Below are 62,376 nucleotides of genomic sequence, written 5' to 3'. Positions count from 1 at the left end.
ATTTTCTCAGAGCTGAGCCCGGGAAGCTGTGCTGCTTCTAAAGTCACCTGCAGCAGGACTGAAGAGTTTTCTCTTGGACTGATATGATTTGAAATGTTCTGGGCTTATCAGGGACTGTGTCTTCAGGGTGGATAGATAGGACTGTCTATGAAAGACTTTTTCTGCAACCGCCCCCCACCACCCGGATGGAGAGCAAGGAGTAGTTGATCTCATACATCTTTTGCTACGTGGAATTCCCCGCCACAAGATGTAGCAGTGCTCACTAGTTTGATAGGGATTAGACAAACCCATGGAAAATAGTTCTAGCAGGGCCTATTAGGCTAAAGGATACGGAACCTCCATGTTCAGAGATGGATATGAGTTGCTATGAAGATGTGGACTTGAGCTACCAGGTCATGTAGGGTTGCCAGTTCTGGGTTGGTTGGGAAATACCTGGAGACTTTGGGGATGGAGCGGGGTAGGGTAGGTGAGATTTGAAGCAGGAAGAGACCTCAGTGGAGTAGAATGCTACAGTATACAATGGTCCAAAGCAGGCATTTTCTCCAGGGGAACTCATCTCTTTAGCCTGGGGATGAGCTATAACCTGAGGACAGGCATCTCTAGGGTCATGTAGGCCTTTGAGGAGCATCTGGTTGGCTACTTTTTGGAACAAGATGCTGGACCTTGTGAGGCCGCTTCAGGCTGTTTACAGAGACTTGCCTCCTTCACTTTTTAAAAAAGCCCTTCTGGAAGTAAAAACGGATCACTTTTACCTCAAAGCTTTACCAAATCTTACTCCTAAACATTACCTTTCCCGTAAAGCACTGTTATTTATGCCTTTAGAGGAAACTTTAATGCAACTGCACTGCTGTTGTTTCTCTACAGTTTACTGCAGCAGGACTGTTCCCATTGAGTGCCCCCAACCTCAAAATCTCATATCAGGTGAGGAGATGGACCCTTTCTGAGGTCTTTACGCAACAGTGGGAGGTAGATTCAGTTGGGAAATCTATGCATTGTTTGGGTTTTTTTTTTTTACTGAGATAAAGGCAAAGGTATCCCCTGTGCAAGCACCAAGTCATGTCTAACCCTTAGGGTGATGCCCTCTAGCATTCTCATGGCAGACTCAATACGGGGTGGTTTGCCAGTGCCTTCCCCAGTCATTACCGTTTACCCCCCAGCAAGCTGGGTACTCATTTTACCAACCTCGGAAGGATGGAAGGCTGAGTCCACCTTGAGCCGGCTGCTGGGATTGAACTCCCAGCCTCATGGGCAGAGCTTTCAGACTGCATGTCTGCTGCCTTACCACTCTGTGCCACAAGAGGCTCTTTTACTAAGATAACGCAGCTCAAAAATGCCTGTAACAAGATACATTCAATGCAGCTGAAAGCATTCGCATAAAAACATGTTATCAACATCAAATCCATTATAATCAGACAGCAAAAAGAAACAGGAAGAATTCAGTAGTATAATTTAATAAACACTGCAGTAAGCTGTCAATATAGTTGTAGAAATCATGCACTAAGGATGCCTGTGTAAAAACAACATCGGCACTATGGTCTACATCAAAAACATGGATCTGCATTTTGGCCTTATAAAGAGTATCTCAAGGTTGTTGTTGTTATTTATTTTATTTATATAAGCCACCCAAGGCCGGTGTTTGCTTGTCCTTTTACCGTGGTGAAGGAAAGCATTAAGAAACGGCAGCACTTCTTGTTCGCTTGCAATATATTTTTATAACTCCTGAATGTAATTTCCTGACTTCATATTTATTAATCTCTGCAATCCTGGCCTACAACACATCTGGTTTGGGTACAATCCATTCTAAATGGAAGTCGGCTTGAAATCTCAGCTGTCTTGCAGTGGAAACCAGTGGGACGGGTACACTGCACAACACGGACCCACCTTTTCTCCCCCAGAAAAATAAACAGATCCAAAATCCCACTCCCAACAACCACCACTTCCTCCCAGCGCATGTTTCGTGTGCAGTCGGCAGAGTAGCGAGCCCTGATCTCTTGTGACAGCTGCTCCCGAGGCGAGCAGTGCTGAGGATCGTCATCCGATTGGGCTGGGAAGGAGGCGATATTTAGGAGCTCCAGAGCAGTCACTGGGCAGACCTGCTGGAATGCGCACATGAGGACCAAAGTCCAAATTCCGGTGAGTATGATGGGGGCTTCTGCTCCCCCTGTTACCACCTGGAGGAAGAAGTGGATGGAAGGTGAGGAGATGAGGGCGGAGGGCGGCACAAGACGGCAGAGGGTAATACCAGGCTTATCAAGGCATGCTGCTAGGATGAGCATTGCCCTCCGAGTCAATGCTGGATTGCAAGATGGGGAGTTGCGACGGAAACAGCAGTGGCATCCGTTTAATTCCTGAATGATATCCCATAAATTGGTGGTCTGGCATCGGGTGGGGTGCATGCCACCAAATAATTTCTCAAAATCTCATTTCCTGAGATCAAGAGTTCCGGGTTGCTGTCTTCTGCCACACTCTTTCAGCTCTCTCTTTCTTCTCACAGCCAGAATCATCAGCCTAAATAACTGGATAAAGCCCAAGGTGATTGAAGAGGGGAGGAAAAGGCAAGGGAAACCTCCGCCTCTCCTGTTCCGTGCTATGATCTTCCGTCTCAGGCGTTTAACCCCAGGGTACTTCCGCCTGCTGCAGGTAAGAGGAATATTTCCTACCCTGTTGGGCAGCTGACTGGCCAAGAGGTCCTGTCTGGTGAATGGCACTTTGTATGTTCTAAACTGAGTCTGCAAACTTTCTTCATGTCATATTCAACGTGGGTATTCAGGCATGGGTATTGCGTTGCGGAAAGCATGTTGCCGGGGGGGGGGGGGGAAATAAAATCAGAGAAGAGTGAGCACTACCAAATTGCTTGGTCACACCAGGCTGCAGAGCTATGCAATTCTTCACTGCTACAGTTGGCATGCATGCACTGAGCACCTATCATGATAACAATTCCCTTGATAGGGTTCAGTCATAACCAGCCATGCTTAAGCCAGCAAGGGGTTATTTGGGTTGCCTCCTTTCCCCCAGCCCTGGGCATCCAGACATCTGGTGACGGCATAGGATTCCAAACTGAAGCTTAAAGACAGAATTAAAGACTACATTGCGTGTGTCACATGGAATGACAAAATGGTTTGGATGCTATTAATGCCCTTTGCTAAGAGCAGAGACTTCCTCTGAAGCAAGAGTCGTGTTCTGCCAGAGCCAGGCTTTTTGATGCTGCCACCGGTTGAATGGGTTCACAGGATCCAACCCATTGCTTTGTGACAAAGAGCTTTTGTTTAGGTTACTATGCATGAGCAGGAGGCGTGCACGGCCCATGGACCCCCTTCCCTTGCTCCGGCTCACTCACATAATGACGCATCATATTATTAACTGTTCAGACCTAATCTCATCATTGGATTCCATGGCAGAAGATAAGCAGAGAGCTTTTTAAACAACGGTGCTCCATTCATTTTTGAAAGTCAGGTGCATTTCTCCTCTCTGCCCCATAAACCCTTGATTCCTGTATTGACACATTTATGTTTGCCAGGACTGTGCATGATAAAGTCCTAATCTAGCCTTTCTCTTTTTTTTTGTCCTATTGAGAAAACCCTGAAACATTCTTCAGGCTTTGAGAAACCCCATTACATGCATTTCCGCATTGGGCATCCCCAAATTTGACCCCTCTTGAAAAGATTATCATGATACATTAAACAAAAACAAACTCTTTTCAAGCTGAGAGTCCTTTTGCTGGGGGGCAAGTGAGGGGCCAATTCTGTACCGCGCCTGAAGAAGCAACTTCTAGGGTGGAAACGGATGAAAAAGTCAACTCTTTAAAAATGCAAATCTGAATGATATTGCTAGCGCGAAAACAGTCCGAGTCTTCATTGGATGTTAACTGCATATTTTCAAAAATGTATTTTTATGCTCCACAGACTCTAGGATAAAATTATTTTTAAAAGATCAACTGCTGTCCACAGACTTTTGCTCTTTTACTGCTAGATTGTCTAGGCTTCTTGTGTACAAGTAATGTGTACATCTTTGGTTATCAGAGATTGAGAAGTGGGGGCTCATGATATTTACAGAGGGGAATTCCCTCGTCTTCACTGTCTAACTGAGCCCAGTGGGGCTCCTGACTTCCACTGATAACTGCCAGAGGTATTTTACTTGGGAGGGGGATTTTAAACATTCCCCCCATGTATTTTTTTAGCATTTCATGTTTTTCTGCAAACAGTGCTAGTGTGGCCCTGATCTGTGGATTTAGGTATCTGCAGATAGAGGGCACATCTGAAAAAATAGTATATAGACAACTACTGTCTTCTCGAGTGAAAACTATGATTCCCTAATCCCGACCTCATATCTGCCTACTGTTTTCCTAAAACAGCTAATATTTTGTGGTATTTTGCAGTGGATCCCTTCTGGGTCCTCTGATAGACCAATCAAGCAGGTCCCTGGGGTTTTTGAGCTGATCCACTCATTGAGCATCAATCTTTAGCTCAGCAACAAAGCCCAGTTTATGCCTCTTTCAAAGCCCTTTGAAAACAGTGGGATTTACTTCTGTGGAAACATTAATAGGATGAGAATGCTGCATGTTTAAAGTACCCTGTTCAAGGAGAAGCTATGCAAAGCTGAATTATTCAGGAGGGCTTTTTGCATGGGTAATAGGGCTGCACTGTAGTGATGTGGCTTAGAGAGAGGCCTGGAGAGGGGGCTTGGACTATACTGCTGCATATATAGTTCATACTGTCCTGACCAGCTGGATAACCCAGACTAGCCTGAACTTGTTATATCTTGAAAGTTAATCAGGGTTTGCTCTCACTAGTATTTGGATTGGAGACCTCCAAGGGTCATGAAGCAGAGGCAGGTAATCACAAACCACCTCTGAACATCTCTTGCCATGAAACTCCTACTGGGTCACTATAACCTAGCTGTTACATGATTGCAGAGAGAGAGAGAGAGAGAGAGAGAGAGAGAGAGAGATTGTACTATCTACATCTATAAGTAATTCTGGCTTTTGTTTAATATGTCATGTTAATATTATGCAGTGTTTCATCTCTGGTGGGTTTTCCAGATCTCCACAACCAAATGCCTATTGCATTGTCATTTGAAAGTTCCATGCTGTTGACTTAGTATTTTTAAAAAGGTGAAAGATTTATATGATCTGAAGAGAAACCAGAGTAGTCTGTGAGTCCAAGCGAGGAAAGTGGACGATAATGTAAATAAAAATCTTCATTTTAGCAGAATATGGAGGGCATAATGATGGTGGAAAAGGGGAATGAGAGAGAAAGGAAAGGAAGTTCCGGTGTGTGGGGGCTGGTCAGGCACAGCACCAGCCAGCTTGTCCGCATGCGCTGGCAGAGTATGCAGCGAGCTGTCTGGCTCGCCGATCACAGTGCTGTGTGTCAAAGAGAGGGCACCACATATCAAGCCACATGACAAGATGCTGCTTTGTTGCTGCTGTGCTATCGCAGTCCACGTGTGCACAGGCCGGAAGCCAAGGCACCCAAACAGAGATGTCTCAGCCCCCGCCGCCTACCAGCCCCACTCCCCTCACATGGTTCCCTGGCCCCTGGGGAAATTACTATTCCTCTGTTGCTTTGGGGAAGAGGGCATGGGGTGTCTTTTAGAAATTATTGGTGAATGCACTTATGCAACCCAGTGCTCAGCCACTGCCCTCCCAATCTCTAGACATTAAATCTCAGAAGGTGGAGACCAGATGCATTTCGACTGTGGTGCACATTTTGCGTACACATTGCAAGCAAATGTCAGCACACCACTTTCCTTGCATCTCCCCCGTAACAATCAGTTCAGACAATAAATATTGCTGTACATGTATGAAAAGGCAAGTAGCAGAGAGAAGTTTATTGATGCACACAATGATCCAGAGCCCAGCACGGTCAAAACAGTGCGAAGCTAGTGGGAAAGAGCCTTCCACAAAGTTTGTGTGTTCATCTTCCTTGGTGAATTGCTATGGTCTTTTGGTATTTCCCATTGAAAATGGGTGTCACTGGGATAAACAGTTGGGCGACTCACACCCTTTTCTATCAGAAAGATTCAGGCACTGAGGGCTAAACAGCTCACCATGAAATAACTACACTGAAGTTCAATGCTTTTCAATCTTATTAATTTCATTAAGGAAAACTTGACCAAATTTACACTGAACTCTCCCAATGAAATCCATGGGACCCAAAACTTCATTTGGAATAGATTAGGACTCTTTCTTTCTAGTATTTTATCCTGTCCTTCCTATGAAGACATAAATGTTGAAAGGAGAAGTCTAAATGTGAATTTATATCCAGCCTTTCTTATCCTCCCCCCACTTGGGCCTCTGTGTGTTTGTGTGTTTGTGTGCCTGTGGAAGGGTGAGCCGAACATGATTTCAGTGGTGCTTTCCCTCCCCTAGCATCCTTCTTTATCCCTAAACCTCCCTCCCCTCAACTGTACATCATAACTCCCCCTTTCATCAAGAACAGAAGACAATAGATATCCCATTTTCAAAATTAATTTCTGTTGCATAACGTGAGATTAGCATAATATGGAATTCCATTTGGCATAATTCCACCATGTGACACTTCCCTGGTCTGTTAGATCTGATTCATATTTGGGCCTAAAAATAAATCCAAACTGGGAAACTGGAAGTGGCAGGGGATTCATCTGTCCACTAAGTACACAGCAGGAAACCACTGCTATGTCAGCCTCCACCCAGATGGAAAGACATTGCCCTACCATACAGGGCTGTTGTAAAGAACATTATGCCTAGCACTTTGAATATTCTAGAACGCTACATTTCTCCCATTGCCTGGGATGCCAAGCGAGGGTGTGCAAAAGCCTAGGAATGCAGAAGATCTTGCAGCTGTGTTCCCATCAGGCCCCACACAGGCAATGTTTAATTCTTCAGTGACATAGGGTGCGGCACTTAGCTTGTTTGGCAGCTGAAATACACAATAAACACAGGGAGGCTCCTTCCCCCCAAAGGGATTAGTTCAGTTCCAGGGCCAGCAAGGCCCTGAAAGTAAGAGTTGAGATCAGCCTTTCTCAACTTTTTTACCCCTGAAACATTCTTCAGGCTCCAAGAAACCCCCGAAGTGTCTCCATTGTGCAGAATATGGTTGGGAAGCATAGCTGTGTACATGCCCCTCCCCTTTCCACCACCTCCAGGCCCATCATTGGCCACTTTTGGGTGAGGGAGGTCGACATGACCATATATGGTCATATATCTGATAAAAGTTTAACAAATTAAAAAATATATAGAAATTAATTAACTCCCACCCATTCAGGAAGCCCTTCCAGGGCCATCATGAAACCCTGGCTTTGGAAACCTGGTTCAGGTAAACAGGAAAGATCTGGTTGTCATCATGGAACTCCTCTTGTTCGTCCTGTTCTCTGGCAATCTTTTTGTCCATGCATTTTTGGAAGCACAAAGGCCATCTTTGGTGCTTGGAATCTATCTTGAGTTAAGGAGGCACTGGAATCTTTTGCCTTGGATGGATCTCCTTGGCATTAGCCACGCTGTTCTGCCAGGCCTATGGCTGAGGCCAGATGTAACATCAGAAACTGCCAGCCTCTCTGCCCGCCAGGCCGGAACCCCCTCCCACGAGAGATGGCATTACAGGCAATTGGAATATTTTAGCACTTAATAGTGGAGTTTTAATGTTCTAGATTTGTATGCTGGATTTTATGTATATAGTATTTATAATCTTGTAAACCACCCTGAGCTCCCAAAGGCAGGGTGGTATATAAATTTCTAAATACAAAAAATGCATAAATATAGATGAATGAATGAATGGATGGATGAATGAATGAATTAATTAATTAAATAAGGTGGCTTGGCTGAAAGAAACCTTCCCAAGACCACCCAGTGATTTTCATGGTCAAGGCATTGAACACAGACCTCACTGTTCTTATTTTCCAGCTGCATCCACTCCTCCATCCGGCTTTTCCATCACAGCAGATAATCATAGGAACACTAAGACAATTTTTTGAGTAGTGAATAGAGCACCATATTTATAATCCTAAACAGACTTAACCATTCTACACCCATCAACTCCAGGGGAGGTAGAATCCCACACAGTTACTCCAATCCAATCCTATTAAAATCAGCCCATTTAGCTCAACCAATTTCTTCGCTGCTCTCATGGCTGCCACTAAATGCCCATACAGGGGCTTTGGCCAATGACAGAATATTGGGAGATTCTAAGTAAGCGTCCTCCTTTGATGGAGGCTGCTTTTTCTGAATGGGGGCTCCCTGCAGACGAAAGGTGATACCCTTTGGTGGGCGCGAGATCGGAGGCCACAGTTCTAAGGCTTTGCTTTCCTTTTCCAATTCACAGATGCAATTGGCCAGTGGATCCAAGTCAGAACCTCGAGACCGGCTGGTGAATCATCTGGCACTGCTGCTGGCCATCATGGGGTTAAGCCTCTCCTACTACAGCGCTCGGCAAATGAGCGAAGAGGTTAAACCGCATTCAGAGCCATGACGCTCGTCTTCCGAGGAGGAGCAATCCGGGGCCAGGGTGGTGGCAGCAGGGCAGACCGACAAGAGGCAAGGGTGGGACTTTTGAAACTCACCATGTGAATCTGGGGATATTCTTAGCATGCGCTTGTTTGGGTGGCTCCCATGGTTCTTCCTTGTGTAGCAGGTCACGGGCTTCCCCTTCCAGCGCCAGCTTCACCCTCTTCTCCAAGATCCTCACTGAAGGGATACATCTATCCGTTTTCCCAACACTTTCCACTGCACTACAATGGGGATCACTGGTTGCAGGTTTCACACTCCTCTTTGGCCTCTTCCTAGTCAAGATGGCTTCAGAGAAATAGAGGATGGGAATTGGCTCCAGTCTGCCTTGCAACCTTGTCCTGGGCAGGTAAGAATCCCCTCTGGGTGACTGGGTAGAGCAGCTTTCTTGTACGCCGCGGGTATACAGGGTCTTTTTTCAATCAAGAGGGAAGAAATAGCCACAGCAAAAAGGGAAGGAGGAAGAAGGCAGGCTGGTTCTCTCTTGCAAATTTATTCGCAAAGCTGACCCTGGCCTGGCTCATGTCCATCAGGCCAGAGTTCAAAAAACAGAAACGTCCAAATAGAAACGCATTACGAGGAGGAGTGGACAATGAGTTTTGACAGCGGGCTTAAGCAGTGCTTTTCTGCGATCAGAATGAGGCCCAATAGGTAAAGAGGAAATAATTCAGCCAGTGTGGAATGACTGTGTTGCTCCGCAGAAGCCTCCTAGACAGGGCACATGGACCCTCTTAGCATCTAAGGCAGCAGCAATTACGCACAATTTCCCGCAGGTCACTGCCTTAAAGGGCTCGCAGAGAGAGGGGTTTTCGGGAGGCCACGCCCATCCTTTTTTTTATAAGCGATGGGCAGTGGCTGGAAGATGGGGTGGGGGAAGACTGCCAAAATGTGCTGCATCAAAAGTAATTGGTTTTATTACAGATGGCTGAGTCTATTCACCATCCACTCCCTCCCACTCAGCCAAACGCAGTGTGGACTCTGGGAGGCTGGGAGGAAGACGCTGACTAGCGGTTATATAACGGCACATGTGGCAAGGCAGCTGTGACCTAAATCACTGCTTGGTAAGCTTGCGACTAGAAAGGCAAGGAGGATTTAAAAAAAACAAACAAACAATGATGCTGATATTCTATATTTGAAAAGGGTCATTAGTTGGGAAGAGTGCAGGAGTGGGTTGATACCTCACAAGAGGAGGGGAAAGCAAGTTAATATAACCTCTTTTAGGGGTCTTTAAGTCAATTTAGTCCAGGTTTCAAAACAAACTCACCCCCCAAGAAACCTCAGCAGATGAGGCTCCTGCAAAGCAGAGATTAGCTGAGGAAGGCCCTAATGGCAAACATCCATCCATCCCACCCCAACAAATGACGGGATGAGCTGTGTTGCACTGTGTACAATAAATCTGATTTAGAAACCCTCCCCTGTTCACTGTTTGGCTGCCTGTTTTCTACAAGTCAACCAAGAAAATAAAAAATACTGAATCCTACAATTCCTCAGGAGCACACCAAAATGGACACCGCTCATAGAATCGATGATGTCATCAGATCACTGTCCTAGAAAGTTCCTGCCACATATTGAAGGGGGAGAGGGGCAAGGCCACAAATTATGAGACTGTGATTCCATGTGTACTTACTTTGGAGAAAATTCTACCGATTACACTGGAATTTGCTTCTGATTAACCACAGATAGGGTTCGGCTGTTAATCTACTTCCTTCCAAAGGCCTTTATAAAGAGGCTTAGCCTCCGCTGAATCATTGCAACAATGTGCTTGGTTCAGCAACCATCACAGCCAAATGGTCATACATATGACCAGTGCTATCAAAGAATTTGTTCTATTTCCGGCGTGCCACTCACGTGATCTAAGAAGTTGAACAACGGTTTTCCCGTTCAACAGGCAAGCAAGAGACACCATATAATTGGAAATGGACAACTGGCTGCCTTACAGGTGCCTCGTAATTGTTAGGGTGCTTCCACGTGACCTAGAGAGCTGAAAATGTGTCCACATTTCAGTATCAGAATGGTCAGGAATTATATTCCAAAACGGATTGATCTTTAGAGTCTCATTGTCCCCATTCCCGTATTCAGTTGACAGGCTTTGGGCACAGACAAAAGTTTGTCTAGTGCACATGATTTATCCCACTCTGTAAGCACACAATCAGAATAACTGAAGATTATTAGTTCTCCTCCCCCCACCATATTTTTTAATATGCAAGCTTAATGGATCAAGTGGGGGATTCTAACAAGTACTTGCTAGGACAATTAATGTTAAGCGACCCATTCAAAACAGAGGACGGGCATGCACGGTGTCACCCACTCTCTCACCCTCTAAAGAGTCCGCAAGTGCACTCAGATAAAAATCAGCAACGCCCAAGTTCAGCCAACAAACGGACAGCTCTTTTATTAAAGGGCCTCACTAAAGAGATGGAAAAGGTCACACACCGAGCAAAACGCTGAAAATCCACCACAGCTCACTCATAATAGCCAATTTTGTACGAGAAGCAATTAGTGACATAATGAGGCTCCTTGGACTGCAGGGCACTGGTTCGCTCTTTCTCAGACCTCCCGCTGAACTCTGAGCACTGCCAAAGAGAACCAGCCACAGGGGTCTTTCCCACAGGAGATGCAGCTCTCCTCTTTGCTGAGGGGTTCATGCCTTCAGGCCTTCTCCCCTCGTAACCATTTTCACTAATGTTCCCAATGTCTTAAGTTAGCTGCAGGATTTTCGAGTCGGCAAGCCTCATTTGGTCCTGTTGATACCAGCAACTGTCCTCAGCTAGATTCCTCCATTTCATCGAGGGGCTGCGTGTGAACTTCAATTGTTTTGGGAGGGATATAAGAGCCCATCCCAGCCGCTCGCTCAGCCTCTTCCTGGGTGTATGGCTCTTCGCTCAGCTGCTTCAGCCTAGGTAAAGAAGAGAGCTCAGTCAGCTCTGTCAAAGGTACTTACATTCATATGACTTCTGCTGTGACTTCTGTGTTATTACCACTCCGATCAGTTTCTCAATCCAGATTTGGAGGAGAGGAAAAGTGCCACAGGCTCCCTCTTACATATAATCTCCCTTTCTGTGTGCTGCTAGCATTAACCGCCACTCATCATGGCATCCAAAAGAACAAAGGAGGGAGCCAGCACTCAAAGGGGAAATGAAAAATGAAACTGTCTGAGATCCCTCCTCAGGCTGGGCATTTACATCTCTGCACCCCACCCCCTAGGCGAGGGTAGGGGGTATTTGGCTGCCTGTCCTGCAGGGTTTATCAGGGGGCTTATTGACCTATGAAATTTTATAATTGTAAGCCGCCACGAGTCTCTTGAGAGTGGCGAGATACAAATCAATCAATCAATCAATCAAACAGACCAGCCAATTATGGCCTGTTTGTGAGCTCACCAAAGAGAGCTTTGGAAGCAGTAGGCACTTCTGGAATTTTGAGAAAAAACAACTGGTGCTACCAAAGGAGGCACAGCCAATAATGTTGGAAGTTCCACCAAAGTTCCACCAATAATGTTGGAAGTTCCAGGGCCATGGATGGTGGGTGATGCCTTCAGGACTTGTCGGAAGCAGCCCCTGCTCTCAGCGGTGAAAGGAAAACTGGCATTGACTCTTTGTGAGATGCTGTTTGGAGTCCATTTTCAATAACTGAAAGCTGATGCCTTTATATTAAAGGCAGAAAACAATGGGGGGGGAGTCCTGCCCTCTCTTTGTAACAACTTCCCTACCTTCTGTTATTATTCACTCATAAAAGCTTAAGAAGGAAAAATATGGTTTCATCTCTAAGGTACTAATGTTTTCATATTTCTACAGCTTTCTCCCCTTATTATAAGGGAAGCTGTTCATAATACATCAATGGTGGGATGGACCTCCCAGAGGATTGAAAAAGCATTGCGGGTAAATCTCAAAAAAAGCTGTTGTTTATACCCCACTTTTCACTATCCAAGGGAGTCCCAAAGCAACTTACAAATATCTTTCCTTTCCTCTCCTCACAACAGAGACCCTATGAGAGAGGTGGGGCTGAGCGAGCTCTGAGAGAGCTGTGACTGGTCCAAGGTCACCCAGCTGGCTGCATGTGCAGGAGTGGGGAATCAAACCCGGTTCTCCAGATTATAGGCCGCCGCTCTTAACCACTACATCACACTGGCTCTCAAATAGATGCAGAAACCACCTTTCAAAAGTCTAATAAAAACGTGGAACACCCCATCCTTGACTTCCACTGCCCCACTAGAAAAGATGACCACGTCCCCATTCTCATTTCCAATGCACAGATGATCATGATTTCCTGGAGAGTGACCACACTGAATACTGAGAATTAATAGTACCTCCTTTTGTGAACCTTAGATTTGAAGTGATCCTTCATGCTCTTCAAATCAACAAAGTACCGCCTGTAGAAGAGAAAGGGAAAAAAAGAGAGAATGTTTTGTATTGGCAGATGCTGAACCAAAAATGCCAAGTCATGTAGTCAGGACATGCTCTGTTCATACATTCCATGCTCGTAATTAAGGCACATGTGTGAAGTCAGCCATCGCAGATCAAGCACCACAGCCTGAGCAGCCAGTTCACTTCACAGCAATTCAGATTGTGTGCTGACAGGTCATGTACAGATATAAGAGCCCCAATCTCACTGCTAGGATTATGAGAATGACAGTTAGCCAGGACTGCTATTAGCCAGACCCCTCCAATACTCTGTTTGGCAGAAATGGACTTTGGAATAGATGGCCACTTGCATCTATACGCAAAAGGTCTGCTCCCAAGCAGCCATCATGGACGCCAGCCAGGTGCCAGGTTTCCAGGCCTTCCCTAGACCCTGGAGTAGATTAGTGAAATGGCAAAGAGCTGATTAGCTGCTTACATTGTCTCCCCACCCTTGGGCCAATCGGTCCTTGGATAAAGCGTTACTAATTTCATCAATGCCCAATCTCTCCTTCCCTGCCACACCGATAAAAATCAGTGACCACTAAAAGCATACACCACCCTAGTTATTTCCTGCCCTGTCATTCAGGGATCGTCCAGACCTATTTGCATCTCTAGTTCTATCCCAGTAGAACCATCAATGGTATTGTTTTGGTTCCTGGAAAACTTCTGAGAGTCCACCCTGGGCTTTTTCTTTGCTCTGGATAGACCCACCACCAGCCTTCCAGTTTCTCTGTCAAACACAGCAATCACATCTAACCAAACCCTAGCCCAAGGTTACAATTTTCCAATTTAAGCAGAACACCTAGCACCCATCACTGTGTGTGCGTTCTCTGAATATCCTGCACACCCAACCTGCTCAGATGCTTCTATTTTCCCATAGCATTGAATGTTTTGTTGGATCCACACATCTCCTCTTTCTTATCATGAGCCAATAATTGCCCTTTATTCCTTCTCTTTATTTCCATAGGCTCGCCGGAACAGCTGTTTTAAAGAAGAAGGGTCTGACTCAGTATATGTGTCAAAGCCATTAACTGCCATTGGCTGTCAAGAGCTGTAATAAGCAGCCCCATTCTACAAAGATTGCAGGGATAATATTATTATTTTATTCCTATAACCCACCCTTCTCTGTAGACTTAAAGCAGGTCACATCAGAGAAATCACAGCGCAAGACAGACAGCACACGGAAAGAACATGAGCACTTGAGAACAGGGCCCTGACAATAAGGTTGCTACATGTACATGGACACAAACAGACGACATAACCCGCAGCAAAGGTTAATCGCACTAAAGTCCATCTCCCTGCCAAAGCCAGCACTTAACTGCATGCACAGAGCGCTTCACCCTAATAGGATAAATTGGAAACAACAAGGGCATGCAGACCGAAACCCTTTATCCGGGGGTGACCAAACTGGGTTTCCAGATGTCCAAGGACTACAATTCCCATGAACCCCTGCCAGCAAGCCCACGGACATCTGGAGAGCCGCAGTTTGGTCCCCAACCTTCATACGCCCTAAGTGGGAAGCCTGCCTCCAACAAGCCGAATCCCCCACCCCCACCGATTCTCCTTACGCACGCGCAGTGGAGGCAGTAGTGCTGCGCGCTCCCGGGCAAGTCAGCGTCGGGCTCTTGGCGCAGCAGCTGCGCTGCGTTCTCCGGCCGCAGGTCCTGGTGGATCTGGTCCAGGTCGCGCCGCCGCCGCTTCGTCTTCCACTGGCGGGCCAGGGAATGGGCCTTGTGGGACCCCGTCTGCCGAGAGCGGCTGGGAGCCATGGCTGGTCCCTCACGTGGAAGAGAGAGGGAAGAGACTCACTTCCACTTCCGGCCGATTACGTGACGTCAAAACCAAGCGCCTGCGCTCGTGTTTTAATTTATTATATATTTTGTTGCTGTTGCTATAATTATATGCTTGCTTTATGTGACGTATTTTATTATTAATCGCCATATAGCTCTTACGTTGGATTTTAGTTTATTAATACATTAAGTGTTATTCATAGGGTTGCCAGCCTCCTGGTGGGGCCTGGAGATATCCCTCTCCAGGTAGTGTTGCAAAGTCCCCGCTGACCACCGACCGGGGATAGGGCGGCAGGGTTACCGGATCCAGGTTCCGAAATTCCTGGAGATTCGTGGTTGGAGCCTGGGGAGGACAGGGACCTCAGCGGAGTACAATGCCACGGAGTCCACCCTCCAAAGCATTCCTTTTCCCCAGGGGAACTGATCTCTGTCACTTGGATATGAGCTGTAATTCCAGAGGATCCACAGATTCCTACCTGGAGGCTGGCATTCCTATTACTACAGAGAGCAGTTCCCCTGGAGAAAATGGCTGCTCAGGAGGGTGGACTCTATGGCATTGTAGCCGGCTGAGGTCCCTATCCTTCCAGACTCCTTCCCTAAATCTTCAGGAGTTTCTCAACCTGGATCTGGCAATTCTAACCCATCAACCTTAAAGGGTGGCCAGGTGCGGTGTGCGGAATATTATGAAAATTCCAATGCATTAGCAGAGTTCTCAGGGTTTAGAGTGCAGCAGAGGCCATGCATTGTATGTTTGTGTATTCTAGAATGAATCTAAATACCAGACTCTTATCTTTTCAGACTAATAAGAGTTCTTTAATTACGGGAACTCCATTCTAGACAGAATAGAGAAGAGATAAAGTTCTAATCTAGTCTAACTAGAATGGATGAAGATGCAAAAATCCATGCCCTTTCTCATGGTGCATGGTGCCAATAGGGACAGTTCTAGCAAAGTGTGGAGAGAAGGAAGATTCCCTGAGAAGTCGCATTTGACACATCAAAGGGATAGCAGCAGAGAGTAAAAGGATAAGTAAAAGTGTTTGAGCCCCCCCCCCACTCTATTATAGATTCAGGTGGGTAGCCTTGTTTTCAGCTGTGCTGATAAGCATTCCTTGAGTCTCATGTGAATGTAATTTCTGTTCAGAAAAGAGATGAATTATAAAGCATAAGTGCAGCCATTTTGTATACATTTTTGTCAACCCAACAAACCTAACTGCACATGTATTAATAATTTTTGTTTTAATATAAATGTGGCTCTGTGGGGATGATATGGTGCATAATGGAATGGATAGTAATGATTAATGATTAATTATTAAAGTATTAATAGAGCATTAAGTTAGCATCACACCTTTATTAAATATTAAATATTGTTAACATTTGGTTGAGGATAATTATGTTAAGAATTTGATGAGGACAAGAGGGAAATCTAAGTATAATGTATAATGGTTGTTTATCAACATGAGGTATAATGTATATATAATGTAGTGTTTTTTAACGCTATATATAATCTTTTTCTTTTTTTCTATTTGACTATTTCTCTTTTAAAATAAAAATATTTACACACACACACGCATGCATACGTACGTACATACATACGTACATACGTACGTACGTACATGAATAAACATGTAGGAAAGGTATGATTTGTCGGTGGGCTTTGGGGACAGTAAATGTATAAACCAATGGGGTTGTTAAATGCAAAAGAAAAGAAAAGCCGAAAACTGAAAAGCCTGTAAACAAAAATATGGCATGCACGTGGGGAATTTCCAGGGAAAAGGCAGTGTGGAACAATTGCCCCAAATGTGCTATTATCAGAGGTAGGAAAAATCCAGATCAAGACAGCAGTTTAGAAAATACAACAGATAGAGATGGGGAGAACCATATCTCTTCTCATTTTAATAACAAGTTTCTTTGGTTACCTGGAAGCAGTTTTTAGTCATTGTAGGTGACCAAGTTAATGCCTTATTTACAAGCAAGATTACCCTTTTAAAAAAAATAACTGACCACTTTCTTAGGTTTAGAAAGCAGGCTGACCTATAAAGAAACCCAACAAAGTTTTTAATGGAGATAATTGGGGAAAAGCCAGGCTATTGTAAAAAGTCTCCAGCTGGACAGTCTGTAAAAAACATAGGAACCATTTGTTTGATTTCAAAACATAGAAAGATGGTCCTGGCTTGTTGATTCACAAGCTGATCCAGCTTCTGGATCCTCCAGAAACAGAACTTCCTGCTTAGTTCATGCTTTTTGTTCTTCCTTGGAATTCTGCTGGAAGCTTTTCAATGAAAGCAAGTGGAACATAATTCCAAAGGGAGATTACATTGCAGCCCACCACTGATTAATGTCCATTTGTTGCAAAGGATGACTTTTTGACCTTTGTAACTGTTGTTTCTGGTGTTCAGCTAATTCTTCTCCAAAGAAATCTATACCCTCAGGCTGAGATCTCGTAGCACTCTTTGCAAGCAAAGGGCAATAACCCCAGTGTCCTGGCCAGGTTTCACGTTGGGTCATTAAATTCTTCTGACCTAAATTTCCTCAGTGTTTTGAATTAGATACGCTGTTCTTTGTTTCCTGTCCTACAACTGTGCCTCAATACTACTGACTGACCAGAGGAACTGTTTTATGGTTTCTGTGGAAAAGGTTTCAGAATGACTGGGCAAGAAAGGTGATATAAGCATGCAAAATTATACTCGTATTTCACATTTGAATGAAGCATGTTTGAAAGCGCTTTGAGATTAGGGCATAAGGAGAATGACCTTTATTTGCTGATTTTTTACATACGCCTCAGCAGGGGCCTTGCTGATTTAGTTGTGCAGCAGGATTCTGACCTTCCTTTGGATTTCTCCTCCAGCAAAGTTAAAACCCAGGTGTCTTTACTGATTTGGATGAATATGTTCAGTCTGTTCTTTGTCCACAGTAATTCTCAGAAGATACTTCAGGTCTCTTTCCTTCATTTTGTTAGGGGTAACAAGAAACTGACCCCTGATCAGGATAGCCTAGGTAAGACCGATCTTGTAAGCTAAGCAGGGTCATCCTGTTTAGTGTTTGGATGGGGGACCACCAAGGAAGTGCAGGGTACTACCAGGGGCAAAGAATCTTAGTTGAGGGGAGCAGTTGGGAAACTTTGAGAATAATATAGGTACTGTCTCAGCCCCAGATGATTTATATTTCACAGGTACTCTCAGAAATGGGGAGTTTGAGATAGACGGTCAGGAACCAAAACAACCACTAACCAGAAGTTCCTAGAACTTTGGCACAGTAGATTTTTTCATCATAACCCAGAAGCCGTCTTAAAACTACCAACAAAAGACTTGGTAACACATTTCAACATAAGCAAGTGTGCCAATGATAATCAATTGTGTGTGAGTTTTATAAAAGAAAAGGCAACTTGGCCTTTTGATTCACATGACTTGTGTGGGCCTATCAAACCAGCATCAATATGGAATAACACCTATTTGGTGAAGGAAAAATATCAAACTTAGCAAAACCTAAGAGATTATGTTGCCATGGCTCAATAGTAAACTCCAACCCATCCAGTCTGATTGTGGTGGTGAGTACATGTCTAAGAGAGCATGGGATCCAGCACAGACAGTATTCCACACATCAGAACAGAATGGGGATGCTGAGCACAAGAATCACTCTATAATAGGTGTGGTCAGACACATGCTAATTGATTCAGGCCTTTCTTATAGGCACTGGGAAGAAGCTAATTTGCAAAACAGATTGCCAACCGAAGCCAAAGAGAAATTCCTTCCAATTTTTTTCATTACAGAAAGCCAATCTTAGAATATATTTGAGTATTTGGATTCAAAGCAAATTTCCCATAGATGCCAAGATTATGTTACTGGAAATACTACTCAACAAACTACCAAAAATCTTAGAAGAGATATATTCAAATATATGGTGACAGTAGCTAGAACTATTTACGTAGCAAAATGGAAAAATGATGCTGGTCCAAGTTTAGAAGACTGGATTAAAAAATTGTGAGAACATGCTGTAATGGTGAAATTAACGTTATATTTGAAAAGGAGATCAATTTTTTGAGAAAAGATGGAGAGTTCATTATGAAAGCAGAAATTAAACTTACAATGAGAAATAATTTTAAATAATATATATTATTTCATAAAGAAGTGAAGCTAAATATAATAAGCTATATTTTTGTTGGTTCCTTCTTAAAATGTGACATATGGAGAATTAAATTGAATTAAGGTATAATAATATTTTTATTATGGTTTAAATGATAATATGCTAAGGTGCACATGTAGAGGTAATAAGATGCTTAATAGAACACTTTACAACTAAAAACAACAGACTCAGAGAACATTACGCTAATAAAGACATCTAAAGTAGCAGTATAAGACTGGCAAACAATGTGATAACACAATGTGATAGAACAATGTAATAAAACATTGTATTACATCCAACAAACAGTAATAAAGCTAGGTTATCAAATGAGAGAACAATATATAAAAAGGGGGGCTGGACCAGTATAATAAGTACAATGAAACATACCTTAAATTCCACAGATATTAACAATAGTAACTATATCTTTATTCACTTTATACAAATATTCCCCCTTTTCAGGCAGCCCTCCAAATGTCACTGACATTGCTCCCCAGAACATCATTTGGGGCTGCTTTGGGATGGAGTTGTGCATCTGTGAGCAGAATTCAAACACCATCTCTGGGAGCCCTCTTGACCTTGCTACACAGGCCATTCCACCAGACGGGAGCTACGATTGAGAATGGGTTAGTACAGGCAGCAGCTGATTGTACTCCGTTGCAGGGTAGCATGTTTAGAAAGCTTTGCTCTGATGGAATGGGTGATGTAGTAACAGCCCTGCTGATGGATATTAAAACTTAAGAAAATCTCATGTAGCCAAACATCAAGGCAAACAAATCAAAGCTGCCAAACAAGGCACTGGACAAAGTTCTTGGAAGCAATTGTTCCATAGAATCATAGAATCATAGAGTTGGAAGGGGCCATACAGGCCAACCCCCTGCTCAACGCAGGATCAGCCCTAACCATCCTAAAGCATCCAAGAAAAGTGTGTATCCAACCTTTGTTTGAAGACTGCCAGTGAGGGGGAGCTCACCACCTCCTTAGGTAGCCTATTCCACTGCTGAACTACTCTGACTGAAATTTTTTTTCCTGATATCTAGCCCAGTGGTCCCCAACCTGCGGGCCGCAGCCCGCTGCCGGGCCGCGAAGGCCATGGCGCCGGGCCGCGGCTCCCTCTCCCCACCCCACCCTGCAGTAAAAAAACTTCCCAGGCCACAAGCGGGTGTGGCCAGATGCGCGGGCACGGCCCGCGGGTGCGGACAGATGTGCGGGCGCGGCCGATGCGCGGGCCGCGCCCCAATGCCCTGCCGGTCCCCAACCTCAGAAAGGTTGGGGACCACTGATCTAGCCTATATCGTTGTAGTTTAAACCCATTACTGCGTGTCCTCTCCTCTGCAGCCAACGGAAACAGCATCTGGCCCTCCTCCAAATGACAACCTTTCAAATACTTAAAGAGGGCTATCATGTCCCCCCCATAATCTCTGTGGTCCCACAAAAAGGCCTGCCCACATCTTCCAACACACAAAGAAGGTGGTATGTAAAGTATGGCCTTGTTAGGCTATTTCTTCTACATCAGGAGTCTTTGTCCTTGTTGAACATTTGGGCACACATTAAATTCATTTTACATTGGGTCCTTGTTGGATCCATATTAGTAACACAACTAGATGTATGCACATTATCTGAGGCTAGACTAGACGGGTACCAGCCTGAGAAAGGGCCTTCTTAATTGTGGCACCAAAGAATACAGAACTTCCTCCCCAGGGAGATTTCGTTGGGGAGAAATCATTCAATCATTGTATTCCACTAGTGGGTGAAGACTTCTCTGTTTCAATATACTTTCCTAATGTTTCTTATTGTTAGGTGTTTTAATTATTCATATGTTTTGTTTGGTTGTTGTTAATTGTTTTTATAGCCTGTGTGTTTTACATCTTTTAGTAATGGTTTTGATCATTTGGCACCCCCTAAATTGAGTGGAAAGGTGGCGTTATACTGTTTTAAATAAATTAATAATGAAAATAAACTTAAGCAGAAGTCATGATTTGCAGATGTGACTAAGGCCACAATCAGAGGTGTGGTTATTTTTGCATATTTGTTTAAATGTGCAAGAATCCCACCTCTTATTGGTACAAGTAGGCAGATGTAACAAATCCAATTTGGGTGTCCAACCCAGTTTGTCTTTTTGCCTGTCTCCTGATATCAAGCAGGGAAACCATTCTCCCTGTAACACTATCTTTAGATTTGCTGCTACAAGAAGCAGCGCTATTCAACAATAGGTGGTTTGTGAACTCAGGCATTACCACAAACCACAATTAGAATACTCCGTAGTCAACAACCCCTTGCTTGTTTCGTACCCTGGTTTAGTGCTAACCAAGAAACGCCAGTTTCATTTGAAATGTCCACATTCCACTAACCAGGGTTTAATCAAACCACAGTTCATTGTGACACCTGAATGCGAAAGAAAGAAAGAAAGAAAGAAAGAAAGAAAGAAAGAAAGAAAGAAAGAAAGAAAGAAAGAAAGAAAGAAAGAAAGAGTGTGCTGTTTGCTTTGATGTTGCTTTTATGAGCAGCTATTCATTGCTCAGAGCATTGCCATTCTTGGAGTAACTAAGGTCTGAGAGAGGCACATGATGGGGTGGCATTGGCAGCACCAGGTGTAGCAAACATGGATCTGTGCATTTAGGATATGTCTGCAAGAGCAGGACAAAGCAACTGTCTCCCGCCCACTCACAACTTGCTATCACATTACTGAACAGGGTTCAGCAATTAATAATACATACCAGCATGTAAAGGCAGCAGACATGCCTCTGTCATTAGAAGAGTGGAAAAGAGCTAAGTGGCCCATGAAAGATCCCCCCCTTCTCCTTTCTCTCACAAATACAGCATGAGACAGGACAACCATTTCTGGCTAGAGGACAAGGAAAAGGAAAGAATTCATCCTTGCTGGCAATTGACACAAAGCAATTTAAAAAAAACATCCTAAAATTTTTTATTCTTAGACAGAAACTACATTTCTGAGGGAAAAGACCCGGGTCTGCAGGGCCATCCGTCCCTAAGAAATAATTTAGCTGCCAGGGGATATTTTAAGCTTGTTGCTGAGATACCACGTTCCAAGGTCCGTTCTTGTGAGGGATCGGTTACAGGGTGCAGACAATGAAATGTAATGCAAGAACAGAGCCGGGCAGAAGAAAGTCCTTCCTCAGGTCTCCAAAACAGGGGGAAAGTTTGCCTTGGGAAAGAGGGTGGGGGTGGGGCTCTCAAGCTGGGATGGAGATGTCATTTTTTCAAGTTGATGGGCTTCCTACAGACGAAGAGAGTGCATTTAGCCAGAATTGGGGGTCACTGGCCTGGATCTGCTTCCGAATGAGTGATGGAAGCTCTGAATATATCTTTGGAGAATTAATCTGGAGGTGATGAACAGAGCAGGAAAGGTGGTATGTCCATAGAACCCAAACCTACTGAGCTTCCGTCAGGTCCTTCATGGAAGGAGTCCATTGGTATTCTGGGTCAGTCATGGATCCGATTCCTCTTTGTTCTCTGAGATGTACATTGGAAGCTTCTGAAATTTTAATGAAGACACCAGATCCCAGAAGGCAGCAGCCAGTGACAGGTGTGAATTTGCAGGACGTCGGAGCATCTGCCTGATTCCCAGATTCTCTGCAGAGCTCTCAAAGCAGCTGGCTGGAGAGAGACAATGGGAACCGGGACCTGACCCATGCAAAAAGGGCAGAGTAGATAAAGTGGTAGCCACAAACCTTCTCAGCTGGTGGATCCAAAACGTTTGCTCGTTGTGGTTCTCTCGTTCCTGGAAGAAACACCTGGAGTAGAAGGAGTGAACAAGCCTGTTACCAGGATGACGCAGGCGTTCTGGAAGGTCTACAAGACCAAAGTCTTGCAGACCCTTGGTGGCGAGCCATCAGAGGACGATCTCCAAGACGAGGTAGTAGTTTCCTCAACCCATTGCCCTTTCTTTCTCTCAGTCCCTGAGTCGGAATGGGATAGTGGCCAGAATGTTGGATTAACTCTGGTGAGGCTATACATCAAATATGCATCCTGTTGTGTGACTTTGGATCAGAAGTGAAGTGATCACATATTCTGAAGAAGATGGCTAAGATGCGGGATGTTATGGAGGTCTGTAAAATTATGGAATTGTGAGGAGAGTCAGTAGTACAGGAAAAACGGGAGCAACTAATTGGTGTCCATTGTCTGTGGGTTCCTTCCCTTGTTACCCCTGCCCTGAAAATGAACTCTTGTTTCAGAGAGATAACCCCGAGTTGATGGAAACCACGGACTCCACGCTACTGACCGAGGAAGGGGCAAATCCTGTTTCTCAGCTGGCGCGGCGGGTAAGAGCCTGTGGTTTCCCCAAACTGCAGCTAATAATGCTTTACGACTTGCTTTGGATTCTGTTACAGATGTTGCTATTAGACTGCAGAAGAAACTGCATACAATTCACTAAGCAACTACTTAGTGGCCTGTCAGGTAAAAAGTCCCCCCCTTTTTTGCAGTCCCAGGCAGGGAGCAAAAACTAGAGATTTACTGAAGCTGCACTGACTCATTTGTGGCTCAGTGATAAAGCATCTGCTTTGCATGTCAGAGGTTCCAGGGTTCATCCACTGCATCGCCAGTTCAAAGGCTTATGAAGTAAGTGATGGGGAAGACTAACAGCTGAGATCATGGAGAAATGCATCCAGAAAGAGCAGTCTAGACTGACCTTGGTAGACCAGTGGTCTGATTCGGTATCAAGTAGCTAGGAAGATTCCATAGCTCAATGACAGAGCATCTGCTTTGATGCAGAAGGCTCTGAGTTCAATACTCACTGTCTCCTGTTTTAAAAAGTACACTGGGAATGAAAACAAGAGCATCTTACCCATTTGATTCCCCACCCCTCTAAATGTGCCATCCCAGCTATTTTTGACATCATTGGGGGAGGAGATAAGGAACCCTCCTATTTTCTTCTACATGGATGAAAACCCTGCCCTGGATAGCCCAGGCTAAAGTGATCTTTTCAGATCTCAGAAGCTAAGCAGGGTTGTCCCTGGTCAGTATTTGGGTGGGAGACAGGCAAGGAATACTAGGGGATACCATGCAGAGGCAGGCAAGGGAAAACCAGCTCTGAATGTTTCTTGCCTTGGAAACCCCAAGGGTGTGTGTGTTGGGGGTCACCATAAGCCTGCTGCACTTTGACCCCCCCCCCCCAGCACCAAAGGCTTAGAAGCTGATGGAGTTCAGAGCTGGGAAACCAACACATGATAACGGAGGGTTCTTCTAACAGAGACACCTGGTTAAGTCCTGTCTTATATGAGCCTTGGTGGCCATTTTTTTTAACCAATGGGGACTGTTTTACCCATTGTCTGTTTGAATCCTGGGAGTACTTCATGAATGATATGGGGCAGCATATTTGGATAGGATTGGGAGGAGGCCTGCTCTATTCATGCAGCTGAAGGCAACGAGAATCAGGGGGCACAGTTCTGAAGGGACAGAATGGGGCGGGTGACTGCAGGCTGTGGGCAGGGGGTCAGCTTGTTGAATCCTTGGATTCAACCTAGGAGAGCCTTTGTTTTCTCCCAATAGGGAGGTTTTCTCTAGTCCTGTGGAGCATGGGGTTGACAAGGTGGTCAGGGGGTGGCAGGTTACAGTGGATGAGCGATAGGGTTGTGAGTGTCCTGCATAGTGCAGGGGGTTAGACTAGATGACCCAGGAGGTACCTTCCAACTCCATGATTCTATGATTTTATGGTTCTAACCTTCAGGTAGAACCTGGGGATCCCCCGCTATTTTACCTGCTCTCCAGACAAACAAGATCCGTTCTCCTGGAGAAAATGGCTGCTTTGAACTCTCTGGCATGGTGCCCTGATGAGGTCTGTCCCTGCCCCAAATCCTGCCTCCACACCCAAACTCTCCAGCATGATGTAATAGTTAGGAGCAGTTCTTTTAGAGCTCTCTCAGCCCCACCTGCCTCCCAGGATATGTTGTGGGAAGAGGAAGGGAAAGGTGTGTGGAAGCCCCTGTGGGACTCCCTCAGGTAGTGAAAAGCGAGGTATAAAAACCCAGCTCTTCTTCTATTTCCCGACCCTAGAAAGGCCCCCTCTCACCTGTGTCCTGAAGCGCTACAGTCAGTGCTACCGCCTCATCTTTACCCCTCTTGGAAGCGTAGAGCCAACGCAGAGAACCCTCTGCAATTTCATATTACGCCCAGTCTCTCACCAGACAAAAACGTAGAATGCAGGAACAGGTCTGGGTTTCATGGAACAACTGGGCAGAAGAATAACTTTGTCACCATCCTTTTCTCTCTCTCAGTGAAAGACTTTTTGTTTTTATAGGAAAGCTGAGCGTTGTTGCATTCCTATGAAAAATCTAGAAAATCTATGCCCTCTCTTTCGAGAACCTGCTCAAGACCACTCAACAAAGGAAAAGAAGTTAAAATAGCGAAAGAGCATAAAAATCAACCAACTGTAGCCCTGACCTGGTTGGCCCAGGCAAGCCTGGTCCCGTCTGATCAGAAGCCCAGCATGGCCGACCCCAGCTAGTCTTTGGGTGGCAGCCCCTCTAAGGAACACTATGGGGTCGTGACACAGAGGCAGGCAATAGAAGAGAGACAGAATCTGTCCGGTGGCTTAATTAAGTATAAGAAGATAAAAAGCCTCTTATCTCATTTATTTAGAATTTGACTCTGCCAAAATGGTCTCTAGATTCATTTGTTTTCCGTTTTCAGTCTGGCTTTCGTCAGTGGCAATGAGTCCGTCCTTGTTAATGTTTGAATATAATGAGGCAAATGCTCTTGTATAATGGAGAGTCAAGGCTGTGAGCTTTTTTCGTGCAGCGCAGAGGCAGGCAATGGCAAATCACCCCGAGCATCCTTTTCCTGATTGCCAGATAATCCTCTGGTCTCCTGGCCACGCTGCACATGCCATACAATAAATAACTAACAAACTGTCAAAACTCGAGGTATGAAAAGCCAGTCGGGGCATGACAGCTTCATAAAACGCCGAGGAGCTTAAAAGAATCCCTGCCAAGCAGTGGAGAATATTCCCAACGAAGCTCCCTGGAATGGCCACTGAGGGCCTCTTTTTGCTTCTCCCATTTGGTCTGCAGGTCCAGGGCGTGGGAGCCAAAGGCTGGAGGACCATGTCGGCTTTGTTTGCCAGGGAGGACGAACATCAGTTGCTTGCTCCTGAGCCTCCAGCTGACCAGTAAGAGAAACCCTCGCCTCTCCACCCTCCTTCTTTGCTCTTTCCAATAAGCAGCTGTGTTGATCACTAGAGAGCGGCATGGGAGGGGGGCACTGCTTAGGGCAACCACTGCAGGCCCACAGGGGTGGAGAGCCTCCTCTTAGACCGCCAGTTGCTTCACAGTTAAGGTAAGGAGAGACTCTAGGCAGTGAAGGACACAGAAACTATCGTGGGCTTGTAAGGAGACTGTACCGTGCAGAACTGGCTGGTATCAAACAGGCTTTACAGGGTTGTGAATGAGCTCAGAGTTCTTTTAAGGGATTTGCAACCACAGCACAGGAAGCTTGCCCTGTGTAATTGTTAAAACGAACATCCTGCAGCCACACTTCCCGGCAGCAGGAGGAAGGCAGTGACCCTCCAATAATGCCTTGAGAGTCAGTGGGGCATCGTGGTTAAAGAGCAGGGGGCTCTAAGCTGGAGAACTGGGTTTGATTCTCCGCTCCTCCACGTGCAGCCAGCTGGGTGACCTCAGGCCAGTCACAGTCCTGTTAGAGCTGTTTTCACAAAGGAGTTCTCTTAGCGCTCTCTCAGCTGCACCTACGTCACAGGGATTCTGTTGTGGTGAGAGGACGGGGAAGGGCACGGTGATTGCAAGCTGCTTTGGGACTCCTTTGAGTAGTGAAAAGCAGGTTTTAGAAAACCAGCTCCTCCTCCTCCCATTAAGACAGACCATCATTCCACATAGTTCAGCCTTGTACTCACTGACTGACGGTGGCTGTCTAGGGTCTGAGCAACGAAAGGACCTTGGCTGAGATCTTTTAACTGGGAAGGCCAAGACAGAAGCTGGGGCAGTTGCTGGCAACAACAGCAGCTGTACTGAAGGGGGAGAGGAGCAAGCAGAGAAAGAAAATGCTTAATTTCAAGGAGCTGGCTTTGCCCACTGGCTTGCTGACCCCCTTGTCACAGCCTCCCCCCGTCTCATACAGGCAGCACTGGGTCACTTTTCTTTACAGTCACCATCTCCTCTCCCTGCAATTTTTTTTCTTTTTTTTTTTGGGGGGGGGTCTGTGCAGCCAAGCAGGCATCCTGCAGCCCAGTGGACAACATTTTGCCATTGTATCCCTTATGCACCACATCTGTAAAAACAGGCATCCATTGGAACAGAATTTCTTCTGTTATATTTTTCTGTTGAACTTCATGAAGGCGGTTGGGGAGGGCTACAGGAATTTGGCCTTGAGTGGGGAGAAGCTACAAGTCTTTTGATCAGACCTGCCCACTCCTATTGTGATAAAGACATGCAGGACACCTTGATTAACACATGGAAGACACCGGCACAGATCGGACACTCTCTTTCCTGCCAATGAAACTATAAACTCTTTGGATTTCAGGCTGAGATGAGATGGTTTTTATTGATGGAGACAAATAGACAGGATGCTGATGACCATTTCTTTACCTGCCAGAAGGGGGGAAGATAGTGCTGGAATATGCAAGATCTGTAGTGTGTATGAGAAAGAATATCCTGCAGGAGGCATCAGAGAAGATGTGTATTTAGCATAGTTAGATTAAGAATTTCCTGACAGTTTTCGAATACTCCCATCCTGTCTCCTGATTGGCTCACTGGAGACTTCCTGCTCCTTTGAGCATTACTTCCTCTCTGCTTGCCTCCAGAACAGCACTGTTCTTCTCACTTACACGCAGATCCCCACCACCTCTCAGGTAACTTTTGGGTAAGGTGAGAGGTGAGTGGTGATGGTCAGTCGCCCCAATCTCTACTTCTCCCTCCCCCACGTCATTCTCTTGCTTCCAGCCCTCTAGCAGCAAAGCCAGCAGAGGAACCCTCCACGGAGAAGAAAGCCGCCAGCCTGTGGGACGTCTTTGCTACCAAGTGGCAACAAACGGCTGCTCTGGAAAAGATGGCCATGAAGTCCGACTCCCAGGAGCAAGTGGCAGAGGGGAGTGAGGTGTCTGGAGAAACAGTGGCCGAGGAGGCCGGCCACACCGCCCACGACAACGACCTCCGCGAGGCCGAAGGAGTGGCCTTCAAGTGGAGCTTCCTGACAAGCAAGCTGGCTGAAATGAAGAACAAAAACATCCCCAAAAGTAACTAGAAGAGGCAGGGGAAGGGACATGAGGGGCCAAGCTCTTTCTGGCACGGGACCCAGCAGACTGGCAAGGGGCTAAACCTTTTAAAGCACCAGCAACAGGACGGCTGCGCATCCAGTGAAGGATCTGTGGTGGCGTTCCCTTGGGACTATGTGCTGTGAGCCATCGCAATGTCAGGACCCTCCTCTCAAGGCGTGTGTCCATTCCAGCACTCCCCATCTTGCCTTCTCAGGCCGGTCTCGAAAGATACAGATCAGTGGTTTGGGGTCACTGCTTGAAAATGAATGATTCTGGATCCTTCCAGGACTACATGCCCTGTGCTTCCTCCCAAGAGCCTCCGCCTCACTATCAACCCAAGCAACCAAATCGAAGGGAGAACGCAAAAGTGCCAGCGTGATCCTGAGCCGGCACGATGTGCATCAGCTGTGTCTGCCAGTCTTGGGTGGGGGAGACCTGCGTTCCTCTCTGCTGTGCTGGAAGTTTAAGGGGTGCTCCTTCCATGGTGCTGCCAGAGAAAGGGCAGGTTGCCCGCGTCAACCAACACTGCTGAACAGATCGTTTCACGGGGATGTCTCCCATTAGGAAGGTCTAGCAATGGTGCTCACTATTGGGATTCTGGGACGGCCGAGCAGAGTGCGTACCCAGCTTCTTCTGCAGCCTCACAGACACGCCATCCGGGCAGAACCCACATCTACCCTCTGCATCAAGGCACCTGGTTCCGTTGGTTCCTGAGCCATGTTTTACCTGTAGCTTAGGGCCTTTCAGAAAATCCAACTTAAAAAAAAGGGCTCCAAGGCCTTTGCATGTTTGGGGAGTTTTCACCCTTCCCACCTGACTCCCACGGGGGTATCCTTTTCTCCAGCAAAGCAGCAGTAGATTTGGTACTGGCGGAAATGGCTTCAGTCCTCCTTGCGTACCACTCAACTTAGAGCAGCGCTGGCTCATATGTCACCTGACCCGCTTATTTGCCGTGTGTTTCTTCAGTTCTGCATCTCGTGTAAAACTGTATCCACAGAAGCCCAGCCCGTTGCAGTGCCTGGACCCTTCTTCTTCCCTGAGAAGAGATTCCTGCCTTCATACCAGTTCCCCTGCCTCCCCCGTCTTCAGCTGCAACTGGAGTTGTAGCTAAGAGGTGTGCTGAAAATTAAATACTTATTTTTACAGACAGAAACTGCCTTTGACTTGTTCTTTTCTTTCATGTTACAGAAGCTAAGCTTTGAGGTCAGAGTCCTTGGGGCAGTACCACAGTGGGGTTCCCCGCTTCTCAGGCCATTGGTTTCAGCGGCATGGGGTGTGCTGGGATAATGCACTTTCAATGCACTCCAGAAGTAGGTTATCCCATTCCACACAGGGAGATCCAGCTGCAGAAGCACATAAGTGCATTATACAGATGGCACGCTCCTATAATGCTACTTTCAAATCAATCCCTTGGTGTTTATTCTCTGACTGGCAACAGTTCCTTAGTAGCTGAGATATTTCAACTGGCAGTGACAGGAGTTCACTTTGAGTTCCTTTGCATGCAAAACAGGTGCATGTCAAAAAGGCATAAACAAACAGGCTGTTTTCTTTTGGGTTCTTGCGGATCCAGATAGCCCAGAATTTACAACTACTCATTGCAACAGAGGGTCTCCAAAGTGAGGTCTCTCTTATCTGTTGCACAAGATGTTTTGAACTGGTGAGGCTGCAGGCTGCATGCAGCTCTGTCTGCACAGAGCCCCAGAAACCCACCTGAAGGCCATGCCACAGGTGGAAGGCTCCTGCTCCACAGAAAGAAGCAGCCAGCAGAGGAGTTTGCTGCACTTCTCAAATTTCCACAAGGGGGCAGTAGATGCCCACTTCCAGGAAGGGGTCTTGCTGTCCAAAGAGTAGTTTCTGAGAGGATCTGCATTTTACCTTTTACAGATTGTTTTGAAACAAATCCGATTTAGCCAAGGAGTTGTGGCTACTCCTGGCATGTTCTTTACACCAGGTACATGTGGCGAGGATACCTGAGTGGGCTATGCCTTTCCAGAGCACACAAATAGGCTGTGCAAGACACACTGGGTTTTGTTCAGTTTTTCTTATGGAAATGTTTTGAAATGGTTGGAAGGGCACCTCAGAACTTGCTTTGTCTGAAATTTTCCTGCATGAACATTACAGAGATCCTGCAAGTCAGGAAAAGGACATAAAGCATTGTTTAGAGCATCCTTTCTCATGTTTTTTACTATTTTTTAAAATACATTTTTTAATTTTTTCCAAAAAGATAGAAACAAAGTAGATACGTATAATAAACATTTGTGAAGCAATTGTTTAAACTCTGAACATATTAGAACCCCCTCCTTTCCCCGTATGTTTTACTTTCTTAAATAGTTCAAATAGGGACCCCATTATCAAGTTTTTTACTATTGAGAAACCCCTGCAGGCTTCGAGAAACCCCAGAAGTGGTACGATTGTGCAGAATATGGCTGGGAAGCATAGCTGTATACATGCTCACCCCAGGCCCCTTCCCACCCCCTCCAGTCCCATCACTGGCCATTTTCCAGGGGGGGGGAGCAGCTCACCCAATAAATGTTTAACAATTTTTTTAAAAAAATAGATAAAAATGAATTAACTCCCACCCATTTGGGAAACCTTTCCAGGGCCATCAAGAAACCCTGGATCAGAGACCTTGGTTCAGAGAATCATGCAACCCTATAGCTGATTTTACAGAAACATGGATTTCACATGCTTTCTCCCAACTGCTGCCCAACTCAAAATTGCCAATATGAGTTCCTGGAAAAATTACTTCTGGGTCTCTTCCACCTCACCCAGATCTAAGCCCCATCATATTAGAAAAAAGAATCCCGCAATCACTTTATGTGACCTTCCCATTTCATGAATGTCCCTTGAGTGGCCATTCTGCATAAGACAGAACACAACGTAAAGTGCCTAGCCTGCAGGAAGGCCCAGGAATTCTCCCAGAATTACAGCTGATCTTCAGCCACAGAGTTCAGCTCTCCTGGTGGAAATCAGAACTTCAGAGAGTGGACTGTATAGCATCACACTCTGAGCCCCCCAGCACTGCCCCCAAATCTCTAGGAATTTTCCCAGCCAGAGCTGGCAGTCCCATGTACACATTGTGCATACAGGAAGGAGGATTTTTCATCACAGGTTAAGGCTACAGTCTGATGCCGTAAGAGAAGTCAACTCACTACCAAGCAGCCCACCAGATTCCCCATTATACGAAACCAGCAAAATGTATACTAGACATCCAGAATGACAAGCAATATGTATATTTTTTTAAGATGGGGAAAGCATAACAATTCCACTCCTTTGCATTCTAAATTTTTGGAAATGTTCCCAATACATCAAGAGACAAATTAGACACCCCCCCTCCAATTTAAAATGTAAGAATTGTGGAGTCGTTATTTCTGGCTCCCAACAGCTTCTGGTGTCATTAGGATAAAACCAAGAGTTGGGTTCTGTGGCTCTGTTCCTGGAGAGGAGATAAGTTACTGCTTGGGTAGTTGAATGGGCCCTACTTTCCCCAGGATTCCCTCTTCTATTTGGGACCCCCTTACCCACCACCGATCAGCCAAAGGCCTGTTTGTGTTCATCGTAGCCCAAATTAAATGTTGCAGAAATCTGAGTTCTGACTAGGGTTGCCAGCTTCAGGTGTGGAAAAACTTGGAGATTTTGGAAGTAGAGCCTGCAAGGGGAAAATTTGGGGAGGGACTTCAATGAGGAAAAAGACCTCAAGTCCTCCTTCTAAGTGGCTATTCTCTCCAGGGGAACAGTTGCCTGGAGGTGTGCTGTATAGACAGTTTGGAATATTCTAACCAATGTTCCCAGCACCAGATATTTTTAAAATATTTAGATCTCTGGTCCTGTGGGTTAATTCTAAAGGCAATCTTGTGAAAAATGTTCCCTAGAGGATATTTTAAAGTGCCATTTCCCCCTTAGACTCTCCCCCCAAAAAGAGCCAGCCAATGCTTGATCCTGCTCAACAATAGCCTTGCCTCACCAGATCCCATGCTGCTGTCTGTCTAGACCCACTAGATCCCACCCTGACTTCACCACAACCCACTAGTTTCCACCCTATATTCTGCAAAGCGATGGGTGACTTTGGAATGAAAAGCCGGTCTCTCTTAAACATAGACCTATGGTGACCACCCAGAGAGCGCCACTGCTGACCCATCAAGGCCAGCAGGTGGCGGGGGGGGGGGGGGTGACTCTGAGCTCTCAAGCACATGCCGAAAACAAATCGAAGGACTGTTTTTAAAGGCTTTTAAAGGACCTCTTTTCAGAAACACAAGGAGCTCTTCTGAATCACGCTTTAGTTCGCTGTTTTGGAGAGACTCATCCATTAGCCACAATGGCAGGTTTAGGCAAAATATCAAACCCAAGTTTATTAACATCCAGAAATAAATGAATATGAGTCCATCTTGAGCCTTGTGGCTACCTTGTGTATTGAGAAATGAAGCAGACATTAGGCTGGTGGGGTGCACTTTTTTTTTTTTACCATACAATGTTTGGGCAACATTTAAGGAAGGGAAGCCAGGAATGGGTTGGGAAATACCTAGACATGCTGGGAGTGGAGCCGGGAATGGATGGGATTTGGGGTGAGGAGGGTATAGTGCTACAGAATCCATAGCAGCCGTGTTCTCCAGAGGAGCTGATCTCTGATGCCTGGAGATGAGCTATAATTCCAGGGCTTCCTACCAATTGCAAAAAACTTTTTTTCTGATTGCAAAAAAACTCCAGTTGCGTGTGCAACTTCAGCAGCAGAGTTGATGTCTGCCACAAATATGTGTAGGCTAGGCCCCAAATGTGATGCATTATTCATTTCTTATCCCTTCAAGGAAGGAGCTCAGGATTATCTCCCTCCCTGATAGCCTTATAACCACCACTCCATGAGGTAGGCCTAGGCCTTCCCCTTGCCCGCTCTGGGTGGAAAGTCACCCACCCCTGGCTTCAATTCCCCCACCTCTGAGGAGTGGGAGGGAAAAAATGCCAAACAGTGACACTCTACACAGTTCAGAGAGTGGAGAGGCAGCCTGGAGCATCAACCAGAAGTGACATCACAGCCCCCCAAACTCCACTCTCCCCAGGCACCTCCCCCCACCACCCCAGTCTCTCAGCCTTTGCCCAGGCAGTGTTGAAAATTGGGGACTCTAGGAGTGGCAATCTCTGTGACTGCCTTGATGCTACCTTGTGAGCTTCACAGCTGAGTGAGAGTTTGACCCCAGGGATGCCCAGTCCACACTGGATACTACACTATGTTGTCCCTCTATCAAGGGAAAGGGTGGATGGAAAAACCATCCTACAATTCCGCTATGCTGTAGGTAGAATTAGGCCCCTTTTCCCTGTTGGTGATTCTGCTGACAGCTGTAGAAGAACACTACACATGAAAACGTCACAAGTCACTCCCAATCTCAAAACATGAGCCTCTACTCAGAGCGAGATTGGTCCTAAGTCTTGACCCTCAAATGACTCTCTGTGCTCCAGCAGGTATGTGGTGAAGCCGAATTAGGTGAGGTAGCCATTTTCATACAGAGGTCCCACCTGACCACTCTGATGAGAGATGTAACTGGCTTTGAAATAAAACCAGGCCTGCCTTAGACATTTCAAAACCCTTGGTGTAAACTGAGTCAAGGGGCTCCTACAGCTTGAGCAGCTCCACAGGGTCGCTTGGCCGAGATCCAGGCACTGGTGATGACTCTGGATGCAGGCTCACCCACGGTCAACCCCACTGAGGGCTACTTGGCTCAATTTATTCTGGTCATTAGAGGCCATACAGGGCAATGGCCTCCTGGAAACTTTCCTTGTAAATGAAGATAAGCTGGAGGTTTTGTACCCCACTTTTTACTACTCGGAGTCTCTAGGCAGCTTACAATTACCTTCCCTTCCTTTCCCAACAACAGACACCCTGTGAGGTAGTAGAGGTGAGAGAGCTCTGAGAGAACGGTGACTGGCTCAAGGTCACCCAGCAGGCTGCATGTAGAGGAGGGGGGAATCAAACCCGGTTCTTCAGATTAGAGGCTGCCGCTCTTAACCACGACACCAAGCTGGACTGTCCAGCGCAGAAGCCTCAACAGGCCATCCAGCACTCATCAAAACAAGAACCATTTCCCCAGGCCAGGTCTCTGTTTACACTGTCGACTCCTTGGCTGCAGTTCGGGCCTGCTGGCAGCTGTAGAGCCATTTTATGACGCGGGCGTTTCGTTCGATCACAGAGACAGAGACTGGTGACTTCTCACCCGGCTCTTCACTGGGCAGCTCCCGTTCATTGTGGGAGGGGCTGCTCTGCTCGGAGATGGCTGACCCCATGCTCCCAAAAAGCGGGCAGGAGGAGCCCGCTTCCCAGTTTCCCCCAGGCTTGAACCGCTCTGCTCCCAGCACCTCCACCAGATTCCGGTCTAAGCCACAGTAATTGAAAAAACGTTCTTTCTCTGATAGAGGGAGAGAAGAGCTTGGAGCCAGCTCTCGTTTGGAGCTTCTTGGACCTGGGCTGGTTGAGGAAGGGACTGAGTCCTTTCCCACGTTGGAGCCGGACTGATGTTTTGGACTGTTGTCAGAAGTTGACCTGGGGCTTGACCTGGCTAGGATGCTGATGGAGCTTACAGTTCTTGTTTCTTCATTTCCTGTTGCCACCCATGCCATGGAGGCATCTTCCTGGGTTGCTTGCAGCTGACCCTCTCTCACCAGGCCCCTCAAAAAAGGGGAACTGCTGCATCCATCTCTGAGCGGGCTCTGAAACAGCCACCTCACGAGGCTGTAGGCCTTGGTGTTCTCTTTGTTCACAGCTGAACAATCCCGTTTCTGACGGTAGATGACGAGGGAGTCAGGCCTCAGCACACGTCGGCCACTGCCCCTCCGTGTTGTCGGTGACTGAGGAGAAGGAGGTGGCTTTTTAGGCCCAGGGCCCTCTGAGTTTACCACTAAGCCTTGAGAGGACTCATTATGTTGATGGAGGGTCAGGGGTCTCCTGAAACATGGGGAGGCTTGAGGGGTATAGGAGAGGAGCACTGGTTCTTGACGACTGTTGATCACTTGTTGGGATTTGACATATTTGGCTTTGTCAGCCTCCAGCCTCTCCACTGCGCTCGGGGTACGGCCTCCGCTACTGACCTCCAGCTGCCTGCGGAGGTAGTCTGGCCCTCGGTTTAGTAGTCCAAACGGGGAAGATCCGTCTCCTGGACTCAGAGGCCTCATTTTATTGGGAGACAATAACAGGGAGTAGGAATGTTCAACACTTGGAAGGTTGGTCACATCGAGGGAAGATGACTTTGTAAGGTTAAAAGTTCACCATGTCTGCACGTCCTTATAAAGAGATTGCCAGAATTTTGTGCTGGATTAAGGACTGGGCAAAGATGCGATGCTTTTATCGCAATTAATGTCCTGGCTGCTGCATTGTAATCTGGGGTGGGACTCCTTCAGCGGCTCTCACAAACCATTCTCTGCACTCCATTGTTAAAATTGATCCCCTGTGGTGTGCTGTGGCACCTGTGGGTACCTGACCACCCACAGCGATGCAATCAAGGGAATTCCTTCCAGTGCGTAGAGAGGCGTCCGAGCGTCCACAGATCAGCTGTAGTTCTAGAAACAGAAAGGACAGTCCATTAATGAAATTGCACAAAGTTGGAATCATAGCTCTAAAGACCGGTTTGGTGTACACAGAGGACATGCAGTTGTTTTATTAATGATTTTTAAAAAAATGAAACATAACCTGTTATTTGACTTATCACAGATTCATAGCCTCAGGTGATGACACGTTCTGACAGAGCTTCCAGTTATTATCGATGGTGCTGAGCTAGAGGGACCAAATATGTGACTCAATTGAAGGCCACTTCCCATATCTGTAGGAGTCATAGTGAGCTTGTCTCATTGTGAAATAAAGATTCAAGATTTTTAGCACCACAAGGCTCTCTGGATTATCTGATCGCAGACATTCTCTCACAGATCAATCTACCTCCCAGGCAGAGAAGTTGGGAGGGGTAAAATGAAGGATGAGAGAACTTGGTATTCCACCACATGGAGAATTGGGTCAGTTATGATTTGTGTCACCAGTTTATAATCATTCAGTGTTTATAACCTCAGTCGACCAGATGTACTGGAGGCGTGAGCACAGGTTCTCAAAATCCTGTCTCCCTACACAGGAGGCACACGGCAGCTGCATGGGCTCCAGATTGAAGCCCGAATCAGGATCAAGGTTTTGGTTCTTACCTTCAAGGCCCTAAGTGGTCTGGGACCTTCATCCCTGTGAGACTGTCTCCTCCACTGTGCCCCCCCCCCAAGGAAATATAACACTAAGCATATTACATTTGCTCAAGATCCCCGGTCCCAGAGAAATCAAATTGGCCTCAACCAGAGCCAGGGCCTTTTCTATTCTGACGCTGGCCTGGTAGAACGTTCCTCCGAGTGAGACCGAAGACAATTCCACAGGGCCTGCAAGACACAGCTGTTCCATGGAGCCTATAGTTGAGGGCTACAGAGTATCTCCAGCAGCTGACACAAATAATAGGCATCTACACTCCCACTGAGTTTACCAACATCTGGAGCACTTCATCATCCCATCCCGCCCGTCGGAGAATAGGTGGGCAATTCCTTGAGAACTTGAATGTAAATGTGGCTATTTGAAAAAATTTTTTAATGTTTTAATAATTGTTTTTAAGTTATTTTGTAAGCCACCTTGAGCCCTCAAGGAAGGGCGGCACTTACATTTGTTAAATAAATAAATAAATATAAATATCTCCCTGTCTTTGTACCTTTCTACAAAAAAAAGAAAAAAGCATTGGTGTCCATGCCTGGGGTTTTTTGGGGGGGGAGGGGAGTCTCTTCACCTCCTGTGGCCCCCTTTCCCTGCCATGGTTGCCCCCACCAACTCACTTGCCCAAAGAGCCAACTCACAAGGAGAAAGGACAGGGGCTGCTTGCCTTTCCCTTCCTCTCCGGACCAAATGGTGAAGCGGGTAGGCAATTGGTCCCTGTCCACACTGTTAAATCCATGGGCTCAAGGAAGCCTGGACCACTGGGAGTTCAATCAGCTCTTTATTGTGATCTCAGCATGATGTTAGGAGGGAAAACTGAACTGAGGAACCCCCTGAAAACTCCAACCTATATACACAGACAATGGATCTTCCTGCCAGTGTGTGCTATTGGTCAGTTTCAGGTTTAAACTGACTGGATCCAGCAGATGGGATCTAGCTGCACTTTGGTCCATTACATTGCCCGTTTCGATCCTGCCTCAGACCTCAAGCTCTGTCCTTGGCAGTTCTACAAACACGACCCACACCATCACTCCCTATTTGCCTGCCACGCCACCAAAGGTGAGAAACGGCCGGGCCTCCAGACAGTGTTTTACTCACTGGGGACTGTGGGCCTTGGCAGCCACCCAAGGATACAGACTGCTGCCATCTGATTGTTGTCCCGGAAAAGGAAACCAAAGTCTCTAAGGGAAGCAAAGCAGGGAGAAATGCAGGAACCAGAGACCTTATCTTTATGGGCTCAGCCCGCCGGAGAACAAAGCCAAACGGCATGGTCAAAGCACTACCCTGCACTCCCTGCCCAGGTAATCAGCTGTAAGAAGGAAGCAGCAGTGATGCGCCAGGGAAGCCAGGCAAGGGTCAGGAGGAAGGAGACAGTAGGAGGCTGGAAAAGCTGCCAGGGATATTGTGGACTCTCCTTTCCTTCTATGCAGGCGGAGTAATCATAGCTACTGAAAATGACTTAGCTGTGCAGGGCCCAGACTGCAATGTTGGCTTTCCTCTTCAGAGAGGAAACTTCATGATGCTTCCTAATGACAGTTGTCCGTTTTGGCTGTCAAGGCCTGGGGGATCAAAGACAGGGACAGGGAAGGACATGACAGGTCAGGAAAGGGAACGTGAAGGCTCAGTGCCGAGTTTGGCAGAATCTGGCAGGCCTTAGGACCAATCCAGCAGATGCTGGTGAGTAGGGTTGCAAGCTCTGGGTTGGGGAATACCTGGAGACTTTGGGGGTAGAGATGGGAGTATGTGGGATTTGGACCGGGTAGGAACCTCAGTGGAATATAGTGCTATGGAGTCCACCGTCCCAAGCAGCCATCTTCTCCAGGGGAACTGATCTCTGTAGCCTGGAGATGAGCTATAATTCCAGGGGATCTCCTGGTCCCACCTGGGGACGGGCATCCCTACTGGTGAGGTAGGAAGGAAGTGGGGATACCAGTCCCTAGGTGGGACCTGGGGAGCCCCTGAAATTTTAGCTCATCTCCAGAATAGAGATCAGTTCCCCTGAAGAAAATGGCTGCTTTGGAGGGTGGATTCCATAGGATTATACTCCACTCCCTGCCAGAATTGGGGGGGTTTTGGCATGCCGAGGTCTCTTTCCCACAAAATGGCCATTTTCCCTGTTTAATTTTGAAAAATTGGCCCTGTTTTTCATGATTAGTTAGTCGTAAGGTATGTCACAACATTAGAAGCCTTTTTTGATTCACAGATTTATACGGATTTACAGTCCTGTTCTGCCCCTTGAAGAAGCCTGATGTGGGGTGATGAATTCTCCTTGAGTACTGTTTTGCTTATGAGAAGACAGCCACTCTTTGTGTTGCATTTGGCCGGCAAACTGTGTTAACATTCTGTTATCCCTCTCTGGATAGTTTATTACTTATTTATTATCCATGGAAGTCAGCATGGATTTGTCTCCTACAGGTTCTGTCAGACCAACCTGGTTTCCTTTTTTGACCAAATAACAGGTTTGCTGGATCGTGGAAATTTGGTTGATGTCGTTTACTTGGACTTCAGTAAAGCTTTTGATAAGGTTCCCCATTATGTTTTGATGGATAAATTGAAGGACTGCAATCTGGATTTTCAGATAGCTGGGTGGATAGGGAATTGGTTAGAGAACCGCACTCAAAAGAGTTGTTGTTAATGGTGTTTCATATAGGCTAGATATCAGGAAAAAATTTTCACAGTCAGAGTAGTTCAGCAGTGGAATAGGCTGCCTAAGGAGGTGGTGAGCTCCCCCTCACTGGCCGTCTTCAAGCAAAGGTTGGATACACAACTGTTCCCCTGGAGAGAATGGCCACTTAGAAGGAGGACTTGATAGCCTTTTTCCCCATTGAAGTCCCTCCCCAAATTTTCCCCTTGCAGGCTCCACTTCCAAAATCTCCAGGTTTTTCCTCACCCGAAGCTGGCAACCCTAGTCAAAACTCAGATTTCTGCAACATTTCATCTGGGCTACGATGAACACAACCAGGCCTTTGGCTGATCAGTTATAGAATCATAGAGTTGGAAGGGGCCATACAGGCCATCTAGTCCAACCCCCTGCTCAACGCAGGATCATCCCAAAGCATCCTAAAGCATCCAAGAAAAGTGTGTAACCAACCTTTGCTTGAAGACTGCCAGTGAGGGGGAGCTCACCACCTCCTTAGGCAGCCTATTCCACTGCTGGACTACTCTGTGACATTTTTTTCTTGATATCTAGTCTATATCGTTATACTTGTAGTTTAAACCCATTACTGCGTGTCCTCTCCTCTGCAGCCAATGGAAATAGCATCCTGCCCTCCTCCAAGTGACAACCTTTCAAATACTTAAAGAGGGCTATCATGTCCCCTCTCAACCTCCTTTTCTCCAGGCTGAACATTCCCAAGTCCCTCAACCTATCTTCATAGGGCTTGGTCCCTTGGCCCCAGATCATCCTCGTCACTCTCCTCTGTACCCTTTCAATTTTATCTATGTCCTTCTTGAAGTGAGGCCTCCAGAACTGCACAGGCATGGCCCTGATCCCTTCACAGAGCTCCTTCCACCAGTTGGGGGCCAGAACAAAGAAAACTCTGGCCTTGGTTGAGGTCAGATGTGCTTCTATGGGGCCAGGGATCCCCAGCCAGTTTGAGGTGGCAGAGCTTAGAGCTCTTGGGGGAATATAGGCAGCAAGCTGGTCCCTCTGGTACACTGGGCCCAGACTGCATATGGCCTTAAGGGTGAGAACTCTGAGAGAGCTCCAGGCCCCACCTGGAGGCTGGCAACCCTATAAGAAGTGAAGGACTGACTAGACAAAATGTACATTGTATAGGAAAGAACCTACTCAAGCGATCAGCCAGTCACGTGACTGGGTTGACCCTGAGTGGTGTGTGGATAACAAGAGAGAAGGTCTTTGTTTGGGGAGCCCAGGCCTCACACAATAGCCCTGGATATGCCCTCAGGTTCCTCTCAAGCCAATGAAACTCAGGTTTTTCTAGTGACCTTTTCCCCAGAGGTCACTCTTGTGTTCCCAAATTATCCTTTCCCTTGCTACTTTAGAGTCAAGGCTGTCAACCCCCAAACAATCCCTCCTTTTATAAAGAACTAGCCTGGAAGCAAGATGAACTCCAAAAGGGCATGACTTGGACAGGTTAATAATTCCCGGATCAGGGGAAGACGCTCAGTGGGGTGGATCGCAACAATAGGCCGCCTCTCTCAGTTTCATGGATTCACACACAAACCCCTCCCAGCCAATGGATCTTTTCAGTTAAGAGGCCCCTAGGAAGGAAGAGACCTCGGTGAAGGGGTGCCCAAGCGCAAGTCAATAAATCAGAGGAGACTGCAAGAGGCTGCTAGAGTCCCACCTCAAAAGGTTTCTTTTATATCAAAGTGAAGGTCCCATTTTTTTTCCTGAGGAGCTAACCAATCATAGGGAGACTGGTTAGAAGAAGAGTTTTTTTTAATACCCCGGAGACTCAGAGTGGCTGACAATTGCCTTCCCTTCCTCTGCCCACAACAGTCATCCTGTGAAGTAGGTGAGGCTGAAAGAGCTGACACGACAGCTCTGTGAGAACAGCTCTAACAGCACTGCAACCGTCACCCAGCTGGCTGCAGATGGAAGAGCGGGGAATCAAACCCGGCTCGCCAGATTAGAAGCTGTCACTCTTAACTGATACACCAAGCTGGTAAGAAACCAGTGCAGCAGTAAATATTTGGAACATGCCAAGATGCTTCAATGCAATTTGCCTTGGGAGAATGCAACCGGTAGTTCGTTGCTACATCATTTAGGACCATCTGTAGGGGTTTCCAGACCCTTAGAGCTTTGATGTCCAAGAGCCCCTTTATCCAAGTTCCCTTCTCCACAAGCTCCAATTCTAACTATGTTCCCAGGAATGGGTTGCAACTTTGTCATGGTCTTTCCAGCCAGTGGGTACCAGTGGGCTGCTTAGAAGGGGTGCCTGGAAGCCACATCAGAGGGCAAATCTTTAATTTCTTGCCCACTGTTTCCAAGTAGCTCTCCTGTTTGGAACCAGGAGCTGGTTCCCCCTCTGTCAGGGGATCCCCACCCTCATCCCAAATCCAATACCACCCCAGTGTTAATCCAAGAATTCTCCACTGCGGGGACAACCAGCTCAGAGCAAACGTGGCCACTTGCCCCATGTAACATGTGTTTTATGATTTCCAGTTATTAGGACTGGAGGATACCTCAGGAGCCTGTTGTGGGTGCATGAGGTGGGCATGCTAAAATATTTTATATAATACTCCCCCAAGAGAACTTTCCTCTGCTAGCACAAATCTGCTGGCAATCTCTGCCCCAGAAAGGGGGTGTCCGGCCTCGATAAGAGAAAGGGACTTTTTGGCTCTGGCTCCACCCTGGTGAAATGAGCTGGCAGCTGAGATCTGGGTCCTTTTGGAATTGTCAACATTCCAAAGGTCCTGTAAAATGGCGCTCTTCCACAAGGTTTATGGTTGAGGTGAGGGCTAAGCACTTACTGACATCTGCCTGGGCCCCCTGCCACCCTTCCCTCTCCCTGCCACCTAAGATGGGGGTGACACTTGCTATATTCACCCCCCGACCTGGTGATGCAGTAGGAATCTGATTTGTTATACCTGTTTTAAATAGATTGTTTTAAAGTTTGGAAGTTCTAAAGTCTGCACCTGTGCTTTTAATTGTTGGAAGCCGCCCCAAGATTATTGTTATAGAGGGGTGTCCTAGAAAACAATAGCAGACATAAACTAATCTCACCAAACTGTAGCAGATGAATGAGGATTACTACAGAGTAGGGCTGCCAGATCTAGGTGGGAAACTCCTGGAAATGTGGAGGTTGAGTTTGGGGAGGGAAGGGTGGAGTGGGAAGGGGATATCAGCAAGGTCCACCCTCCCAAGCAGCCAGTTTTTCCAAGCAAACTGATCTGCGTAGACTGGAGAGGAGCTGTAATTCCAGGAGATCCCCAGGTCCCACCTGGAGGTTGGCATCCCTATTACAGAAGGTATCTAATTTCTACTGAATGAGGACTAGAATGCTGAAGAGATCAGGCTCCAATTATATCTCCCCACCACCACCACCACACACACGTGCAGCTGAGCAACTGCACAGCTATGAAGATCCTGGTGGTACGAACGGACCTCGAGCCTGGCAGTTTTGCTGTTGGTTGCCAGCCCTATTGCAAAACCAGAGGAAGTAGCAAGCGGCCCCGTTGCGCCATCTTTTCTGGGAATCAGCCCAGCCATTTCCTGAGATGCCTCTGCCCCTCCACCCTGTCAGCTCCAGTGCCTGCAAAGCCTCTGAGCAGGAACCTGACGGACTTCTGAGTTCTGCCTCCTACACCCTGTAGGTACTAAAATGGTTTATTTCTTCAAAACATTACTGTGTCACCTTTCTACTCGAAACTCAGGGTCCCCAAGGCAACGGACATTTCAAAGTGCTTAAAATACGAGATTACTATTTTAAACAATTAAACAAAACAGTATATAAACACACAGGCACACAAACGAGGAAAAGAGCTAATGAGAGTTATTGTGGGAACAACAAACAAAACAGAAATGTTTTCATTGGCTGGCAGTTTTCATTGAAGGCAGGCACATTTCCCTAGGGAAGAGAAATTCCAAAAACTTTGGCAATTTTCACGGGTTGCCACACATTTTGCCTCAATCTTTGAAGATGACCTGTGAATGGAGAGGTTCATATGGGAGAAGGGGGTCCATAAGGCTTGCTGGCCCCAAACTCATATTGGGCTTTAAAGGCCAACACCAGCACCTTAAATTGGGCCCAGAAGCGAATTGGGAGCCAGTAGAGATGAAACAAAACTGGTTTGATAATAACCCCTACAACCCACTCCAGTCAACATTTTGGCTGCAGCATTCTGTATCTTCTCTAATGTCCAGGGAGTCTTCAAAGTGTGACTTGTGTATGTTACCTGGTATCCAGAAAAATGCTGAAGAAAGTCCCTGACTAGGGATGCCAACCTCCAGGTGAGACAACCGAGGAAAAGGAATGGCCAGCAGCTGTGTATTAAACTTCTTCAAAAACAAAGTCTCAAAATAATATTATCAAATGCTTTATTCGACAGGGATCCCCTGGAATTATGGCTAATCTCCAGATTAAACAGATCAGTTCCTCTGGAGAAAATGGCTGCTTTGGAGGGTGGATTCCATAGCATCATACTCCACTGAAGACCCTCCCCACCCCAAATGCCATTCCCCCTCCCAAAGTCCTCAGGCATTTCCTAATCCAGAGCTGGCAACCCTAGGCAGTCCTCAAGATACACCCGTCCCCCTTTGTGGGGTCTCAACAACTTCTCCATTCTATCCCCCATAAGGGAAGGGGAGATTAAAGGTCATTTTCTTATCTCACCTTGGTCATGTGGTAGTGCATTTCTAAACAGGCCTACATCCTTTTTGAACCCATTGCAATCCATGGGTTTAGGAATGGTGTCGCTCTGTTTAGGATTGTACTGACAACTGCCTAATATTCTGACCAAACCAAACTGAACTTCTCCTAAAACCCTTCCTTTCTCTTGTACTAATGATACAAAAACAGATATCTACAGAGGAACCTTGGCTAGATGTTAGTTCCAAGTGGGGTCTCCAGCTCTGGGATGGGAAATACCTGGAGACTTTGGGGGTGGAGTTGGGAGTGGGTGGGATTTGGTGTGGGGAGGATCATCAGTGGAGTATAGTGCTATGGAGTCCACCCTCCCAAGCAGCCATTTTCTCCAGGGGAACTGATCTCTGTCACCTGGAGATGAGCTACAATTCCAGGGGACTCCTAAGGCCCACGTGGGGACTGGCATCGTAGTCCCAGTCCTTTCAAAGGCTGAAAGTTAAAGCTTGTACTTAGTTCATTTCAGTACTCAATTCTCCCACAGACATCACTGGAAACTAAAGAGTGCTTAAAACTGATTGGCTTGTATTCATAATAAGACATTGTAGGGCACCAACTCCTAAGGGCATAAATTAGGTGACAGATCTACTTTGGCAATACTTATAAAAACCTTTTAAATTGGCCAATATTATTATCCCAAACCAAAAGAGGCAGAATTTGATAGGGGCTTAGTGAAAACCCGCCACGCCCCAATGAGTTCATTGCTTAGGACAAAGCTGCTTGTCCCCTCATCCCCCCCCCCGCTTGTGCCCTCACCCCCCCCCCCCTTCGGACTGTCATTTGGAAGTGTACAGCCTCTGCACATGGAGGTTCCTTTTATTTGTTATGGCTGCTATCCACTAATAGACCTTTCCTCCTCTATGCATTTTTCTAGTCCCTTTTTAAAGTGGTTTAAGCCAGTGGCTATTGCTGTGGATTACTTGATAATATATTGGGTAAATATTGTCCAGTGAGTGAAATCAGACAGAACTGATAAGCAGCCCATGTGGGATCAAAAAACTGGAATGGAATGAACAGAATATCTAGACCAGTGGTAGGCAAACTGTGGCCCTCCAGATGTCGATGGACTACAATTCACATGAGCCCCTGCTGCTGGCAGGGGCTCATGGGAATTGTAGTCCATGGACAACTGGAGGGGCCCAGTTTGCCCACCCCTAGTCTCGACCCACTTTCCCCTCCCTTGGCTTAAAACAGCACAGTTGATGAAATGTTTCCTCCTTAGCTTTTGGTGTGGAATGTCAGCCATAGAGCTCTCAGCTTATCACAGCCTCATCCAGGGGCACAGGGCAGAGCGACCCTGAGGCAAGCCCATTAAGTAGGAGGGGTTTTGTGACAGCACAGTCCAATGGGGCATATCTTCAGGAAAGCCAACTTATGCCGGCGCTGTCAAAGACTTGCTTTTGACCAAATGAAATCTTACTGTCACGTCACATTTTTTGTTAGGCATACAAAATGAATGAGCACTGAAAGATGCCATACCACTGGGGGGATGAGAAAATGCATGCCCCACGCAGCATCAGACAATGATGGTTTGACTGGGGTTGCCAGCTCTGGGTTGGGGAAAACCTGGAGACTTTGGGGGTGGAGTTTGCAAAGTGCAGGGGTTGGGAAGTGGAGGATTATACCCTTCAAAGGGGTATAAAGACATTCAGTCCACCCTCTATGCAGTCATTTTTCCAGGGGAACTGATCTCTCTTGACCGGAGATAAACTGTAATTCCAGGGGATCCCCAGGTCCCACCTGGTGGCTGGCATCCCTAGGTTCAACTGCAGTCTCCCCACATGGCAAATTGTGGAATGGGCCCTATGAAAAGACGCCTGGCCAGACCTGGTCTGGCTTGGAGCATGGGTCATCCAGCTTTCTCTAGTTGGAAGGGGGGGGGCAAGCAATCCTCCAGGCAACAAAACAAGTCTTGAACTTTTGCCTCCCGAATCCACAGCTATAAATAAGCATGCCTGGGGTGAGGCAACACCCTCCTCCTTGGGATACACCCTCTGAAGATTGGACCTTAACTATAGGGTGGCAGGGACCAAATGGGATGCAGACACGCGGAGGAGAGAAAGCAGGAAATCCCAGCCACAGCGCTGCTCCAGCGGGGCACAGAGCTTGCTTGCTAACACAGGGCCCTGTCTATTATTAGGATTCAGGCTTATTAATTCAGTGCAGGTGATGTGGCAGAACAACGGTACAGTCCAGTGGCACCTTTAGGACCAGCGAAGTTTTATTCGACTTTTGCATGCAAGCACGTACTGTTTCACTGTATCGGAAGAGGTGTGCATGCACAGGAAGGCTTATATCTCGAATAAAACTCCCTTGGTCTTAAAAGTGCCACTGGACTCAAGTATCTATTAATTGATTTTCAATGGGAAAAAGGTCTCAGCCCAGCCCTCCATAAATCAAGAGACTGACCCTAAAGCTGGAACACCGAGGATCCGTCTAAAGTCATGAAGTGTGCACACTTGCACAAACTGCTCACACACTCTCTCACAGGCACACACACTCACACACCCCTCCATCACCTTGAATCCCTTCGTTCTGGATGCAGCAGGAAAAGAATCCGCAGCTCTGGGCACCGTCCGTCTCCAGACACGCTCAAGAGTCCGGGGAGCCCTGAAAGGCTAGCGGATTGGCTGCGGCAGAACCGTTCCCCCGAGGAGAGCCCGCTTCATCCCCGAGGCAAACTGGTGGTTCTCCACCAGCGCAGCCAAAGGCGCCCAGATAGGCAAGCAAAGTGCATCCAGCCGCGCAGCAGCGGTCTGGCTGCTACACTGGCTGTCAGGGAAGGAAGATAAATCCACTCCCCCCCCCTCCCTCTCTGGTGTAACCCCTTCAGTGCTGAGCTGAGCTGACCTGCAGGATGTCGTTAACCCTTTGGTCCCTATGCCTTCTGCAGCCACGAGGGCAACCTTATCAATACTTTGGCGAGAATTTAGACAGGTACCTCGACCACGCCTAAAAGACACGTCTATGGGGAAGAGGAATGCCTTATTTCTTCATCCTGTATTTGTAGCCCTGGAGTGGGAGTGGGAGTGGGAGTGGGGAGGTCAGTTCTTAAGATTCTGCCTGGACTTTTTTTGTTGTTGTTGTTAAAACCGGGCTTAAGGTGTGTGTGTGTGTGTGTGTGTGTGTGTGTTGGGGGGGGGGAGATCCAGGTACCAGGATTCTGCCCTTTTTCCATACTAGGGCTTAAAACGGCCAAGGAAAAGGGGAAATGCAGGTCCCAGAATTCTGACTGTCTTTTTTCCTTTAAAGCTCTGATTTAAGATACGGAGCAACAGGGAGGAGTTAATTTTGACCCTTCCTCAACTAACTTCCATATGGTTTTGGTGTGTTTTTATTTACATTATTTATAGTCTGCTTTCCTCAGGGAGACTCAAGATGGAGTTCACAGAGTGAGTCAATTAGGGTTAGAAGGTCCGACTAGGATCTGGGAGTGCCGGGTTTGAATCCCCAATTGGCCAGGGAAGCTTGCTTGGGCAAGACACAGGGCCATTTCGCACGGCTTCAAAATAGCACAATGGTTGCTAATTGAAAACGCTACTAATTTGGCATAACGCACGACGTCGTAGACAATCTGCAACACTCCTGAAACCGACCCGCAAAAAGCGCTTCGTTGTAGCGCTTTCAGGGGAATCCAGAAAAGTGGATTCACCCTCCGGATAGCGATACACTCCTGCAACCAATCTGCAACACTAGCGCTAAAGACCTGTGCGTTACTATTGTTGCGGGTTCTTCAAAGTCCCTCCTCCTGAGCCTGTCCTCCAAACTTCCGGCGAAGCGATCGCCATTTTTTTTTCTCCGAGCGAGCGGGGATAAACGCACCAGCGAGCCTCTTTCTGTTCAGAGGCTTCCCTGGCTTCAGTCCTTTACCTTTAGTCACTAAGCACAAACCACATAAAAGCCCGTTTGCTGAAATAAAGTCCCTTTATTTTTTACACATTAATTCAGCCAAAAATCGGGCCCGTGAGAGGGGGGGGGATTTTTTTTTTATCACTCGAGGCAGCGTGCCAACGATCATACGATCAAACGACAACTCACATTAGGCAGCTGGATGGGTCTCTCCGTTGCAACGAATCTACCTAGATTCGTTGCTATGGGTCTGTTTTTTTTTAAAAAAAACCTTTCTTAAAGGGAAAGGGGCTGTTTGGGAGCATGCTAACGGCTGCCCATTGGCTGCTTGACGGCCAGGGGCGGGACGAGCTTGGCAATAGCGCTTCCTTTCTAGCGATTTCTGCCGAGACCGGAAGCCTGTGGGAAACGCTAAAAAACGCAACTGATTCCACTACAAAGGCAGGTATGCATAACGACGAATTCCACTATTTTAAATGGCGATTTTTCATTCCGCAAACAATTTGCAACAAAGCTCCCCGTGCGAAAAGGCCCACACATTTGCATTCCAGCTTACTTCACAGGGTTGTTGTGAGGGTAATGTGGAGGAGAGGAACAAAGTTCGAGTCCAATGGGACCTTTAAGACGAACACATTTTTATTCAAGGTGTAAGCTTTCATATGAACAGCATACTTTATTAGACAATGACATGGGATTTACAAGAAAGTGGACCATGGATCAGCACACAGCATACTGACACAAGGGTTTTATAGAAATTACGAGCTAATTTTATCAGGTCAACATTTGTTTGGGAGGGAACATAGTAAAGGAAATTAAAATGTCAAAATTAAATAATAATGGACAGATGCATTCCCAATTGTGGAACATTTGTGTGACATTTTTAATTATTTTACATTGTCCCCGCCCCCCCTCAGAGCTGAACCCAAACAAATGATGACCTGATAAACTTAATTTGTTATTTCTGTATTTGATCAACATCTTCAGTATGCTGTGCATATGTGGTCTTGTAACTCCCATTTCATTGTCTGATGAAGTGTGCTGCATGCACATGAATACTTACACCTTGAAGAAAACTTTGCTGGTTTCAAGGTGCCACTGGACTCAAACTTTATCCTGCTACTTCAGGCCAATGTGGCCACTCACTTGATTTAATCCATGGAGGAGAAGGGAACAGCATAAGCTGCTTTGGGTCTCCATTTTGGAGAAAGTCAGTGTGTAAAAGAAAACAAAGATCCACTCTGGCATGTTAAAATCTGCCAAAGGGCTGCCCCAGCAATGTCCTGTCATTTAAACTTCATTGCCACAAGGTGCAGTGAATAGCCAGTCTTTGAAAGGGAATTAAACAGGAGAGCAGGTCTTTCAACAGCCATTAGCCATGAACTTCAGGTGTAGAGGCAGAGTTCCCTGAACACCAGAAAGCTGACATCCCAGCCTCACTGTCTGCTCACAGTCATCTCAAAACCTGGAGATGCTGAACTAGGTGGACCCTCCATCTGATCCAGTTGGGCTCTTCTTGTTGTGGCTCACAGGGAGTCGGCTGGTGAAGCCTGTTCTCCCCCATCCCTACTCAAGAGGAAGTTTTGGTCATAGTCTTTCCTGGGGAGATTTAAATTGCAGGAAACTACCACTTAACTTAGAGCAGTGCCAGGGGTTATTTTGGTACTTGAGCTTTGAACTGCAGGGAAATGCTGTTCTTTTTGTTTGTTGGTTTTAAGAGAATGGGAATGATGCTAAGTTTCCCTCTCCCATGAGCATACAGAGAAACAGGCACACACAATGACGGGGGAGGGGGACTTGCAAGTTTTCAGGGTGGTCATGGAAGAATGGTATGAAACAAGGAGAGAAGTTCGGGGGCGAAGCACAATCTGCAATTCTTCAGATGGTTCAGAACATAGGTGGAGTACTTGGTGCTTTAAAAAGCACTCTTTGTTGAGTGAGATTTGTAGAACAAAATGGTTGCTGAGAATTAGCCGTGCTTGCGAACTTCACAAACAAACACTGGCTCTCAGAATCCTGATCTTGACTGTGGTCACCTTACCATTCTCTGAAGTCTTAGCATCACAAATTCTGATTCCTACAACTCTCAGCATCCAGATGTCATGAAGGCCTACAAATGTGGACATGGCTGCCCCATGGGGGTTTTACTGGGGATTTTATTTGACCTTTTTACCTGCCATGAGCCATTCTGGAAGTGGCGTGCTATAAGTCTAACTAACAAACAATAATAAGGCACGTTCTGCCTCTGACTCTTCCCTGGGAATGGAAACATGTGAAGGTGCCTTATACTGAATCAGACCCTTGACTCTTCCAATCCAAATAAATAAATAAGGATGGAGGTTGAACTACTGCAGGAGTGTGAATCTGCCTCCCTCGCCTGCTGTATTTTGTGTGTGTATGTGTGTGCATATGCATTGCCATGCATAGGTTTCAGGTTTTTTTTTTTAAGTCATGCTCTGGGGAAATTAGGAGGCACACAATCCTCTGATTGGTTGCCTCCATTGATTGACAGGCTGAGGATCCATGACTAAAAGAGTGCATTGCTCTCACTGGTGCCTTTTTCACCACCAGTGAGAAGGAGGAAAGGCGAGATCCCACAGCAGAGTGTGAAAGGGAGAAATGGCTGAATTTATTATCATGCAATTGCAGGTAGAAGGCATCACACAATTTTGCCCCTTGTCCGGAAGTGGAATTTGTCTACTCAGACTAGCAGTAGTTCTGTCATATCAGTTGCTCCTTAACTGGAGATGCTGGGGGATTGAACCTTGGACCTTCTGCATGCCAAGCAAATACCCTACTACTGAGCCACAGCCTCTAGAGCAGGGGTAGTCAACCTGTGGTCCTTAGGGACCCTATTTGGGTGGAAATGTTTTAAATGAAACAAAAGGAATGTACGATTCCTTCACCCTCTATCCTTCAACATTTCTGGTGTTCAAGCCTTGGGAACCACTCCTCATATTTTATTGCAAATGCCTTAGATGTTGGCAGGTGTCCAGTGGAAGAGAGTCCCATCAAGAGGCTATGTACCCTCCCCTGTCCAAACCTGTGTTTTGAAGGCAAAATGTGACCCGACTGATGATCAACTGGCTCCAAGACTGTCACCTGACCTCCAACTTCACTTCACTTGCCCTCCCATTTTGGAAAGCACTATTATTGGTAAGCCCCACCCCAAGCTGAATTTGCAAGCTCAAAATCAAAGTACTTTGCTACCTATAATCCCTTGACAAACTGACCTGCTTTTGCATGTTGCCACGATGGTGGAGGAATGTGGCACCAAGGCACAGCTGACCTAGGGTGCTCCCAAGGGGTCACGTAGAACATTTCTTAGATATGCTGGTCCCAAACCACTAAAAATGGTTTTGGTGCCCTTGAGTTATATAGAAAGAGCATAGATTTCAGAGGCTCTTCCTTACATAACTCGGTGCCTGCTGGCAAGACATTATGGCCCTTTGAATCCTAAGATCCCTAGCACATCTCAGCTAAATGAGAGCCTTAAGTCATAGCTTTGTTTTGCAGGAATCTTCTTGCCCCTCCTGCCCCTCCCCTCCTCCTCATCACCAAAGGGGAAGATTCCAATGAGCCCATCTGGAAGAATCATTTCCAGGACAGGGTGGGAGGTCTAGGGGCAAGGAAACCAGGGGAGCGACAGGGACAGATGTGCCCGAGCCTCAGAGACACAGATAATGAGGCCAGAGGGAAGGGGAAATAACCAGCAGCCTCCTGGAAAGGCTATCCAGCATCTTGGATCAGACAGGCAAGGGCAGATCTGCCTCAAGCCCCCCATCACAGTATCCTTGTAGAGAATGCAACATCTTGATTTACTGCAAGAATATTCTAGACCTAGGCACCTGCATAACAATTATTTGTTGAGGAAGGCAGGCTGTATAAGAGACAACCTGAACACACCCCTCTCATGCTGTTGTCAGTTTCTCCCAGAATTACAACTGAACACCAGAATTACAACTGAACACCCCAGAATTACAACTGAATAACTGAACAAATATCTGTCATCCTGGATGAAATAGCTGGTTTGGATGATGTACTCTGGTATTATATCCAATCATGAAATAATTACCATGAAGTTGATATTTGCCTTATAAAAGCCTTAAGAACGTGAGAAGAACTTCTGCTACATCAGTCCAAGGCTCCGTATAGTCCAGCATCCTGTTTTCAAGAATGGCCAGTCAGACACTCCAGGAAGTATATCAGGAAGACAGCTGCCCTCTCTGCAACCTGTCGAATCCTTGCTCACCACTGCCATTAAGTTTCATACCTGTGAAAACTTATGGAGGCAAAGTGTCGTTATTTTAAATCCACCCTGACACTCCAATCCTGCTTTCAACACATTCAGTCTGATGCTCATAGGTGTTAACTCTGTTTTTATCCTTGAAAGAACTCTTATACAGACTTTTCTGTACAGTAAGATCTGCCCAGAGATTCGTTGTTGAGGTAAGGCTAGCATCACTGAGAAGCAGAACATGTGAGGGTTCAGCTTCAGTATTGTAGTACAGAAATCCCCGACCTCTGGACCTTTTTGTGGCTTTTTGAAATCATGCGAGGTGTTGCTTTTAGAATTGACCTCCGTACAGGTGAAAGCACTGCAAAGCTTGCTGACTGATGGACAGGTTTGCAGAGCCATGTTTCCACTGAAAGAGCTAGCCACGTCTGTAGATCGGGAAGACTTGACTGCATGGTTCACAAAACAGTTCTAATTTGTGAAAGTTTTGTTCTGCTGCTGAGCTTTGGAAAGAGAAATTTTAGACACCAGTCTAAGTACACATGCTTTCATGCCTTTTGGCATGAGCAGCTCAGTTAAAGATGTGGTGGGCCCAGCTGTAGCCCTGATGTGAAAATCCCAGTTAAAAGTTTTCTTCTGCCTGACTGACGTCCTTCACTGGAGAGGCTCCTGAAAGGAAGGGAAGCAAGCTGGCAGTGAGATGAGCAAATGCTTTTGGAAACGTGGCTTTCAGGAAACTAAGGTAGTAATGGAATGGAAATCCAGAGCAGAATAAACATGACTTTAAAATAGCTTAACTCCGATCATTCTCCATCATGAATCATCCCCATTTCAAGAGCTTTTTACTTTCAACACTGAAAACATTCACGAAAGGAGAAGTGAGTAACAGTACACACAAAAAAGATGATTTCCCATCAAGAGCTAATGAACTGATTCCAGTAAGTTTTTAGTATCAAAGCACTGGGGGCAGTAAAATTTCTGCAAGGTCTAAAGGCCTGCTCTTGGCTGCATTCAACCTGCCTTGGTTTCTGAGATGATTGGTAGAAAGATGGACATATATATATTTTTAATAATTAAATAAAATACATTTATAATTAAACCGAACATCCTGCTTCCTTGTACTTAGTTTGAAAATGTATATGTCTCTTCTCAAATTAATCTGTTCCAGTCCAAATTAAGCCCAACTGCTCTCTTGAGGCAATGATCTGTAAACAAAAGATCAATATTTTGGTCACACAATGCATGCAAGAAAAAAATAATTCTGTTTGGTAAGACAGGTGTTTTTCTTCGTCAGGCAAGGCTTGGCCATGGTGATTCATGCAAGGATCACCTCCAGAATTTCAGATCTGCCCTTATCTCTGATCCCGTATAAGCACCATGAATCCTTAAACCACTTCTGGTCCCTGATTATCCAGCATATCTGAAGCTTTTTTCACCACATGCTTTTCCACAGTTGAAAGTTATTATTAATCAGAATTAAATGGAGAAGTTTTCAGAGAAGGAAGCTGTAGGCAGAAGCAAAGGTCCTACACTTTTTTGTTTTTAAAATTTGGATTCCCTCCCTTTTTGTAGATGATTTTAAAAAGAAATTAGGGACAAGAGATTTTGCTTCTCTTGTTCTCTCTCTCTCTCTCTCCCTTACTTCTCTTATACCACTGCTGAATTCTACCGTTTGCTTGAAGTCAGAGCATATGCACACCTTACCTATACAGCCAAACTAGATTTTGCTTGTGCCAGAAGGCAGAATGCCAAATGCCCCCCCAATCCAAATAAGTGCAAGTTTGTTTGCAAGCAGGAAGCTTTCATTCCAGCCTTTGTGTCTGTATAAATATCAAAAACTGTCTATTATGTCTCTCTCTCTGAGTCTTTTCCATACAGAGTCCACTTTAACATGCTGAGAACTGACGTAGTTCCATTTCCTCCTTTCCCCTTTGATCTGTTTTTGCCTACAGCAGAAAGTAAACCTAGGTTGTAAATCCATGCTTGTGTTAGGGAAGATGCTCACTTTGTATTTTGTACACTGGTATAAGCATCCCAGTACATAAGACTCACTAGACTTAATGCCAGTTGAGAAGTAGCCGATTTGGGGTGCCCTTAGTCTGATCCACCATGGGAACAACTTACTGAAAATTTCTCTGGCTTAAACCTCATTGAAACAAACAAGATTTGTATAAGAGCAGATTGAGATTTGGTCAATGTTATATAACAGTCTGTTCAACTATAGATTTAGGTGCAAATCCTTATTAAGTCTGCTGACTTTTGGCCATGGATTGAGTCAGACACAGCATGTTCCTCATTGAGAAGGATAAGGTCCCTGAGAGATACATACCTGCTGAGTCCGTCTTCCTCTCCTGCAGCGCCTCCTAGTGCCCAGAGAAACAAAACAAGATGTTTCCTGAGGTCATTTCAATCATATGAATTACCCTTCCCACAAATTGTAATTGGTTGTGTTCCAAATGCACACAAATGTGACTTGCAAAAATTGGTTGAAATTACCAGCAGAAAGGTACCAGTTGGATATTAGGGAAACGTGGGACCTGCTGCCTAGGGAATTGGTGAGCTCCCTCTCACTGGCAGTCTTCACTCAGTGGCTAGAGACGAACACTTGTCAGAGATGCTTTAGGCCAGGGGTAGTCAACCCGTGGTCCTCCAGATGTCCATGGACTACAATTCCCATGAACCCTTGCCAGCAAATGCTGGCAGGGGCTCATGGGAATTGTAGTCCATGGACATCTGGAGGACCACAGGTTGACTACCCCTGCTTTAGGCTGATCCTGCATTGAGCAGGAAGTTGGGCTTGATGGCCTGTATGGACTCTTCCACCACTCGGATTTTGTGATTCTAAGATAAGGAGAAGAAACTGCTGGTATTACAAATTAAAACTCAAAAGAGTTCTAAGGCTGGCAAAAAAGTACATATGACTCAATGCTTCTACTCAGGGTCTGTTGTTTTTTAAACAGTTTTTTCCAGAAATACCTTGATGGTCTAGTAGTAGCCAACAAATACAGATTCAGAGCTCTCTGCAAAAAAAAAATAATAATAATGTCTTAAACGTTTAAAATAAATTGAACATTTTAAGAGGAGCCTACCATCTAGTGGCTATTGTATAAATTACATGTGTTGGGGCATAGCTTCCAGAGTTCTTGCTCCTTTGTAATCCCCACACATTTGTAAACAAACTAATGTCTTGCTATGCTTTTCAATAGAAGGGAAACACATGGGCTGCTAAGATATACCTTCCACCGAAGAGAGGGACCAGGCAGACAGGTGAAAAAAGGGAGGTGTGGAGGCAGGAAAGGGGAGGTATCTAAAGGAAGAGCTGGCCAGGAAGTCAGAGATTTAGCCTCACCGCAAAAACCGTCACTGGAATTTTACTATTTACCCTTTAATTGATCATTATGCGGATTTAACTAGGCAAAAGGTGTTTCCAAGTTGGACAAATCTCTTTAAAACTGCTAGCATTAGTGATGCCAAGGCCTTGAGCCAGGTACTCTCCAATTTAAAATCTTACCTCAGCCACAAATTCACGGAGTGGCTTTAAAGCAAGAGTGATTTGGCTCTCTTTGCCTCAGTTTCCACACCTACAACACAGGGAAATCAACATATATGCATTTATTTATATCCTACTTTTTCCCCCATGTGGGAGCAGCTTAAAGCATTGTTTCCCTCTTCCCTATTCCCCATTTTTTCATAGCAACAACCCTCTAAGGCAGGGGTAGTCAAACTGCGGCCCTCCAGATGTCCATGGACCTCACCTGCTCTAAGGTAAGGTGACCAGATTGACCCACTTTTGGAGGAACATCTGGGGGCACCTGGCAAATTGTACTTACGTTGAAATTTAAAAAATATATATTACAATACTATGTTTGTGTTCTATGCATTCTATGAAACTTTTTGTTGCTCCATATAGACTAAATTTTTAATCAAGAACCCCTCTGGTCAATGTTGGCCCACTTTACCAATGCTAAAATCTGGTCACCTTACTCTTACCCAGCTAAGAGTTTGTGACAGGCGTAAAAGTGCGGAGCTGGCCCTACTCCAACTCTCGCTCCACTATGCAACACCAGCTCTCAATATATTACAGAGCTGCCAAGATAACATATGTAAAGTACAATAGAAATGCTCTCATTCCAGTTCCTGGCCTGACTTCAAAATATTAGGCCTTCAGTATGGCAGGAAGGAATGCTGCCCTGTAGAAAACCACAGAGGAAAACCGTTCCTGTGTGCATACTCTATGATGCAGGCTTCTCTCTCTTTTTCCGGCTTGCAGAAGAAATTTCCTAGAAACATAGAATCAAAGAGTTGGAAGGGACCTCCAAGGTCATCTAGTCCAACTCCCTGGACAATTGCAGGTCCTGCTGAGCAAAAAGGAAAAATGGCCCAACAGTTTATATTTAGTAATTCCTCAAGTGGCTCATAGTGATTAAATTAAATTTCAAGATATTTTGACAGCTTACTCTGAAATAGTGGACCTTTTATTACATTAGCAATTGATAGTTCATAGTAACTCATCAGAAAATATTCTGTTCCAAGCCCTCAGGCCCTCATTCTGTTCCAAGCCCTCAGCAGTGGCTCTCAACCTGGGGGGGCGGGACCCCTTTGGGGGTAGAACGACCCTTTCACAGGGGTTGTGGCAGGGCAAGCAACTGGGTCGTTCCAGCTGCCCCACTGTATTTGGTTTTCAACCCAGTCTAAAAATCCCACAGGATTATGAGTTGTTGCCTCCCTTTTCTCCCCACAGCCAGAATAGCACAAAAACCAAAACAAGCCACACACAACGTATCCGTCGAAAGCATAAACTACCACATGAACCACTCTGCCTATGGCAGGCCTCAGGAACCTTGAATTAAAAACCATGCAAAGAAATCAGTGCTACTTTTCTGCCTGGGCAACATTCCCTAGCAAAAAGTTTATCTAGCTAACCGCACAAAGCAACGGTTCTGTCATTACTCAGCAATTCAGAGAGAAACACGATTGGTTGGAAAGGAAGGGCAGAGCGCTGTTTTAAAAGGCAACAGAAAGGAAACAAATCAAAACGGGGGACAGGGAGAGAAGTTCACATCCCAGCTGCCTCACTGGCCAGGGACTGCCCCTCCCAGCACATTCAGCGTCCTCAGAAGGCAGGCCGAGATCACAGCTGAACTGCAGCAGGAAAGAACTGAAGCCATGTTGCAATCTTCTATGCTCGTGGAAGTTTAAACTGCAAACTCATTTGAGGGTTCATAAAACTTACCACAATAGTTACAAGAAGAAATAAAGGAAAAGAAAAGTTGAAGTGTTTGTACTTAATCTGAGACAGCAAACAAACTCTACCTGCAGACCAAACAAAACACAGATCAGGCTAAATACTGAAAAGGAGGTTGAACTTTTCTGGTTCCTACATTTTGGATAACAACATGCCTGCATAGCAAGCATTTCGCACACCTTGTATCCCTTTATAATCTTTAAAAAGAGCCCATTAAGGCAGGTCAGCATTCCTGCTTGTAAAATGGTTTAAATCAGATTTTTAAGCTATATGTAAATCTTCATGACACCCAAGATGATGAACCACTTTTCCTATCCCAACCTTTCTCAACTTTATTAACATTGAGAAACCCCTGAAACATTCTTCAGTCTTCGAGAAACCCCAGAAGTGGTGCAATCATGAAGAATATGGCTGGGAAGCAGAGCTGTGTCCATGCCCACCCAGGGCCCCTCTCCTTCTCACCCACTCCAGGCCTATCATTGGCTATTTTGGGAGAGGGGGAGGTTGACATGACCATATATGGTCACATCACCTGATGAATGTTTAACCAATTTTAAAATATATTTAAAATGAATTAACTCCCACCCATTCGGGAAACCCTTTCAGGACTGTCAAGAAACCCCAAGGTTTCACCAAGCCCTGAATGAGGAAGTCTGACCTAGCCCTGTCACTCTCCGGCCTTCTTGAGTATTCCAATCTGGTCATTTATTTCACCCTTTTTATTCATTGAAACATTCATTTAAGCTTTCGGCTTTCCGCAGGGCCTGCAAAATGGAGCTCTTCCGCCAGGTCTATGGTTGAGGCTAGTGTGCTAAGGAGGATCTGATGGGCTCCCCCTCTCCCCCCCCCCCAGTGATAAGAGAATACACTTATTGAGATCTGTGTCCCTCCTCACGCTCCTATATTTGTTCCGGTGAGGTTAGAGGAGTTCCTCCGTTACAGTTTTTATTGTTGTTGGAGTACGACATGTAATTTTATATTGTACGTCCGGTATGGCTTTAATGGGGCTTTTATTGCGGACAAATCTGTAACCTGCAGGAGCCAAAAAATGAGAGTGGCAAGCAACAAGTCCAATAATAATGATAATATCAAAGGCCAAGGTACACACATCCAACTTTATGCACAATACCTAGTAGTAGCACAGATGCTTTCTTCAGCTGGTTAAACCTGATCAGGCAGTCCAGTTGAGCTTTGCATACAACCAGAATGCCTGCTGGTACCTCACCCGACAAGCAAGTATTCATGGGGAGGATCATTAGGTTCCCAACAATCAACCAGCACTTCCAAAATAACTGAGAGCTCGAACCCTCCCCTCCCCCCCCCATTAAAAATTAGAAGCATTTGTACAAAACTGCTCAGGGGCTGCAGCCTGAGAGTGACACCTGTATATCTTCCACTTTGCAATCTTTAATAATACCCCAAATAACCCCCCCCTCAAAAAAAACTTGTTTATCTTACTGTGCCTCATGACACAGATTGAGCACATCTTGAAATCCGTGCATTCAATACTCAGTGAATATTTCGGCACAAGCTACAAAACTTCAGCCTGAAAGCACTGGCATTTCGGCGGAATACATGCTACTTATTTGCAAAAAATGTATATCCTGCCCTTCTGCCCAGTGTCTACCAAAGGATGAGATTTTGTGGTTTCCCCATTGCTGGTTCAGCTTCAGATAAAGCACAGGAATGAGGCTTCCATATGGCAAATTGTCCTGCCCCAAAGCTCCAGAAGCTGATACCTTCCTTCCCCTGGGCCATACGTGCTTCCAGAATGTCATGGAATCAATACACCATTATAAAGATAGATGTATCATGTTAACTGAATTCCCAGGTTACATTAAAAACAAACAAAACATCCCTCTCCTTATAGCTCGACAAGGGAAAAGGCTAGAGACTTGTGTTTAAAAATATGAAAGCAGAGGATTCAGAGAAACAGCTATGCCTGTTGGTACAATGATACATCGATATTTGAATGCCAATTAAAATTAAAAGCCCCCTTCCCCCAGGGGGATAAGGTTGCCAACCTCCACATAGAATCTGGAAATCTCCCACTATTGCCTCAGATCTCCAGACAATAGAGATCTGCTCCTCTGGAGGAAATGGCTGCTTTGGACTCTATGGTATTTTATCCAGCTGAAATCCCTCCCCTCCCCAAACCCTGCCCTCCTCAGGCTCCCCCCCCCTGTAAATCTTCAGGTATTTCTCAAACCAGAACTAGCAACTTGGGGACAGGGACAGGGTCAGGGAAAATGGCTGCCATGTGGGACAGAAAGCCTGAATTTTCCCACTAACACAGGCAGCCATCCAAGCTGCTGCAAGATTTCCCAAACTTCAGTAAAGCAGGCTTGTAAAAAATCTGAAGAAAGCCCCAGAGGTACACTAATGTGATAATGTGGGGAAGCTGGGAAAAACTCCACTTCTCAGAAGCATTGAACCCGGGGCAGATAATCTGTGTAGAAGCCATCAAAATTATATGAAAGTAGGCTAGTTCATGGAAATGGATTTAAAATTTATATCAAGACATTTAGCACATCACAATTAACAAAGAGTCCTCTCCTTCACACTCAAAGCGCTCCTTTTAATTCAAACTTTATTTTTTTTTAAAAAACCTCACAAACTCAATAAATTACACAATAATTTCCCCTCCCTGCTTTATAAATTCTTCACAAAATAGAGTTTACAATTTATAAGAGGAAAAAAAGTTCTCCTTTCTTTCTGAAGTGCTGATGAATATCTCAACTTTTGTGTCACGCTGGTGGATTGTTTTTGCAGCTGCTACAACAGTTCTGATTTTAGAGAGTTTACAAGATCTTGAAGCAAATACAAGCAACAAACAAGGGGGGAAACAACCACACACAGACCATGGGGACAAATATTCAGTGGATAATTAATAGAACAATCAACTTAGCAGTCAAGGCTGAGGGGCTAAGCACCATGGGAGGAAGAGTCCTGGAGTCCTCCCCAATTCTTTTCTTTTTTTAAAAAAGGAACCAGTGCACTTGCAGCGTTAACAGTTTTATGCTGTGATATACGTTTGCCAACAGTTTCTGCATTTGTATTTAAGAAGCACATGCAGTAATGGATCCAAATTCTGGATTCACTGACGGCTTGCAAGTGCCAAGTTGAAGCGCACAGTAAACCAGGCTAGTTCAGACACACCAGAAGGAGTTTCCGGCTTTCTCCAATCCTTGGTGGCCAAATTCCAATGCTTTTTTGAATGACCCAAATCTTAAGGAAACATTCACTTAATGGTTGGCAGGGGAACTACTAACACAAGAAGTCCACAGGAGTGCCTTCCTACTTGCAACGCAGCCTCTTCTCTAAAGGCACAGGTGGTAAAGAAGTGTTTATGGCCTCTGAACATTTACATGGTAACTGCACAGAAGTTAAGCTAAAGAATCACATTCTTAGCAGCACTGTTGGGGGAGGGGAAGGTATGTTGACTTAAACCAGCTGAAATTCAGTCCAAGCACATCTTTGCAACATCCTAGATCAACAAGGAGGCATTTCCTGAAATATATTCTTAGGCAAGATTTTCAGCCCCTGAGGGTTTCAAGCGAACAGTTCAGATCAAAAACTTTCATTTAAAGCAAGTGGATATATTTTGAGGCAGGGAAATAATGTTAAAGGCATCCTGCTTGACAGGGATATCCTTTAGCAATTAACCCACATTTTACATGTTTTACCCTTCAGATTCAAGCCATGCTGGAAATAAGGATATCAAAGTATATCTAGATCAAGTGCATTTCAAGAGGAGAACACATGTGTGCACAAAAGGTCAGTTTTGCTGTCTCATCTCGTAGCATCTCTTTTGCTGTCTGTGGCCTGTAATCCCAATATCAAACTCGGAAGCTACGTCAACTCAGTCAGTAAGTAGTTTTCAATCACAGCATGAATAAAAATTCTATGGCACTCCATGTCCATGGAAGTTCCCCATCTAGTCACATATCAGCATTTTTATCCAAGTTTTATCAAGCCCTGCACTAAAAAAAAAAAAAAGCCCTGCTTATGCTGCACTTAGAAAGCTGTGTAAAAAAGTACTTTTATGAAGAGTAGCTGTAAAACTGCACTGGGGAGGAGACAAAAGCAGCTCACTGAATGCTACAAAGTAAGAATGCCTTACTCTATGATTGATCTCCCCAAGCCTGATGATGGCCTATAGAAAGTAGCAGTAGCCTAGTAATCAAGATAGCTGGGGAGGAGGCATGCCTTGTACCGGCCCCATGTGGAATTGCTCTAAACCTTGCTTTCCATGCACAAGGCAAGCAGGACTCTGCTGAGCATTCTGATTCCATCACCTAATGTCTTGAAAAATGAAAATAAAATATGAACACTTCCACATCACGGCCAAAAAAAGAGCATTATCACTTTCTGCTAATAACCAATCCCCAAGATGGTCATCTTTTCTAACCAAGAAAAAAATTAGCTAAATGTGGATAATTGACTGAAGAACTAAACTTTCAGGATTCTTTTCTTTCCAAAACAAACAAGACAGATATGCTTTACTTAAAGCCACCAGTAAAAAGCTGGTGGAAGAAATTCTGCTAAAAGGAGAGATTAGCATCAGGGCAAGAAACAGCATATGGGAAATTTTCATAACTGCAAGGATTTTGCTGAAGACCCAGAGGCGACTCTTCTTTCTCATGATTTAGATTTTAAAAAATTAAATAAACGAAAACTTACCCTGAAGTCAAACTGCTGCTGAATATTATATTAAGAGATAGTTTTGCACAGAAGTTGTGGCCTAACATATAACCTACTTCTGTCACAAAATGAAGGAGTGCTTCATGACCTAACGTACTGGCACATGACTACTGGAATGTACTGTCAGACTATCTGTGAAGCCTTTGAAGCTAAGAAACTGAGTTAGATGCTACTTTATACTGAGGTTAGCATGTATTGAATCATTGCATTTTTCTTTCAACAAAAACAGCAGAGATTATAATTACGATTTATGGATGAACCACAGTCAGCCAAATCAGGTAATATAAATAATGGACATATTTTCTCCACATGGAATGGGCTGGGGACACACACACAATCACATTGACATAAATATGTACAAATTTTCACTCTACAAAGTCAAATGATTTGCATTACCAGCATGCAAGCCATTTCTTCCATGGGTGTTCCAAATTCTGTAATAAGAAATTGGAATGTTTGAAATACTCCATAATGTATTCCTAGAAAGCAATCTCCTAACTTTTCAATTTTCCAGATCATCTGGATAATATTACATCTGTACCTTGGAAATATCCAAATTGGAAATACATATGTATGGATGAATAGTCAGGAATAGCCTCTAAGTCAAGCACAGTTAAACCCCCTCCCTCAAACTAAACAACAGAAATGCAATGGATAATAAATACACTGAACCCTGACAGCTTGAATGTAGGTTGGTCTGGATTTCCCACACACACAAAATGTTGCACCATTGTTACAGATCCAACTCTGTGAAGAGGTCAAACTCCAGAGGTCACGTGTCCCAACTGCTGTC

General features: G+C 45.7%; 4 protein-coding genes and 2 long non-coding RNA genes across 14 annotated transcripts in view; 2 read left to right on the top strand and 4 right to left on the bottom strand.

The window, feature by feature from the left end:
* The first annotated feature begins 1,948 nt into the window (after window positions 1-1,948).
* Window positions 1,949-9,883, top strand: LOC143837633 (uncharacterized). Its single transcript, XR_013231033.1, has 3 exons — window positions 1,949-2,133; window positions 2,495-2,640; window positions 8,298-9,883. It is a non-coding gene; the product is annotated as an uncharacterized LOC143837633 (long non-coding RNA).
* A 962-nt stretch (window positions 9,884-10,845) lies between these two features.
* ZNF593 (zinc finger protein 593) lies at window positions 10,846-14,653 on the bottom strand. The gene is made up of 3 exons (XM_077337681.1): window positions 14,449-14,653; window positions 12,783-12,845; window positions 10,846-11,375 (listed from the first exon to the last, which is right to left on the bottom strand). Exons 1-3 carry the CDS (start codon window positions 14,643-14,645, stop codon window positions 11,243-11,245), a joined length of 393 nt encoding a protein of 130 aa, XP_077193796.1. The 5' UTR covers window positions 14,646-14,653; the 3' UTR covers window positions 10,846-11,242.
* Window positions 14,574-29,164, top strand: C5H1orf232 (chromosome 5 C1orf232 homolog). 6 transcript variants are annotated; one of them, XM_077337680.1, is made up of 5 exons: window positions 14,574-14,705; window positions 17,578-17,660; window positions 22,979-23,065; window positions 25,814-25,911; window positions 27,698-29,164. In XM_077337680.1, the coding sequence occupies exons 3-5, from the start codon at window positions 22,997-22,999 to the stop codon at window positions 27,996-27,998; spliced, it is 468 nt and encodes a 155-aa protein (XP_077193795.1). In that variant the 5' UTR covers window positions 14,574-14,705; window positions 17,578-17,660; window positions 22,979-22,996; the 3' UTR covers window positions 27,999-29,164. The 6 variants fall into 6 exon arrangements, with proteins under 6 accessions (XP_077193795.1, XP_077193794.1, XP_077193792.1 ...); XM_077337679.1 differs by lacking the exon at window positions 17,578-17,660 and adding an exon at window positions 19,245-19,408 and having other exon boundaries at window positions 14,584-14,705; XM_077337677.1 differs by lacking the exons at window positions 14,574-14,705; window positions 17,578-17,660 and adding an exon at window positions 17,667-19,408.
* An 850-nt stretch (window positions 29,165-30,014) lies between these two features.
* FAM110D (family with sequence similarity 110 member D) lies at window positions 30,015-46,304 on the bottom strand. The gene is made up of 2 exons (XM_077337673.1): window positions 46,071-46,304; window positions 30,015-35,550 (listed from the first exon to the last, which is right to left on the bottom strand). Exon 2 carries the CDS (start codon window positions 35,164-35,166, stop codon window positions 34,102-34,104), a length of 1,065 nt encoding a protein of 354 aa, XP_077193788.1. The 5' UTR covers window positions 35,167-35,550; window positions 46,071-46,304; the 3' UTR covers window positions 30,015-34,101.
* Window positions 46,305-52,669: 6,365 nt separating this feature from the next.
* On the bottom strand, window positions 52,670-55,325 carry LOC143839042 (uncharacterized). The gene is made up of 4 exons (XR_013231551.1): window positions 55,146-55,325; window positions 54,611-54,654; window positions 53,964-53,997; window positions 52,670-52,839 (listed from the first exon to the last, which is right to left on the bottom strand). It is a non-coding gene; the product is annotated as an uncharacterized LOC143839042 (long non-coding RNA).
* A 4,127-nt stretch (window positions 55,326-59,452) lies between these two features.
* PDIK1L (PDLIM1 interacting kinase 1 like) overlaps window positions 59,453-62,376 on the bottom strand; it is a 9,916-nt gene continuing 6,992 nt past the window's right edge. For all 4 annotated transcript variants that reach the window (XM_077337672.1, XM_077337669.1, XM_077337671.1 and 1 more), the window contains exon 3: window positions 59,453-62,376. This exon is cut by the window's right edge and continues 720 nt beyond it. In XM_077337672.1, the coding sequence (XP_077193787.1) occupies window positions 62,356-62,376 (21 nt within the window). In that variant the 3' untranslated portion in view covers window positions 59,453-62,355.

Source organism: Paroedura picta, chromosome 5, assembly GCF_049243985.1.
Source record: "Paroedura picta isolate Pp20150507F chromosome 5, Ppicta_v3.0, whole genome shotgun sequence".
In the NCBI taxonomy this organism is placed as follows: Eukaryota; Metazoa; Chordata; class Lepidosauria; order Squamata; family Gekkonidae; genus Paroedura; species Paroedura picta.
Note: the sequence above shows the minus strand (reverse complement) of the source record. Positions and strands in the feature narration are given on the sequence as shown.

Excerpts from the sequence above, each read along its gene's own strand:
- ZNF593 (XM_077337681.1), bottom strand. The coding sequence starts at position 14,645 with ATGGCTCCCAGCCGCTCTCGGCAGACGGGGTCCCACAAGGCCCATTCC. Across the intron at positions 12,846-14,448 it reads CACTACTGCCTCCACTGCGC|GCGGTACTTTGTTGATTTGA; the intron begins GTGCGTAAGGAG and ends TCTCTTCTACAG. Across the intron at positions 11,376-12,782 it reads TCTAAGGTTCACAAAAGGAG|GCTGAAGCAGCTGAGCGAAG; the intron begins GTACTATTAATT and ends TTCTTTACCTAG.
- FAM110D (XM_077337673.1), bottom strand. The coding sequence starts at position 35,166 with ATGAGGCCTCTGAGTCCAGGAGACGGATCTTCCCCGTTTGGACTACTA.
- C5H1orf232 (XM_077337674.1), top strand. The coding sequence starts at position 22,573 with ATGACGCAGGCGTTCTGGAAGGTCTACAAGACCAAAGTCTTGCAGACC. Across the intron at positions 22,663-22,978 it reads ACGATCTCCAAGACGAGGTA|AGAGATAACCCCGAGTTGAT; the intron begins GTAGTTTCCTCA and ends CTCTTGTTTCAG. Across the intron at positions 25,912-27,697 it reads CCTGAGCCTCCAGCTGACCA|CCCTCTAGCAGCAAAGCCAG; the intron begins GTAAGAGAAACC and ends TCTTGCTTCCAG.